Raw genomic sequence first — 72,089 nt, forward strand, 5'->3', positions numbered from 1 at the left:
TGCTTTGGGATGAATATATAAACACCCATAAGATGAGGATTTTTCAACCTTCCCAACGATCATATTAGAAATGAATTGAAGCTCAGAGTGCAATTACAACATAAAGCCCCAAACCACTGTAGAGTTAGAAACTTTTAGAAAAGATTGTCAATTTGCACTGTGGGCTCTGAGCCAAATTTCTGTAGGAGACTCAAAAAGTCTGTACTGCCCACCCTTTGAAGGTAGCATTGCTGACAAGGACTATTTTCCAGAGCCAATTTGTCACATCAGAGACACTGGATTGCCCACATTGATTAGTATGATGTGAGGTGTCGGTGTTTTGTTCTTTGCTTCTATGAATATCCTGAGGCATAAAGACACCTAATAGCAGTTACATGTGTGTGTGTAAAAGATACCCTCCAAAATCTTTAATGTCAGCAGGCAAGTAATTGTGTAATATCTTCCAAGAGACTAAAAATTCATCTGTAAAGCACTTGGGAACTTTTCAACTGACTTCGTTTCCTTCTTTTCACAAGAGAGAATGTGCAAAAGCTACTCTGACTTGAGAGTTTGTCCAGTGCTAGAAACTCATTATCCCCCCTCAATGAGTTATTGTTATTTAAATGTCTTTCAGTCTCCCCATTTCTTAATCAAATGCAATTCCATTAGATACATATTCACAAAAATTAAAATTATAATATTAAAAACACCCAAATAAGCAGTGAGAGTCTCAATCATATTCCAAATATTTTCTAAGTAACTGTTACTTACCCATTGCAATATGGAATACACAAATTTATATTATCAAGTTACTGTCTTCACATAGCATTAATTAAATTTGGGGAGGAAGCCTGAAAAGGCATGCCTCTTAGAGTGTGCAGAATTATTTAGAGTAGTGGGAAGACAGGGATTGATTCTCCAATAACAATTTGACTACCCTTATTTCTAAGAAAGTAAAATGAGTCATTCATTCATTTCATACAAATAGTACAGACAGGATGGTAAGGTTCTTAACAAAGAACTTGAAAGCCAGACTGACTGGATTCAAACACTTACTAGCTCATGACCTTAATATTTTAGTTAGGTTACCTGATTTTCTCTGTCTTGTTTCCACCCTTATAATATGGTCCACTTCTTAGAGTTGTTATAGTACTCAATGAGATGGATAGATAGATATAACAACACATAAATATACAAATATTACTACTTGAGAAATTTAGAAAAGTGCCTAGAGCATAAGCAATTTTGTATACATTTGTATTTATGTTTTTTAACATCAGATAAGCATAAAAAGAGTTTGTGAGCTAGTACGAAATTGGATTCAGTAAATGTCCATGTGTGACAATTGTGATAAGAGTTCTTGGCTCCTTCAAAGCTCTTTCTGTGGAATATCAATCCAACTTAATTAGAAGAACCTGTCATTAAGTGGACCCATAGTCTAAATTTTCAACATTAATAGTAGACTCTGATCACCTTAGGTCAGATAATACAGATTAACCACAGTTTAAAAAGTATATGGAGCTGGATTCAAAGAGGCAAATGAAGCACTTAAAATATTGTTCCATTTTCCCAAAGTCTTTTCAGGAATTATTTAGTCCTCTGAGTGCTTATCAAACATTATTCATTAATTTATTTTGTTTTATAAGAACTTTCCACATATAAGTTTTCTTTTGAGATAATGGTCCTATTCTTTCATCTCTAACAACTCAACAATATGAAAAATATTAAAGTTCTAGATTTCTCACCTCAATTTTATTTTAGTAGTAATCAAGAAATGCTAGTTTGAATGTGGTATTTAAACTATATGTCTGTACCAAGGCTTTCTTGCTTGAAAGCACTGCAATACACAATAAAACCTGGCTGGCGAGTATAAACAAGCATGCAAAGAGGATTTATGGCCTCATGTATTTAGAGAGCACGGTGGCTGGGAAGGCTTCAGGTGAAGCTTTAGTAGGGTCTCCAGACAGTGTTGTCAGGACTCTGTTTCTCTCCTGATTAAACCCTGCTCAACTCCACATGTTTCTTTCATTCCCTTAGACTCTCTCCCTTCACGGTTATAAGAAAACCATCAGATCCTCCTGGGGCTATAATCCTTTGGCATTCAAAAATTAAACAGAAATTTAATATATCCAATTAAATTTGGACTTTAAAATGTTCAAATGTTGGACATCCAAAAAGTTAAGATTCTTAGTTCAAGCACTTGCCACAGAAACTCTAATTTACGGGCTTAATTCATCAACCCATACCTGAAACAGTTGTGGAGAAGGAAATCTAATGCTGATGACTGTAGCTCTGTATTACATCATCTACCAGATAATATTGTCCCACCTAAACCATGTGAAACAGTGAGGGGAGATGTGGATCCCTCGGTGAACACTGTGGCTATTTTAAGAAGGAACAAATCTCTAAAAGAAAATTGGACCTCTTATGTTGGGAAGGAAAGATCTATTTTTAATAGAGTATAGAATAAGACGAATCCAAAGGCACAATCCCTTCCCTCCAGTTTGCAACTGCTTTGTAATTTTATTTAATTTAGTAAATATGAACAGAGTACCTACTAAGTTTGACATTGAAATAGATGTTGGGAAAAATCCAAAGATAAATAAAATATAGTTCTGTCCTTAACAAATTCAAGACATAGGAACAGAAATGTACATATAGTACATATAATACACTTATATATGTAGCACATATATACATATGTATTCAAGGATAACCAGGTACTCATGCATTTAACACAATGATTCTCAAACTATCTGGGTTGGAGAACTAGCTATTGTCCTGCATTCCACTGCAGAATAACACTTTTATGAAATGTCATAAAATTAATTACTATGGAAAAAATGATCACACACTTGGAGACAAAAATAAAATTGCTATTAAACTTTCTAAATGCTTCATGTTAGTTCTATATTTATTCTACACTTAGAAAGTATTCACAGACTGGCTCCTGAATGCAGATCATACTTTGCAAAGAGCAGGTTTATAAATACATATTGAATTCACATGTTTAGTAACAATGCAGAGTACTTTTATTATTTTTTTTAATTTTTTTTTAGAGAGAGAGAGCATGTGAGCTGGGGAGAGGAGCATAAAGAGAAAAAGAGAGAATCTTAAGCAAACACCATGCTCTGCATGGAGCCCAGCACAGGTCTCTACCCTACGATCCTGGGATCATGACTTGAACCGAACCGAGAGTCAGACATGTAACTGACTGAGCCATCCAGGTGCCCCAACAATGCTGAGTATTGAGATGATGATAGCAACGGGGTGAATATTGTGAAGGAATACTCAAATAATAGATATTTAGGTCCTTCTCTTGGAAGGAATCTGTAAGGGGTCCCTGTCCAGGGATCTCTTTAGAAGTCTATTTGGGAAAAGAAAATAACAACAATAACAACCACTAATTCTTTATGAAGTGATTATCAGGAGTAACTTTTTTAAAAATAAAGGGCAAGATCATAAATATTTTAGGTTTTGAAGGTCATATGGTCCCTGTCACAACTACTCAACTTGCCCATTCCTTATCTAGTTCTTCAGTTGTAGGAGACAGAAGACCCAACACAAACTGGTCTAAATAAAACAAGGAATTTATTGACTCTGATAACTAAAAACCCAGAAATCAGCTTCAAGTGAAACTTGATCCAGGAGTTCTAATTAGGTTATCAGGATGAGTTTTCTGCTGTATCTCAGCTCCATCTTCTACTACATTATTTTCAGCCTCAGACAGGAGACCCCTAGAATCTTCCAGGCTCATGTCATTCCAACTGCCACAATAGCATTAGAAGGGAAAGAATGCCTCCGTACAAAAAGAAGTCTGATTGTATTTTGTTGGCTTTAAATATGTTACATAATCATCCCTGAATTGATCACTGTGTCCAAAGAAAATTATACATTCATTAAACAAATCTCAATCTCTTCTTCATACCTGACCAGAAGATGAAGTCAACTACATCTGAGCAAATTTAAGAGTCGGGCAGGGGTTAGTTCCCCAGAAAAAAAAATTAGGGTATTTCTGTTAAAAACTAAGGTGAATGGATGGTGCAAGATCAAAAAGAAGTAATGTTGGCAGAAGAAAAGATCACAAAATAGACAACAAAAGATTGGACTAGGTTACCTATATCAGCATTGTCACTGTATGCTTTCAAGTATAAGAAACTGACCACCATGGGCTGAGATGTCCAGCTTAGGCTCTCTGAAGAAGGTTGTAACAGGAACCAAAAAAAAGGTGAGTCATGGATGGGTAGTGAGGATTAAGGAAAACATTCCCATGTACAAAGCATAAACAATAGAAAGACACATGGCATTCTATTGACTGTGCTTAGCCTGGTGACACATTTTGGTATCATGTATGGGTTTAATTCTTAGTTTTCACAATTAAGACTTATATAAACTTGGACAACGTGCTTAATTTTATCCAAGTTTCAGTTCCTTTACCTTAAAATGGAGACAATTCATTGGGCTATATGAGAAGTAAGTACACATTAAGATCTCTAAAAGTTGTGGCTACTCTTTGTAAGATAACACAAATCTGTTTAAAGCCATGGTTTCATTGCACAGGAGTCAAGGAAAATACCCTTGGGAAGGAAGCATGAATTGAGATAAGAGCAGGACCTTGAAAAGGAAATAAGTTTTATTCTATTTTATATAGGTATGAGTAGCAAGGAAAAAATTTTGAACTAGAAAGTGACATGATGCAACCGATATTTTAGGAAGGCTTTCTGGCAATGAGAAATCCATGAAGAAGTGAACAAGAAAGATGCTGGACAAAGATAGTTCTTTTCAGGGAATTCCACGATCAATGTCTTTAAATGTCTATCAGGAAAATAGAGATTTCTTTTAAAAGACTGTGCTGTATATTGTACTTGACATTTCTCAATATTCTATGCAATATAAAGACATTAATGCTGAATCCTTACATAGTGAAAGGAGCAGAAAAACACCTTTTCTGGCAATGAGTGAGGAACTGAAAGACCTTCACCTTTTATTAGCAACAACTGTAATCTTTAAAGTGGCATTGGTAAGAAAGGAACAATGAGAATGGGAAATGACCACAAAAAAAAGGTTATTAGGAATTTCCCATAAATGGCATCATGTTTTCTTTCTTTCAGATGTGGGAGTAATTATAAAATGCCAGGTTTGATAACAGAAAATATTTAGAAAATTCAAGGTAAAGGAAGCAAACATGACACAGAAAATCATCTCTTAGAATAATAATACACCTTAATTCTGTAATGGTGAGGGTCCCAATCAATGATATATTTTCATTTTCCTAAGCTGGTATATACTCCATGCTCACTTTATTTCTAGTGTTTATTCACATATGCTTCAATCACCAAAGGGAGACATTTACCAACTTGATAAGTTTTCATCCAAGAACTTCCTTGTTCTTTTCTCTGCCTCTATTTCTTCCTCAAATTCTCTGTCCATGGGATATTATTTGAAACATGACAGATTACAGGTCACCACAATGGCACTGTTGTGAAAAACTCAGTTGAACTAGAAAACTCAGTTCAACCTATTTATTTTTTACATGGTTTTATTTTACCCAAATTCTAAATCCTTTATGCAAATACATATGCAATGTTGTGATCAACCAAAAATATATGCATTGTGGCTTCATAACCACAGGTGACGGCAGAAATCATAAATCTTATTTTACAGATTGAGTGCCTAAGAGAAGGAGAGAGGGAGAGAGAGAGATTAAGTGGATTGCCTAAGGTCACAAGCTAAAGCTGTCTCCTAGTAAGGTTTCTTAATTCTACCTTTTGTGCCTGCAATCATTCAATCCATTTTGATGTTGGAAACCGTAGAGTCAGATTCTTTATCTCCTACACTGCATCTTCAGGCAGTATGAGATTCTGACAGGTGACAAGACTATGTTTGAAGTGATAGCTCTCTTTCTCAGATAGTGCAGGGAACTCAAAAAATTTAAAAAATGGAATTTCCATTAGGTTCCATGGTCAAATACCCAGGAAGGACTATGTAAAAAAAGAAAGTTAGGAATTTTTTTTTTAGTTTTATAAAATTGTGCCTAATCAGATCATTTAAATAACTGAAAATGCTTAGACTTGGCATGCACTATTATCCATGGGCTATACTTAAAAACTAGCATTAACATCTCAGCACCTTTATATTTGGGGAAAAACCCTTGTATGTTAATTTGATTTTTGCATATATTCTGTTGTGCCTTATATGATGAGCAGTAGCTGATAGATGCTTTTATATAATTTCAGATCAATTCAGGTTTCCTTTTTTGAGCACATCGTGCTCTCTAGCCAAAGAGCAAACCCTCTCTAGTCAAAGACTAATAATGATGCTAATTGTATCTCTACATGTTTGTAACCCTTTGCATTTCACAAAGCACTTTTACATAATTTATCTTACTTGGCATCTAAAATTCCATGAATTGCTTTTATATTATTCCCACTTTAAACACAGAGACTCTCAGGTTCTTGGATATGAGTTACTTTTATATTATTCCCATTTTAAACAGAGATTCTCAGGCTCTTGAAGGTTAATTATCTTACTCAAAGCTTCCCAAAGAGGTAGGTTTCTCAACCATGGGGGGAATAGCTGTTTAACCAAATCTAAAAAGACCACCAATATGAAGCCACTATCATTTTACACTTCATTAAAATATCTATTATAATGATAAGATACTAATACTTTTACAGTGTATCCAGTTTCAATGATGTTAAAAATGTTTAAAAATATATGCCTAAAACAGATGCAACATGGTGAACTATGCCATTCCGTCACTGGAATCCTGGTCTCCACCACCAGGCTCCTCTGAAAGGTGATCTCCATGAATCATGTCTTTATTTTATAATCTATTCACCACTAATTCCCCTGAAATCTGCACCTATCACTCTCAGACTACCCCCCCCCCCTTTTTTAAGTTTATTTATTTATTTTGAGAGAGAGAGCAAGAGAACACAAGAAGAGAAGGGTCAGAGAGAAAGGGAGAGAGAGTATCCCAAGCAGGCTCTGCACTGTCAATGCAGAGCGCGATGCGAGGCTCTACACCATTAACTGAACCATGAGATCATGACCTGAGCTGAAATCAAGAGCTGGACACTTAACTGACTAAGCCACCCAGGTGGCCCTCAGACTTTCTTTTTTAATAGTTATACAAAACTGTCTTTTTTTTTTTAGAATTGATATATGCACACACACACATATGGATAACTTCCAAAATAGTATCTTCAACTTTAGAATCCTTATCTAGCCCTATTTGACTTATCCTGCCCCTCTTCAACTTTCCTGAATGGTCTCTTCATTCCAAACTTAATATAGTAAAATCTTGGATTGAGAGTAACTTATTCTGTGAATGTTCCACAAGATGAGCAAACATTTCTAATAAATTTTAACTTGATAAACAAGTGATGTTTTGCAATAAGAGTAGTATGTGACTCTGAACACCACATGATCACAACTGAGCCAATGGTTCTTTCTCTCTCTTTCTCTCTCTCTCTCTCTCTCTCTCTCTCTCTCTCTCTTGCTGCAGGATTATGGGTGATCATCTCCTATGTTCAGATGGTTGGTCTCAGGCCACAGAGTTTGGCAGAAATCAGGGATTTCTCAGAATGTTGGAAGGTGTCCTCAACTGGCACTAGTGTATTTTTTGTCACTTCAAAGCACCTATAGACAGTCCTTTGCTCTTCCATACAAGAATAAGCTTAGGAATGCTTAACTTCACTCTAGGTCAGGCTGCCTGCAGATACAGACCCTTTCCTCTGCTGCTTCATTGCAAGTTACAGTAAATACAGTATATGACAAGAATTTATTAATACAGTACTGTAGTCAACATCTGTGTGAGTGTATACAATGGCCCCCATACAGAAAAAGGTTGAAAAGAAAGGTAGTAAGAGGAAGGAGATAATTACAGTGGAAGTTAAGAAGGAAATCATTGAGAAGTATGATTGAAGTATGTAAGTGGCCCAAATTGCAAGACTTTATAAAAAGTCTATGTCTCCATCTTGTCTACAGAGAAGGAGGAGAAAAAGACGAAGGAACCACTCACTTCAGATGAGATCAGGGAGATGTGTCAAATGTGGGAAACAGTGCATAATTTTGTAGAAAAGCACCACCGGCAAAAGGCTGTAGCAGTGCGAGTGATAAATCTGTTCAACAACAATACAATGTCACATTTCCACGAAATCCTCAAACGGAGGCAAAAGCCACTGTCATTTGGATAGGTTCCTTATTAAAGTTGCAGGAAAAGAAAAAGATTCCATTGAACCAATAGATACCAGTGATTTCATTAGCAACAATGAAAATCGTCCTACATACACTATAACCCTCCTCTCTCTTGTTTCCCTCACAGCAGCCACAAAGGTTTTCAAAGGTACATGCAGGGTAATTTGTTTATTTTTCTTTATATTTTGTATTTTCTTTATTATTTTGTATTATATTACAGTATTGTAATCATTTTTATATGAATATTTTGGGGTTGTGGAACAAGTCATCTGAGTTTCCATTATTTTTTATGGGGAAATTCGCTTTGATATACAAGTGCTTTGGATTACAAGAATTTTTCTGGACTGAATTATGGTCATAAACCAAAGTTTTACTGTACTTCTAAAACTGAAGTCATTTTCTCTCTTAACAACGAGTACAACAACAAAAAAACAAATCAAATAGCATAGTTACTTTCTGACTTGTAAAATTTATAAAAAAATATAACATTTCCACACTTGGGTCTGTTTAGAATCTAGTGGATAATGTTTTTGGTTAAGCATCCAACTTTGGCTCAGGTCATGATCTCACAGTTTGTGGGTTCAAGCCCTGCATCAGGTTCTGTGCTGAGAGCTCAGAGCCTAGAGCCTTTTTCAGATTCTGTCTCCCTCTCTCTCTGCCCATCTCCCACTTGCACTCTGTCTCTCTCTCAAAAATAAATAAAACATTAAAAAATTTTTAAAAAATAATACAACACTTCAGAGTGGGGTACTAAAAAGGAGTGCCATGCTAGAAAACAAAATGTATGCATTTTGATTTGTATAAGGATATTTGTTTCGGTTTTCCAGAATTGGACCTCTGGGTTTTTTATTTTTGTTTTTGTTTTTGTTTTACAATATGTCAATATCAGATGTATGTTTATGTTCCAAACAAATATGTAGACAATATGTCAATGTCATATTTTGGTGTATCAATCATATATTTGGAGAAACATGGAAAGTCCTCCCAAAATGGTGCTCATAAGCCCCAATTAAATGAGAATAGCCACTTCTACTATCACCAAAATGTTTAATTTTATATATATATATATATATATATATATATATATATATACACACACACACACACACACATACACAAATATAGAGAAAGAGAGGGAGAGAGAGCACACATGCAGGTGCACCTTATATAGGTCACAGAAAAATGACCTGATTAACTGGATACAGGCACCCCTCTACCATGCATATCCTATCTTTTGTCACACCATTTTAAATTTTATTCTTATATTACTATTACTTTATTTATTTAATTGTTCTTTGTCTGTCTCTCTTAAACACATGTTCCACCACGGCTAAATACATAGATGTCTCCATCACATTTTTATCCCCAGCATCTAGAACAATGCCTGACATTTAGAAGGCATTCAATATTCTACTGCACATTTTATTAAAACCTCTAGTGTGAGAAAGAATTATTGTGTTGACTGGATAGCAAATAAGGAAAACAACACATTCATCACTCTTATGTCTTCAATATATTGTAAAACTGTTCATTTCATTGTTGGTAGTCAATACTAGTATATGGCTTGTCCCTAGATAGCTTTGAAATGCAATATCTGAAATCTCAAAATTTTGAGAGATAAATGAGATATTTCTCTTTCTGAGAACTCATTCTTGCTGAGCATAACCTTCAATGCATGATGGACAATTTAACACAGCTAACATGTTTTCCTATAGCTCATATAAAAATAATGCCATGACACCTATTTAAAATTATCCAGTTTATTTTTCTTCCAACTTTTAATATTGTACTATATCTTTATTAAAATTTATAAAGTTTAATATTTCATATGTTTGGATTTTGTTGGATATACTGACTCTACTTATTAATTTTACCAGTAGTATCAGTGTTCATCAAATTAACGTTTGCTAAATGGAATTATACCATATTAATAACCCCAATCTCTTGGTCCTGATGCTTAATTCACTGCTTTTATTAGTATATTTCCAGGTAGAAGATTTAATTTATACATATTAAACTCTACTACATACTGTCTTGCTCACAAAATTTTTCATTAACTATGTTCCCCAGTATTGAATATTTTACTAATTTATCACATGAAACATCCCTGGCCATTATTACTTAGATAATAATTTGAGAAAATCTGTCAAATATACTAAACCAAAAACAAACAAAAAAATAAAACAAAATGCTTACTCTTCTGTTAGAACATTCAATTCTTCTGTTCTTAAGGGAATCTATTTAATCACTTAAATCCTGTGTTTTCTAGTAAAGATTCAGAATTTAGGATATTATAACATAGCTTTTTCATTAAACATGATTATTTGCTAGAAGTAGCTCTTTTCATCCATAAAGGAATATTCATTTGCATAGAATGCAAGCCCCAATGATTGGCTAGGGAAGTTCAGGTTTTCACTTCTCATACCTCCCATGGAGGTACACTTGTTTCCAATGGTCTAACTCCCTATACACTCCCATACCATTAGCTTTGTTATTTTACCAATAATGAGCTATGGAGGGAAAACAAAACAAACAAACCAAAAAAAAAAAAAAACCTTACAGACACATTTTATTTTTTAATATATTTTTTTAAGTTTATTTTGAGAGAGAGAGAGAGAGTGCATGAGTGGAGAAAGGGGAGAGAGAGAGAGAGAGAGAGAGAGAGAGAGAGAGAGAATCCCAAGATCAGGGCTGGAGCTCACAATCCATGAGATCACAACCTGAGCCAAAATCAAGAGTTGGACACTTAGCTGACTGAGGCTCCCAGGATCCCCAGCCATGAGACATTTTAAAAGTGGGGTTTGAGGAGGAGGAAACAAGTATGTTGCACAGGATATACCAAGAAGGGGCAAGTTATGCAAATGTATAAACCCCAAATTTAGTTACTTGGATGCCAAGTCTGCAGGGCCAGGCAGATTGATATTGGTAACTACTACCATGATATTTTATTAATGAGGTGGCCATTGATTAAAACCCCACATTAGAAGTCTCCTTGATTCATTTTTCTGAAGTTATGTTTAACATGTGCATTGGTGGTGGGGAATACTTAATGAGAACAAAGTCATATTCTCAACAGGGAAAAACAGACCCAGTTCTAACAGGGAACACTAGTGCAGCTTTGGGGAGACTTCATAAGAGATAATACAAGTCTCCATTTCTTACACTGTATATGCATAACCATAAAACATAACCTTATAGTGAAGACAATCAAAAAAAATTGAAATAGTACAGCTGTTTCGTGTGTGTGTTATATTTCTCCTATAACCTTCAAACTTACTCTCTCCCTCTCTTTCACACTCCTCGTTTTTCCTTCTCTATTTATATTCATGATCTGCATGGAGGGTTCCTATGGGAAATCCAGGACAAAATCAGGAATTGTAAAACGTTGATCAATGTAATTTGAGCAGTTATTTTATAAAGTAATATGATTACAATGAGATTATGTTCTAAAATACGATTAGCCCGTGATGAGTTTCTAATGTTTATAGATTGGCAGACCCCAAAAATAAGTAAGTTCAATGGTGACAATGATTTTAATAATCTTGTTCAGTGCCTACCCCTGTACTTGGCTTATATTAAATGGTCAGTAACTGTGGAGTGAGAAATTGAATAAAAATATGACAAAACACAGAAGAAAAATACTTTGTTTGACAATGTTTGAAAGATCTTACCTAAAGATTACTATTTCAGTTCAAGAATGCATTTATTGAGCACATGCTATACACCGGGCACCATACCAAAACTTGTATTTATAAATATGAATAGACAAGGCCTCTTCATGGAGTTTTTGCTATACTGGAAAAGCAAATGCCAAAGTTCATCTTCGGTGTGTTTTTTGTCAGAGGTATGGTACAGATAAATAGTTGCTATGAATGTAACAATGCATTAATCCCAACCTAATTCAGTTGCAACATAATCAGATATAGAAATGAAGACAAAGAGAAGGAGGACTGGTAACTGGAAACAATCATCCTAAAGGAGATTTTTAAAAGGGAGATATTAAAAAGGGGAGGGAAGATGTTAAGGATATTATTGAAATTTTAAGTTAAAGCTGATGAATGAAGAAATGTCACTTATTCAAGAAGGTCTTTCGCTCCTTTGCCCAAAGGTACAAACTCCCCGTTACTCCTGGTGTTGACTATGTTTTCCTCACTGTCCGTATAATGAACATTTTTTTAAAGGCTTACATTTTTCACTAGATTGTAAGCTCCCTGAAGGCAAGGGCCATGTAAGTCTTATTTACTATTTAATGCCTTGTGCCTAGCAAGAAGGAGATGCTCCACCAATATTTATAGGAAGGCTGGAAGGAAGCATGAAGAAAGGAAATAAAGGGATACAAATTAAGCAAGAGACTAATAGAGACTATTTAGAGGAACTTGGCCAAGGTGGCAATGAAACCAAAACCACACCCACTGAACACTAAATACAGAATCCCACTGGAACTTGTTGGCTGTATTCAAATTAAGGAAAAGGAAAAAATAGAAGTGTCTTGAAAAGAAGATTAGATGGAAATTAAACTGACTGGAGCATAATCCCAGCTGTGTGACTTGATTAATTGGTCTGACATCTCTGCTGCTCCGAATCATCAGCCAGAGAATGGCGGCTCTCAGGCCACCCTCCCAGAGTGATGGGGAGAACAAATGAGATGGCACACAGGGAGTCCTGCCATGTTAAGGATTAGAAAGTAGTCCTTAGGGAGATAAAATGAAAGGGCCACTATGTTGAAGCCAGAAGGAGGAAGCGTTTTGCCATAGGGAAGATGCTTCTAGTAACCAGAGCTGTGGTGATGGACTGCGTGTGCCCCTAAGACACAGACTTATCACTTCAGGTGTTGTGTCTTCTGCCGGCAAACCACTGAGGATACTTTAAAGTGGGTCATGTTAACAGAATAGTAATTGCATTAGATGATCCGTTAGGTCTCTGTCATTTCCTAAGACTGTATTATTGTATCAACCTGTGACATGAATAGTAATCATACGTGGAATAATTATTCACAAGAAGAATGTCCTATTTACCTAGAATACCAACAACTAAAAAGCTTAGCGGTAATTTTAGTGTGACAATGTTCAGAAAGATAAACTTTATACATAGTTGATTATATTTTTAATTGCCATAGCAAAATGAAACTAAATGTGGCATACTTTGTATTTTATAATATTTTTATAGTTAGAAGAATAAATCCATTTTAATCTGAATACTCAAACAGAAATGTCCCTTCTCTTACCATTCTAGGTCAGCAAGAATTTGGCGATTATAAAGAGATTCCCGATATTTGTATTTTGGAACTTCAAACATTACAAGATGATATGTATCCCAAAGCTGATGTTATGATAATCTAAATCTGAATTTAGGCAATCTGTTTTCATAAATGTTACTACATTTTATTCAGTTGGGGTGGTTTATCTTTAATAACATTTAACCTTTTAACTTGGACCCAAAAATGCTTTTGTTAGGGAAAATAGCCTAAAATTTCTTAAATGATTACCTCACTTAAAGAATAATAAAATTAATTTTTTTCTTGCATAATAGAATTGCCTTTTTTTGTAGCTCTAAGCTTTAAACTTCATGACAGTAAAATTAAAGGGAAAGGAAGTAAAAGAGACTTAAGAGAACATATAGTACAAGAATAATCATTTTTAAATCAAGTATAACAATGCAAGATACAATTACTAGAATCCCATGTATTATTACCTACCCAGGTGTGCATAGGATAACTATTAATGACTGATGCATGTTTATGTTCTAAATAATTATGTAGACATTTTCTAGAACAAAGGATATATGCCATGTCAAGTCATTTTTCTGCTTCTTAAAAATAAAGTCAAGTGCCTTAATTTTCAATGACAGCTATAAAATGACTAATTGCTATAAAAGAAAATGATACACTAGTCTAAAGATATAATATGAACCATACTCTCTTAGGTGAATAGCTTAAGAAAAACACTTTAAATACTAATAACTCTACTCAAATATTATGTTACCGAAACACAGTATTTTACCTTACTTTTACAGTCGATAAGTAAATATGACCAACATCAGGATATTCTGATGTTAACTGAAGAGAAATCTGAATAGGAGGGACAACACACTTCTAGAAAAATTAGAAAAGTATACTTCTGGTAAAATTAATTTCTTTAAGAGTATAGGTTTGTTTCACTAATTCTCACTGAGCTTAAAAGGACATTTACTATCTTTCTTTCAGAAGCCACAAATAAAAAAAAGTGGTCCTCTTGAACTTGTAAGAGTTCAAATTACAGCTTTGAATTATAACTAGGTAGTTTCCTGACAAACTAAGATTTTACTAACAGAATATTAAGGATGATTACTAATCAGAGGACCAAGTGAAGCATGTTTAAGGATAAACAACAGTTGATTCTATCACTGATGAAACTGAATTCCAGAAAAACTTTAATACTACCCGTGACTAACGGATGATGGCCAATCAAATCATCAATTGTCAAAAACCTAACAACATTTCAAGTTGGGATTTTTTTTTGTTTAAATTAAAACCTTTATTTGACTTCTCTGTTCTCATTTAGGGACACAAATTTAGCTAGTGTCCTTATTGCCTTATAAACAAACCACTTCATTTCAAGTGGCATGTGCCTGTGCCAAAATATCACACACACCATGCCACAATTCCCTGATCTGACTATTAAAGAGACAAAGTGCATTCTTTTAGACTGAGATATCTCCATGAAAAATCTTTCCTTTCCTGACAAAGACAAAAGGTTAGATCAGATATACAGCATCAGAGGAGCATTATCTTTTCAAGTGGCTGGAATACATTAATACAGGGAGGAATTTTTCAGTTAAAATTTTAAATATGGTCAAAGGAAAGTTTTTATACCTGTTATTTACATTACTTTTGCCACATGGTTAAAAATAAGAAGAATAAATCTTGGTGAGTATTCTGAGGCATAGTGGAAGAAATCCAATTTAATTAGGAAAAAACACTGCTCATTGGGGGTTGGAAAAATAGGACTTTGAAAAAAGCATAAACCACTATCAAATCCGGTTTGTGATTAATAAGCAATGAATTCTTCCTTGACAGATATGCACTGTTGGTTATTTATTGAAGTTTCTTAGTTTATGCTCTACATGGCATTCTCTTTATTTTTAAAGACTAAGTGTAAAACTCTTTTCCTTGTTTACATCCACATTTATTTTACTCTTAACAAGATAAATAACAATGAGACTAGGGATGCTTATGCATGAAATGTCTTTAGGCTGCAAGAATTGGTTAATTGCCTCCATCCTTCCCTTATGTCAGTCTTTAGCCAGAAAAAAAAATCCAAAATAAATATGATCTGACTCAGAGCTCTTCTTTGTAAAACATGGAAGTTCAACATGAAAGAAGAATATGTTGGGAGCTGAAAGTTTTTCCTTTCAGTGGATTCTGATCATGGGAGCTCTGAAGATGGTTTTCTTGCATAAATCACACCCCTAAAACACTGGGTAAAAGTTCAAGGTTGGGTGTTTTTGAAGGGCAAATGAGAATAATGCATGGAAAGTAATCAGAGTACAGAATTTGTCTAGACTTTTTAAATGCCATTATGAAAACTTTAAAATATCCTTAAAATTACAAAATATATCACTCAGATTCAACAATTATCAAGAATTAACCACACTTGGGCCACCTGACTGACTCAGTTGGTAGAATATGTGACTCTTGATGAGTTCAAGCTCTACACTGGGTGTGGACCCTGGTTAAAATAAAACAAACCAATAAAAAGAATTCACCACACTTATTTTTGTGTTTTTTTGAAACTGAATTGCATAATATAAGCAATCCTATTCACTACTCCTCCTCGTTAAAACTTTAGTAGGCATCTCTAAAATTATGAATATTTTATAATATTTATGATATTTACACTGACATTAAAAAATTAACATTAATTCCTTGATGTCATTTAATACTTGATTTATGTTCAATTTTTTGACTAGGGTAAAAGATGCTTTTATTTTCTAAAATAGACAAAGAGCAAACAAAAAACTATTTAAGAAACTATTAAAAAAAAACTATCCCCAAACTATTAAATAAGATCCCAAAGTACAAGCTTTAAAATGAAAAGCCAATGTATCTGTTCATATAAAAGGATAAGGACTTCTCTCAGTGAAGGCACCATAATATTATCTAACACTTGCAACATCTAAAACTACCAAGATAAAACACACACACACACACACACACACACACACACACGAAACAAAAACAAATAAGCAAACAAAAAGTTCTAAATTTTCTACACAGAGAAATTTCTCAAATTCATCTGTCTCACACAGCTAACATAAGGAAGAAGAAACCAAAAATTCTAGCATGATATTAAATAATATGTTTACTGTATTTATATGCCATATTTTAATAGTTGATTTGGATCTTTCAATAGTATTTAAAAAGGAAGATATCAGAAAGAGAGCAAAGGTTCTATTACATGTAAAAGAAAGATTTTTCTAGTATTTTCCACCAGAAAAGCATTCTCAGTGGAAATCCAACTTGATTGTACCTTAGCTATTTTATAGTTTATTTCTTTTGATTAAATGATGAAATAAATGACAGTGACAGCAAGAATATTAAACTCATTAAGCAGCTACTATGTGTCAAATACCAACTAAATGCATTACATGGATTATCCCATTTAAATTGCACAGCAATTTTGTGGGGGAGGTATTGTTATTCCATACCTTTATAGGTAAAAATCCTAGTTTATAGAAGTTATGTAAATTAACTGAATTTTCACCAGGAAGAAGTAGGTCAGGATTAGAATACCAAAATCTGGCAACATCTATGCTGTTTTGTTTTTCCTTTTTATGATTATTATTTTTGTTTGTTTACTTATCAATAACTAAGAAAACTATATGGTTCAAACCAGAAAGCATACAAAGATGATGGAGGAATGGGTGAAATAGAAGATGGGGATTAAGGAGGGCACTTGTGATGAGCACCAGTTGACATATTTAAGTACTGAATCACCATATTGTCTATCTGAAACTAATATAACATTGTATGTTAACTAACTGGAATTAAAATAAAAACTTTTTTTAAAGAATAAAAAGATATGCTCTGAAAAGATGTCCTTTGACTCCTGGTTTTCTTCCAACTTATACTCATACCACTAGTTTTCCTTTTTTGTTTATACTTCTAGAAGACTTAGGAATACCCACGAGCCTATATGCACACATGTGTGTATGTGTATATTCTTCTTCCTCCCCTTTCTTATGAGAGGGCTGACAGAGTTTTCATCCTTTTATGTATATTTCTAAAATACATATCTTACATTTATTTGAATATTTGCACATTTTGTCCTAATGAATTTTGCAGCTACATAGTATTCAATGAAATACATATGCCATATTTCGGTTAACCAGTCCCATCACGTGGGAATTTAGCGTTTCTCAATCATTTTCTTTTGAAAACAATATTGCATATCATCTGGAATAGAGATGGAGCCTCTATCAGGTTTTATTCATAAGTGACTACAATAGCCGAAAGATAAATCTCCATCAAGTGTGTCAATTTCCTGAGATTTGGAGTCATCTGTTACAACAGTAGCATTACTTGAGTTGTGGTGTATTAATTGCACTGATGGTTCCAACTAATGCCCTCTCTGCAATCTTGCACTTTGATTGAGCCCTACCACACAGAAACTGATTTGACTGTGTTAACTGTTCCGGTCAATTGGGCAATAAAAAATTTGACCCCAGCAGTGACTTCACAGTAAACTTGCACATTTATACTTCTTTTGTATACTAGCTATTGTTATGGGATCATGTCTGGGTTAAGCTGCAAACTTCTACAGTATTGAAAACCATGTGCAGAACTGACTCATCTCAGCCAGCACTATCCTAGACCAGTCAACTCCTGGCTAACTGACTAGGTGACTAGAGATATATGAGCAAGCCCAAGTTTCACAGCCATGACTAGAACAACCAATTAATAGACTTTTGAGGGAAAAAAACCCACTAAATTTTGCATGATTTGTTATGCAGCAAGAGCTAACAGATACAGCACATCCAGACTATATATTAACTAATCCCTATTTCATTGAAATAAGCTATTCTCTTTGCTCCTCACTCATCCCTGTATTGCTTAAATTCTTTAAAAATGTGTGTAACAAATATTGTTGTTTGTTGTGTGTTTCTTTTGTTAGCAAAGTACCAACACAAGTATAAATTTGTCTTAGTTTAGCCCTCATCATGATGAATCTGTTTCAAGCATTGTTTCTCATTATTGTCAATAAAATTTTATCTCTATACCACCATCCCATTTTATTATGAGAAAAATGAACAATCACCACAACTAAAGAAAAACTAGTTACTTCAATAACTGTGTGAAAAACACCATGATGAATTATTTAGGCTTCTTTTCCATTAGTAAGAATGAAGAATGCATGTCTGAAAGAGAAAATGAGCTATCAAGTGTTAGAACAATTGAGTCTAATCAAGTTGGTAATGTTTATCCACTAGATGATGCTCAAGAGAAAACTTGGAACTGGAGAGAGAGATTTATGAATTCTTTACAGTGAGATGATCTTGAAGCTCTGAATCTGAAAGGGATTAATAAAGGATATCATGGATCTGAATAAATAAAGGCAAAAAAAAGCATTATGGCAAACAATCTCATTTAGTTGGATGCAACTGTGAAAATGTCTTCTATGACAGTTGTTCTTAACCATCTAAAATCATGCTATATTAGAATCTGATGAAAGCTGAAACATACAAAATGTACATGTTTACATATCCATCAGGTATTGCTATGATTTATAATAGTGCACAGACAGGGACCCATCCATGGACAGAATCTAGATCAATAATCTGCCCCAGGTTAAGATGCCTTGCTGGAGAAGAGTACTTCTAATTCACATCCTTTTCTGAAATCCAGATTTTTGAAGAGCATATGTCACCCTGGAAATGTATATATTTTTCTGGAGCTATTAAAATCTATTAAATGGAAGAAAAACTGATAGACTTTAAAATATTTTGACAACTTAGAATATTTCTGTTCAGTTATCTAGAATATTACTGTTTTAGGAACCTGATGTTTGGAACAGACATGTTGTGTTCATGTATCCACATGTGTCCTTTTCCACTCCAAGCCTTAACTACAGTCAAAAGAAGATGATGGATGTTTTATTTTCTAAGAACCATATTAAATAACAATGACAAAATTCCATCTACAATGCACTTCAAGAAAGAAATATAAAAGGTTTGCTTTACTAATGAAAATAAGGTGATGTCAGTTTCTGTAAGGATTATCAAAGATTGGGGTCTTGTGAATTTTAGTTAATTTAATAATTTTAAAATTTCACATTCAAAATAAAATTAACCTGTGTGAGTGTGTATGTGTGTGTAAGTCTCCTATGTTTGAGGCCCTCTCTTACTCTTCATGAATCACTGACCTAATCAGCTAATCAATCTATTCAACTAAATGCTGAAAACTAGTTACATTATAGAGATATAGCCTAATAATATTTGTGCTGGCATTTACGTGCACTGCATGAATTTCACATATGCTCCATTGATTCTCACCCCAAATTATAAGATAAGCACAATTATTATACTTATTTTACAGAATAGGAAACAAAAGCCATCCCAGTATAACACAGAGCTGGAAAGAACCGGAGTATATGAAACCCAGAAATCCAAGCTCATTTTCTAAAAGACTTTTTGGGAGATGGCTTTCTTTAGTAACAGCTATTAGGTGTGAAATGAATTTCTGTAAGAATGCCAAGCATGGGTTAGAGATGAAGAGTAGTTTCATCTCTATCATCTATTAGATTATAGCTAAGGTATAAGTTAAATCCATATATCCTCCATGACTAGGTGAGGCAGGACCCTGATAGCACCTAGGATTTGAGCTGTAGTAGTACTTGGTATGTTGACAATCAGTTCTGGGGTTTCTAACCATTCACTCAACACTGGGTTATGCATGACTGTGGCTATGGGCTAACAGACACCCTGCTAAATGACTGTCCACTACTGTACTAGTAACACCGAGCATTTAACTTTGCCCACAGTAGGTGCTCCAATGTTTACTGAAATCTGTAATATGGAATGAAAGTTCATACAATTTGATGTTGGACATGTAGGATAGAAATTGGCATGGTGATTAGGGGAACCCAAGAATATACCACCTGCAAACTTCTTAGAAATAAACTCAGGGTTATTAATTTACACAATAGATAGTTTCCTGAAAAGCAGCTTGAAAAATCACACCTTTTGCAGTCCAATCATATTTTCTATCGATTTACATTATCTCCTCAGAGCTCTTAGCCTTCATTCTGGATTGATCTTCAGTTGGCTCAATCTGTCTTTAATTGAACTTCTCTGCTACTTCCTCTTCTAATTTACCTACTCCCATCTCAAGTAGTTAGTGATCTAAGCAACCACTACACATACAAATATTCCACTCCTAATGTACGTATATCTATCTAGATATATATCTACGTATATCTATCTAGAATTATATCTAATATACAGCAACTAATAGAAAAGATTTTTTTCTAATAATATTTTAAGTTTCCATATCAACATTCTTAAAAGAGAGATTTACTTCTTTTTCTATAGCAGTAGTCATTTGGGGAAAGTTTATTATTGAATAACCGAAGTATTGAGTTACTTCAACCACAGAAATTACAAACTAGCATTGTTCTTTAACAGTGAATTTCATTTCACTTCAAATTAATTTTCACACCCTTTTCATCAGTTTTCTGTATATTCCATGGAAAGCATTGCTCATTCACAGGTAATTAAATTGTAGTGCAGAAAAATAATAAAAGTCATGGCCTAGGTTCAAATTCAATCTCAGTCCTCACTGTATTTGTGTCTTTGGGCAAATATTAAACCTCTTGGTCTCTAATCATCACTAAATATTGCAGCAATAATAACTTACAGCACTTTTAAGAGAATAAGCTACAATAATAATTGTAATCCACTTTACACAGTTTCTGGTATATGGTAGCTGTGTTAATGTTTTTGTCATTACTTGTTTCATTAGTATGTAAATACTGGCACATTTACTGGTATTTCTGATTCAAGCTTTACTGTCTAAACAAATTTGCTGGCTTTTAACAAGAAAATAAAAATCTGTCTTAAGTTTTTATTGACTAGATTTAAAATCTAATGTTTTATAAATAATGGAACTTGGTTCAACAATACCAAAATGAAATCTAACAATGGAATGTTGGTTTAATTCACAACCACCAATTAGAGTGTTGATTCACTCTCAATGCAAACTTTGCATTCGATAGGATTATCATTAGAATTTATGATGTTTGTGAGAACAAGACTCAGACAGTTGGAAGGTAAGTATGGAAAATGCTTTAAAGTATGAATTTGCTATGAATCATGAGAGGTGCACTGGTGCTAAATGTGTGTGTGTGGGGGGGTGCATGTGCGGTAGAGTTACAACTACATCCACAAGTTTGTGAACTGTCAGAAAGGTGACAAATATTTCTGATTTCCAAAGCAAAGTTAATGATATTAAAAATGAGTATTTCTTCCATTCACCAGCAATACTGAATACTATACTACAAAGATGTGTATATATGTGCCCACCTTTATAAAATTATAAAATCTAGCCAAATAAATTATTCTGTACATCAAGCTTTATTTCTGTTTATTACTAGTTCACTTACATCTAATTAATAGCCATATTTAACTTATTCCATATCTTGCTCTTCTAAGGTAAATTCACAAGTAGTTGAATCTTCCAGTACTCCCTCACTCTGAACTATAATTAAGTTGGTGGTTTTACAGAAGGATGGTTTCCAGAGACCAGGATGGCAGGTGTCCAATGTAATAATTCCTATATTCTGAGTTTGGGTAAATGCGGAGCCAGAAGAGAAATACTCAAGTCTGCTTAATAGAAATTTACTATACCAGCTCCTCACCAATCAGATTGCCAATCGCACCTCATTAGTTTCCTAATTAAACTGTAAGTGTAATACATACATACAGATCATGTTTTTGAGCTACTGAAATATTATATTCATTTTCCAAAAGGCTAATCACATTAAATTATTGAACCTAGGAAAAATAAAATTCTATACCTACAATAATTCAAACTTGCCAGCATGAACCCATTTGTTTCAAAGAATAAAAAAAGTCTGTCAAATAACAATATTATTATTATTGGGAGATATTGTTGTCCTGTAGTGCTCAGATTTTAATTACAAAGTGAGCAACAAATATGACAAGTAGCCAGTAAAATCAAATGACTATCTTTTGCCCGGTCAGCTTTCTTCTTATTTCCCTTTTTGATTATCCTTAAGAAAGCCTAAATGATTTTTTTTTTTAATTCAAACCAAGACACAATTAAGTACAAATGCCAAGTGAAGAGTGTGATAAAATTTTCAAGTGTATGGGCACAAAAGCTATTTCTGCAGTATCCTTGCTGGGTGAGTTCTTAAGTGGGAGATAGCTTTGATTTGACAATGGCTCATAAAAGTATTTCCATCAATGGAAATACTGCAATGAGACCATAATTCCTGCCACTTAGAAACAAAGTCAGCATTCATTTCTCTGCACCTGTAGGGAATGGTACCAGAGGCAGAAAGAAAAGTAACATTTTATTTAAGTACAAGAGAAGTAGTTAAATGCAATAGACTCTCTTCTTGATGTTATTGGAATTTTGTATAAGGAAAAGATGAGATTCTTATCAGATGGATTGCATTTAGTGTTACATGGATTATAAGAATGCAAAAATATTCTTTTTTAAATTAGTAGAATATCAGATGAATCAATGAGTAAGGAAGACATGGAAGGAGGTGTACAATTGAAGGCAAATATGGCCCTGAAAACCATTGAAAAGAATTTGTGAAGGCCTGGGTGTAGGTATGATTCCTTCAAGGCCAAATGAAGTTGTGTTGGGCACTTGGGGGAAAAGATGTTCTAGGTAAATGTCTATGAGTTAGCATTCTAAATTCAGCATAGACTGGCATTTTGCATAAAGCAAATAAAAAGTCCTTTCATACAATTTTGTAAATTCAGAAATACTTTACTTTCTACCAAAGCCACGATCCCCTCAAGTGGTAGTTGAATCATGTTTTATAATAGATAAAGCAATATTTCAAGGCAGATTTAAACTTTGCAATGATGGATTTGTGCTATCTTGTTTGAGATGGACTATTGTTGAGACTGTTTTTATTTTTTCATTGTTCATTTTTAGTAAAATTTTGACTTTAGAATACATTGAGATTTACAAAAAGGTCACGAAGATAGTACATAAAATTCCCATATATGCCACACCCAATTTTACCCGATACTAACATCTTACATTACTATGGCTCATTTGTCACAGTGAAGGAACCAACATCAGTACATTACTACTAAAGTGCATACTTTATTTAGCATTCCTTAGTTTTTACTTAATGTCATTTCTTTAAATTCCAGGATCCTATCTCAGGTACCACATTTCACTTAAAAAGCATGTCTCCTTAGGCTCTTGATTATAACAGTTTCTGAGACTTTTTTTTTTTTTTTTATGACCCTAAGAGATTTGAGAAATTCTGGTCAGGTATCTGTAGAATATCCTCAGTTGGGATTTTTTTTTTTTTAGAAGGAAGAAAACAAAGCTAAAGTGTCACTCTCATCACATCATATCAAGGGAACATACTATCTACATGATTTATCACTTGACCAGTGTTCACAGTTGCCCATTTCTTATACTCTGCTTTGTATTGACCAGATTTTTGTTGGGCTTCTTTCCTCTCTATAGACTTCTGCATTTTGCTTGCCCCCAAACCTGAGCAAGCACTAAAATGCAGAATGTGACCTCCTAATTAGCTCTTCCTGAAAATTGGCTGAGCACAGTGAGATACATTTCCTATCAAACCACACTGGTCATTTTCTCCCTCGTTTGCCCACTGGATTAGTCTCCTAGAGCAGCCATAACAAAACACCACAGGCTGGGTGGCTTAAACAATAGAAATTGGTTTTGTCACCGTTGTGAAGGCTAGAAGTCAAAAATTAAGGTATCGGCAGGTTTGGTTCCTTCTGAGGTTTCTTTCCTCAGCTTGCAGATCACTTGAAGGTTGCCTTCTCACTATGTCCTCACAGGACCTTTCCTATGTGTGTGTGCATTACCGGTGTCTCTGAGTGTGTACAAATTTCCTCTTCATAGAAAGATACCCATCAGATTGGATTAGGGCCCACCCATTTGACATCATCTCACCTTCATTACCTCTTTAGAAGCCCTATATCTTAAAGTCCTAGGGGTTAGAGTTTCAACAAACAAATTTGGAGCAGACACAATTCAGCCCATAACACCCAACTTCCTCTTACTTAATTCCTCTTTACTCTATAAAAGCTTTTATTGCTTAGTTCTGAGGAACTTGCAGGTTTTTGAGATTGAAGCAACTTCCCTATTACAAGTCTTTTTGAATAAAGTTTCTCCTTACGTAAGTCTGGATTAGTTTTTAATTGACATGCTATTGATTTTGACTTTGGACCACCTGGCAGAGGTGGTATGGCAGTGAGGAAGTTTTACATATACAGTAATAATTTTTGTAAGAATTTATTTATTCTCTCAAATGCACTACATATTGATGGGGCAGAAAGTACATTTTCATTTAAACAGGGAATTTTCACAGGTCAGCTTACACATGTTTCTTTACTATAAAACCCCTTCCTCCTTCCAGAGTATACTCTATGGAAGGAAGTCACTATGAGCACCTAGCACTTAAGGAGTGGAAAGTTACACTCCCCCTCCTTCAGGGAAGCCTACTTACATAAATTATTTGGAATTCTTCTGTATAGGAGATTTGTCTACCCTACTATTTATGTATTTTTTCAGTCATTTATTTATATCAGAATGGAATATGGATAATTATTATACCTTGGGTTACAATCCAAAACTAATTTATTATTTTATGATTGAGTTTTAAAACAGTATTTTAAGCCAACATTCAGCTGATTCATGTACAGACATGTATCTTAGCCAAATGCTGTTAGTATCTCCTTCATCAGCATACTTGATAAATCTGAGTTGAACCCACAGACTGCAGCTGTTTGCCATAACACTTGTCTTTCTTTTTTTTTAACACTTGTAAAAACCAGTTACAGTGTGGAAATCTATAAGTAACCAACAGATTCCTGTTTCTTAACATGATGACAACCGAGAATTATGGCAACAGTAACCCTGTCAAAACAGCATCCAAGGCTAGAAGGTAGTAAGTAATGTTTTTTCCGGTTTTGTCAAAAAAAAAGTGTAGATGCCAAGTAGGCATTTACTCAACCAACCTCCATACCCTCCAAACATTCTTAGAATCAAAGAATTCAGATAACAATGATCAGGAGGGGCAGGACTATAATAATCTTTCTCACCAGACAAGAGAAAAGAAAGTCAAATATGCAATCAAAGATTAAATCTTGACAATCTGTGAAACATACAGGCTACTACTGCATGATGGGATTAAACCCAATTTAGTGCAAGAGTATCTTCTACTGTTCTAAGGTATTGATTTGCTCTAAATGTAGTTTCAGCACATTTAAGAAAGTTAGGAATTACTTTTAAATCGTTGTGACTTTTTATAATTCTTCCTCTCAATATTTTTAATTTTGCTGGATGTAAATCAATCTTCTGAATTTTGCCAAATGCGCATATATATGTATATATGTATATATACATATATACATATATATATATGAAATTTAGAGGCTTCTAAATTTCATTCTAAGAAAATCAGTAAATGTTAGAGTTTCTATGTCCAGATGTTTGTTTATCTGCTTACTTATCTACCCATTTAAACTACACACACAAGCATTCCTAGACTAAAGGCTTGATAGGCTTGGGAAAAGTTCTGCAGAATGAAGTCTTGCGGGGCTTAATGTCTGTTATTTTATGTAGGGGGGGCGGCTATAGATTGTCAGATTTAAATCAAGGGACTAATTAGGCAAGTGTTTGGAGACTCTCCCATGAAAAAACATCATACAGATTGTTATAATTTATAATTACCAAGCAGGTGTACATTGTAATTTAAATGTTTGTAGGATCTGTAGTGAATTCTATATCATCTATCATTAAAAAAAAAAACTTCATGAAATGAATTGAGGTGATTCATCTAATAATCTGTAGTGATCCGTGTCCTTGATTTCCAAAGGGTTTCAAGCGGTAATATCTGAAGTGAAGACCGGCATCGACTAGAAATGCAACAAACGAATTATTGCAATTTACATTGCACAGATAGTACAATGTTTCAAAATGTTACCAAATGTTTGAGGGAACAGTAACTCTTTGGCCAATGAACCAGCCTGACTTAAATGCAGCAAGCAAATCTACTGCTTTTGGCTAGAGGCGCTAAGCCACAATAAGGAGAACCTATTCGCATTTTTATGACAGGATATAACGCTGATGTTTTGACATGTCCATGATTTAGACAATTTAGTTGAAAACAACTACTTCATAAATTCTGGGAATGAGAAAGGAAATTGAATACAGCTCAGTTTCAGCATTTTTAGCAAGTATATATTGCAGACTTATAAAATAAATAGACAAAAAATAAAAGAGAAAAAGACTACAGTTGCTAGAAAGGATTGATTACCAAAGTTCATTAACTAGATGTAAATTTTTCAAACCCTTTAAGCTTTATATTTTTATGATTGCTTCCTTTCTGTGTTTCTACTGGCTATTGTGTCTCTTGGTAACTCCTGCTAAATAGTACACAGATTCCTAGATTAAAATAGTAAATAAAAAAATCCTAGTAGTTATCATTTTGGGAGACACACAGAACTGCCTTTCCATTCTGACTAAGTCCTTGAGCAAAATATTTAACCTAAACACATTTGTCATTTTTCAACAGGGATACTAATTCTAATTTCTACAGTTTTTGAAAAGGGATAATACATATAAAGTATCTAGACTAGCATATGGTAAAATACTCAATCCATATTAGTAGCAGCAACATCAGAAGCAGTAGTAGTAATTATTAATTATGGAAGTTCCCTTTGATCAGGCAATATTTCTCTAATTACAACTTGACCAAGGGCCTATTCACTCTGATGTTTAGAAAGTAGAAGCAGTTAATTAAATCTGTTTGGCTTCTTTCCTCTGGCCCCATTCTATTAGAAATAAGAAAGACTATTGTGTATCTACTATATGAGCCACATGCTTCTAATCCTTCTATGGAGTTTTGTAGTAGACTCAGTTATTTTTCCCCAACTTTGTAAGGCTTGCCCTCCATGAATTTAACTAGAGTGGGCCAATGATTGACCTAAGATGGATTTAAATCAGAGGACTAATTAAATTGTAAGATTCTGCTTCTGATAACATGACCTTCATCCAGACAGAGTCTAGCTCCTTCCCCTCACAGGTGGAAACCAATACTATGCACCAATCACTGATAGTTGAGTTTCTCTTGGTCATATCAACCTTAAAGTTTTGCCTTGCTGACAGTGCTTTGACTAGAGGGAAAGCTATTGAGTGGTTTGGGAGATCTGATTACAACATGCATAATAAATTCTGAACTAAGAAAATGCTGAAGATGGGTTTTCTTACCCTTATTCAGACTCTTGGAAATGTGACTGTAAAAAGAGGATAGAAAGAAAGGGAAAAATCTAGAGCCATGAAATGCATAAAGAACTCAATTATAGGGGAGTCCCTGGAGAGTGGCCCTGTGGTTCATAAATCTGTCTGCTGTTTTCACGATTGTTCCATCATGTACCACTTGCTTTTGTTTTATCTGTCTAGATAAATTAGCCAGCAAAGCATCGTAAATATCCTTAGGAAGCAAATGCTAGCTTTCCTTAGGGAAAAACATTCTCTTTCTGATTTTCTTCTTGTTAGTTTAAAGTTTGAGTAAACTGTAAGGAAACCAAACAATTAAGCTATTATTTCTATAATCAACTTCTTTCTTTATGTCTTAATCACTGTAAATTACTAGAGAAATGAATCATTTGAAATACTTTGAACCCTGGAATTTCCCAACTGGACCAATCATGCCATTCAAAATTTACTTGATAAAGCGTTATTGGGTAAAATATGTTCCGCATTCAGATAATGTCATGTCTATTATCTATCCTGTTACATATATATTCACACTTTTGTAAGAATTTATTGACTCTCTCAAATGTGCTACATTGATGGGTCATAAAGTGCATTTTCATTTAAACAAAGAATTTACAAAGCCAACTGTGGTCTCTCACCATTGTTAAGCACTTCACAGCCTGTAGTCTAATTTTAAATTAGGGATCTGATGTGTATATTTATACACAGCCATACTTGAATCAACCTGTAACTGTAAGTCTTTGGGGAGTGATTGTGTTTGAACATCTGGACTTACCACATGTTTTCAGTTGGAGATGAAACATCATTTACAAGACCTAGCTTTTAAAGAAGGAAGATATGGTGATGACATTCGATAGGTGTTCCAGATGATAAGAAATGATTCTACAAATACAATTTTGGATTTATTCTAGCAAATGGGGTGTAAAATGATATTTTCAACTGAAGTAGTTTTACTAAAATTCTTGTCATATGTTTTCCCCTTATTTCCCACAATTAAATATTCTGATTACTGTTTCAAAAAAAATAATAGGGGCGCCTGGGTGGCGCAGTCGGTTAAGCGTCCGACTTCAGCCAGGTCACGATCTCGCGGTCCGTGAGTTCGAGCCCCGCGTCAGGCTCTGGGCTGATGGCTCGGAGCCTGGAGCCTGTTTCCGATTCTGTGTCTCCCTCTCTCTCTGCCCCTACCCCATTCATGCTCTGTCTCTCTCTCTCCCAAAAATAAATAAACGTTGAAAAAAAAATTTTTTTTAAATAAAAAAAACAAAAAAATAACAAATTGAATTACATGACAATTACTCTATTGTTATAATATTTTCTATTAAAAACTCAATGGCTTTTTGCATTCCAAGAAAGTAAAAGAACCTCTGGAAGAATATCAATTTTCAAGATCCCCAAGTCATATTTTGTGTTTATTAAACACAGATTAGGCATTACATACTCTCTTTTGAAGTGCTAATATAATCTCTTTTAATCACACTAGAAGTTTGCCTTCATTAAATAATTGCCTAATGGTTAGTATGTTTTCTTATAAAACTTAAAAGAGAATATTGATTTCAGTCTTCTCTTGCAGGAACTGAATTAATTTCTATTGGAACCCTATGGTTTATATTTACAATGTATGTATCTATGAGCAGAAACTAATTAATTGGAATCTGTATCCTTCTAAGAGTAACCTTAAAGCCTGTAATATTTGCCTTTGCAGATTAAAGAAAACACTGGGAGCTAATCTGAACAGAACTTTCCTGAAATGTCAGAAACCTTTAATCTGGTAAAGAAAGTTCATGTAAGAAAAACTCTTTAATCTCTGACTTTCATATGCTACAAAACTAACAGTTTAACCTTTCTACATATGTGCAAGTTCATTTTCCTTGTTATATTATAGTGCTATTATATAACACACAAATGGTGGTATAAACTGAGACCATTTTGCAAGTACACAGTTTTAGGAAAGTAAATGAGTGGGTACTTTGTTTTAAAGTTAGGAATTTGTTTCCATTTGTGACTTTAAGCATACACTCATGTAATTGTGGTTGTAAATTTACTTCACTTTGCTTGATGGTTAGGCTTCTAAAAAGGTGTGAATACAACAATTATTAAAGAAAATTCATGACCTTGAATGTATGTAAATAAGTGTGTTCTTTAAAAATCGTTTTAAGTAGATTTTTGGAAAAAATACTTTTAAAGCTAATAATAAACTTTGTAATTTAGCACTTTATTGAATGAAAAGGTTTTCCTGTACTAGCCCTCTTTGAAGTAGGACACACTTGTTACTACATTCTTAAGGATGATTGTCTGATGTGTGCATAGAAATATTATTATTAATTTGGTAAAAAGAATACTGAGATCAGGTTTTTTACATTGGATATTTAGGACTATGTCTGGCTTTTATAATATGACCTTTAAAATGCAGACTGCAGTTGACTTCAATACAGCCAATCAGCAATTTACAACTATAATTATTTTTAACTTATTTGGACAGACTCTTATATTTTTTCCTTCAGATCAGTTAAAAATACAACAATTATTTCATTCCAAAAAATTCTTCCTAAGGGTCAGCGTTAACCTGTGCCTGTGGGTAGCATGAGGAAGCTGCTACTTGCCAGTTCTATTATGTCAAAGAGATCAGCAAGGAGCTTTGATTTCCAGGATCTACACCACAGTCTAAGAATATTTTTAAGTGAAGTAACTGAACCAGAAAACTAGCTGGAGGTCTCTCATTACTTATTCTTGCTTGTTACTTGAGAATTTTTTAGTTGTAACTATTTCTATTCATGCTTCAATATTAAAGTCATCATGAAAAGAGCTTGGAATATATGGGATTTTTTTCCGTTTCCTTTTTCCTTTTCCTTTTCTTTTTCCTTTTCCCTTTTTTCTTTTCCTTCCCTTCCTTCCCTCTCTCTTTTTTCCTTCCTTCCTTCCTTCCTTCCTTCCTTCCTTCCTTCTTTCTTTTTGTAATTTTAGGGAAACTGTTCATAAGACCCAGTGAAAGATTCACTTGGTACCCCAGAACAAAATTCCTGAAGAAATCAAGAAGGAACATTTCAATAGACCAATGTCTCATCAATGAAGACACGATCTATTTCAACAAATTATAAAGAGCTGATGTAATGTACATGCAGATAACAGCGTTTAAACTCCTCTCAGACAACAAGGAAACAAATTCTTGTTTTTGACTATTGTTACATCACTCAAAGCCTCAAAACTAACTTAACCAAGCTCCATCTTAGCCAATATGCTCTGTGCCACACTGACATTCAACAAATGTCTCAGAGAGTATAATAATGACTCTATCATCTAATCGTGTTTTTTTTAAAGATGTAGGTAAACTTCCTACTTGTGATGCAGCTCAACGTTAAATGATACTAAAAGCAAACTTTTTCAAACTTTATCAATTAGAAAGTTGAAGCTGCAAAGAAAGAGAGCAGGGATTTATTCCTGCCAATGTTTGGGGCAACTTTGGTATAATTACTTAAAAACATTATTAATAGGATGAATGTTGTCTGTAATTAAAAGTAAAGTTTCTCCATGAAATAGTTGTACATTCCAAGGCCATGGAAATGTTAATTATGAATTTACTCTTATCATACACGTTTAAAGTTCTTACACAGTTGAAACAACTAGAGAGTTTGGGGAAATAAAGACAAAATGAGCATAATACTGAATGTATATAAATCACATAAGTATGCGTATTGCTCTGATATGCGTCAATGCAAACATGGAACTTTCCTAGCATCTCAAAGAAGAAAATCTAGGACATGTCTTTTTCTCTAAGGAAAGGGATGAGTGGACTAGATAACTCTAGGTAAATAATTTAAAAATTAATATTGTAGTTTCAAGACAAAAACACATGAACTGTTTTGTTGAGTATATGCTTTCCTCAGAAAGAAAAGAAAACTCATAGAAGTTGTGTGAGTCAAAAAAAATGAGCCTTAATAAACTTTAAAAATATGAATAGTTCTTAAGTAACTTTTTCCACTTTATAACTCCAAGAGATTTTTCAGGCAAGATATAATTTTGGTAACTGCATATTCAAATATGGTAACTAGGTAAAAAGAGCAGTTATGTTTCCATCAGATATTTGGCCAATGGGAGTTCATTCATGCCTGAGAAATGGTATTCTTGCTACCTCTTTTTTCCTGCCAGTCATAAAAGAAACCATTTACAGTTACTGGAGATATTCTACCCTTTACAAACTGTAAACCTTTTGCTTGCTCTTTCAGCATTCACTTTTTTCTTCTGAAAAATTTCACATATTGACATATATTGCACATCAACTTCTCTTGGGTTTTTAGTGGACCTGAGGAAAAACTCTAAAATGAAATCTTTACATTCATGCCAGTTACCAACTTCCAGGCAGTCCTAAAAAAGTCACTGCAGTAATAATTCTTTCCTCCTTTAATTTTCACATCCTCAGTCAGTTGAATATTTTACATACACTTCCCATGGATTTAAACCTTTTGTAAGTGAAATTGGAAAATGAAATAAGTCATGCACAGGAACAAGAATCACAAGACTGCCAATGAATTATGTAGTTCTGCATGCAAATGCTTCTATTTTCACAATACTTTACTGCTAAACATGTGCTCCTCTAGGATTTGCTTTAATCTCATGCTACACATTTTATTCTACGTAAGAGTTAAAGCCATTAACTACCAAGTATAACTCTAATGATTGCATTTTACTAGGATGTCAAGTTGTTCATATTACGGAATTCAATGAGGAGCAATTCATATAAGATACAGTTAATAGAAAGAACAATACAGACACACAATGATAGAAAACATATATATTAATTGGTGCTAATTTAAATTAAAATGTCAAGTAAAAAGTGGCCTTCTAATTAAAGTTGCCTAGTGCTTTTAGCTCTGATCCTACATAGCAATATAATTAGACTTCCAAGATATTGGAACCCTGAATGGGACAGAATATGATCAAAGTTACAAGTGACTAACCCTACAAGATGCTCTTGTCAAAACTCAGCAGAGCAAAATTTTACAAACCTGTTGACCATATCACGCCTGTATTCTATAGACCTATAACACATTCTTAATATATTTCTGTGGTTACAATTTTCTCAGTAATGGCAGCAACATTGAGTGACCTCACTTAAGAGCTAATCTTATTTTTAAAAAATGACAAGTAAAGACACAGCAGAGTTAAAAGACAAAGGTAAATGTTAATTAAAAAAACAAACCTGAGGCTCAATGATATTATCAATAAGTATATGAATTACCAACATCCTTGTATTTTCTCTTAATATTACAAGTGTTTCATATGTTTGATCCCTTAATTAATATACATATTTGCTCATGACAACACTTGTCAGTAAGACTATCACAGCACATGTTCCTGAATGAGTAGATTACCTCACATTGTAATGATCTGATCAAACTCTACAAGTTATATGCCTCATCACTGGTTACCCTAAACTATACAAGTTAAAAAAAAAATACTACGTAGCATGTATACAGCACAACGCTGTAGCCAGGGAAAGGTTATGGCTTATACAAATGATAGTAAATAATTAGATATATTTAGAAATAATATACATTATGAATTGCATCCCAGATTACAGTTTGAAATCAAGTTCCCAACTATGAACTCAGAGCTCATGGAAATGCAAACAATTATGCACATTCCTATTAGGAAAGATTTGGTGGTTTCTTCATTGAATTGCAGTTCTCTTATAAAATTATTTACTTCAAGGGGTACTAATAATCAAGAAATGAAACAAAGCAGTTCAACGTAAATCAGGCATTATATTTAAAAGTAATCATGACTAAAGTGTATAACTACAGTGATGTCACAAATAGATAAATCTTAACTGCGTCTTACCTGTAGTAGCAGTGTCTTGATAGAGTGTCAAAAAGATGCCAAGTCTCTAAATTAGAAAACAAGGGGGTGTTTGCAACTCCCAGTTTCAGCAGAGCTAGTGTTCTATGTATAAGTAATAAATTGCCTCTTCAAAGTCGTCCTGACAACGGTGTTCGTGGGCAATAGTTAGAATTACTGCCCAAAAGCCTGCTGATGCTGCTCCTTCAGCCTTCTGCCTTTGCACAGAGACCTAACATATGAGTGTGCCAAGAGCATCCTTTTTCTCCCCCCTCTCCCCCTCCTTTTTGCGTGGTTTTTCTTCCTCTGTATCTCAATGTGCTCGCGTCCCTCTCTCTCCTCCCTCCTTCCTCTCTCTCCTCTCTCTCTCTCCTCTCTCCTTCTCTCTAGCTATCACTGTCTAATGGAGAGTTACAATTCGGCTTATTCGGCACACAGTCAAAGAGGACACGCTGGCAGGCAACTGTGCAGTCCCAACCCCCCCCCCACCCTCCTGCTGAGACACGTGAATGTGTTGTGAATAAAGACAAAGCCCCGAAACAGTGCAGCACAATACTCCCTGAAAAAGCGCTGCAATGATACTCCCGCACTGCAACTCCGCAGATGGCCAGGCAGCCAGGCTAGGAGATGGACCGCATTCCCCTTGCCCTCCCTCATAGGAACGTGCATGATAAAGTTTGGCTCAGGACTTTGCTTCCCTTTCAGGGGACCTTGTTTTCTGTCGATAGAAGTTCTATTACTAACTGGCTGAACATCTTGAACAGAAGTGTTTTAGATAGTTTTCTATTATGTTAAACTTGGAGAACCTAGAAAATCCCTGACTTGTTGCCAAAGGAACTGACTTTTCCAACTTCTGAAGATAAACATCAGTTCTGTTAGACCCCAAATAAATGTTTTCATGGTAGTGGAAGATGGATTTCTCTAGTCTGAGTATTCCCGGGGGGACTGAGTGGGAAGAGGTTGGGGGAGGTGAGCAAACAAACAAAAAGCATCAGTATCTCACAGGGGCCAAAAATAGAAACTGAGATAAACTAAAATGAAATTGATGAACGAGTCTAGAAGAACCGAAGTGCAAAGGAATGAACACAGTGAATAAATGGGATACACTGATTCCCTATAGTTAGCATTCAGTTTGATAACAGACAGAGATCCTACTTATATTGTTCATGTTTTGTGGGTTTTGCAACTATTAATATACAAGTAAACATAGGCTAACGTATACGCTGCATTCAGAAAAGATTTAGTAGATAATAACCTGGAGGTGTTTGCCTAAGAAAGATTACAGATTTTCTTTTTTCATATTAAAAAAGTCACAGCAAGTTAATGAACTATGAATTACATACCCCCAAATGTTGGTCCCAACCAATTAATACTATTAGTATAAAAGTACCATAATATAATAATATTCTAAAGTACAATAATAATATAATCCAGACATTACTTTTGGGGAAATTAATTAAGTATATGATAAGATTAGATTTATCTAAAAGGGCCAAAACATCTAAAATAAATAATGGCTGAAATAAAATATGAACTTATTTCTATCCCTCATGAAAAAGAAGTCTGTAGCTAAAAAACCCAGGGCTGGATTTGAGTTCCATGATCATCAGGGATCTAAGCTCCCTGTTAGCCATCTTCAACATGTTCCATCGTCAAGCTGTTGCCATTAAACTGATACCTAAACTTCAGGAAGAGAGAAGAATTGAGGAATATGCTCCCTATTGAAGGATATATCCTGGAAGTTGCACATGATATTTCTTTGACCAGAAATTAACCATATGGACAGAGCTAGCTGCATGTTAGCTTAAAAAGTAGAGTATCTATTTGAAATGCTCATGTAGGGGTGCCTGGGTGGCTCAGTCAGTTGAGCGACCTACTTCAGCTCAGATCATGATCTCGCGGTTTGTGAGTTCCAGCCCAGCGTTGGGCTCTGTGCTGACAGCTCAAAGCCTGGAGCCTGTTTCAGATTCTGTGTCTCCCTCTCTCTCTGACCCTCCCCGTTCATGCGCTGTCTCTCCCTGTCTCAAAAGTAAAAAAATAAAAAAATAAAAAACAAAAACAAAAACAAAAAAACACGTTAAGAATGAAATGCCCATGTACATGGCTAAAAATCTGAACTTTCTAAAAATCTGAGTATTACTAAGGAAGAAAGAAATGATAGAATATGGGGGGAAATATCAGTGTCTGCCATGGTAAGATAACGGATAATGGATATTATAAATGATACCATAATGTTTATTTCACATATATCCCAATGTATAACTGCCATATAATTTAGGGAATTGATTCCATCTCCAGCAGGGGACCTGTTTAAACCAATCATGGCAACATCAACATGCTTGCTGTTCAGGAACCCAGGCCTGAGACATCTAGGGCATTGCATTCCCTTATTATTGGCAGCTGTTCATTCAAGGATGTTATATTTTTTAACCTTGACCCAATAAAACCACAAAAAATCCTTTTTGTGGGAAAAAGGATTTAGGATCCTGTTTTAAGATGAAAAAGATAATTAGGAGAAAGAGAAGGGAAAATGGGTAACTGAAGAAATTAATGAAATTTTGGATCAACTCTAAAGACAACACTAACTCTAACCTTGTAGTTATGTGCACCAATATATTGCCTTTTTATGCCACTCTCACATGCGTCTCTGTTAGTAACCAAAAATATTCTCAATTCTACATGTATCAACCTCCAGTCTGAAGAATTTGGTATATAATTCCTTGTCCTCAGTCTTACCATCATGTGTGAAATTGCATGGCTCAGTGACAAGCATTTTTTTTAATTAAAAATAGGAAATATAAAGGACATACTAAACCTCTACTTATACCAAAATTTGAAACTTTCACTCTATTTATTTAAAGTTATTTCTAACAATTTAACTTAATTTTTCTAACAATTTAATTTGGCATTCCAAATGGAGTAGAAATTCAATTTATTGATGAGTTGGGGACATGCCACAAATGCAATAGATGTAAATAACTATTGTTTTTTGTTGGAATTATTGTTTCTCAGGACTTAACTCGACTATCCTGTGTGTCTTTCATCTCACTTCGGTGTGTAATAATAATTATTGCATTTTAATAGTTAACAGTTATTCATTGGTGTATTTACTCTATGTCAGATCCTGCTTTAAGTATTTATACTACATGAACTCATGTAATCTTCACATCTTCAGCTTAATGAGGGGTATATTATTCTACTCATTTTATGAATTAAGAAATGGAGTCACATACATAACCAAAATTGGCACAAGGAAAAATCTTAATAGTCAAATGTCAATTAAGGAAATTGATTTTATAATAAAAAACCTTCCCACAAACAAAACAAAACACTTTAGTCTATACCTGTCAATTCAAGATTCACGAAAGAAATGATATCAATTAACACAAAAACTTCACAAGCCCTTCCAGCAAACAGAGTAAGAAGAAACAGTGCCCAATTAAGTTTATGGAGCCAGAATTACCTTGAAACCAAAGCCAGAAAAAGACATCATAAAAAAGGAGAGGACAAACAAATGTCTCTCATGAACTAAGATACAAATGTCCTTATCAGAACACTGCAGAGAAAATCCAGCAATATAAGTAAAGGACAGTATATTATGACCAAGAGGGTTTTATACATGCATTCAAATTTGAGTTAATATAAAAAAAATAGCATTACCATGTTAATATAATTAAGGGAAGAGTTATATTATTACTTTAATAAATATAAAAAACTGAAAATTCAACTTTGATTCATAATAAATAACATTGTCTATTCTTTCCTTTTCATCGCCTTTGTTTTGGATGTCCAGCCAATGCAGTAAGAAAAGAAATAAAAGGCAACCAGAATGGAAAAAAAGAAATAAAGTTATCTTTATTATCAGTCAATATGGCTATTTATATAGAAGAATAGCCTAAGAAATTTCAAAAATAAAAACGTATCAGAACTAATAAATGAATTTAATAATATCAAAGAATACATGTAACTATACAAAAATAAATTATATTTCTAGATACTACCAATGAAAAATTATAAAACAAAAGTGTATATACATTTGCATACATGTATATGTACATATAGACACACATAATTTATGTACCATAGCATCAAAAATTTATAATATTCAAAAATAAATTTAGCAAAACAGGTGCAATGTTTATACACTGAAAACTAAAAAACAGAGAAAAATCAAAGACTAAATTCATCTTCATTACTCGGTATCTTTAAAATGCCAATTCTTCATAAATTGACCTATAGAGTAAACATAATTCCTATTAGAACTGCAGCTGGATTTTTGAGAAGTCGACAGACTTATTTTAAAATGGATATGGAAATACAAAGGACCTATAGTAACCAAAATAACAGTACAAAAAATATAAAAAACAAAAAGCAGAGTTAAAGGATTATTTACTCTGTTTTGAAAACTTATAATAAAGCTACATTAATCAAGATAGTGATACAAGATCAAAGAACAAAAGTTGTAAAATAAAATTTTATAAATTAGACTTTATCAAAATTTAAAACTTCTGCTATTCAAATGATACCATTAAGAAAATAAAAAAGCAAGTCCCAGTGTTTGAGAAGATACTTGTAATACTTACATCTAACAAAGATTTATATCCAGATTATATATAGATATATGTCTATATATATATACAGATAGATATCTACTCTACAATTACAAGAATAATAGTTTTATTTAAAAATTGGCAGTGTAAAACATTTCAAAAAGAAGATATGCCAATATGCACATGAAAAATGCTCATATCTTTGATTGTCAGGGAAATGCAAAACAAAAGCATAATGAAATGAGTACACCCTGATTAGAACGATTGAAATGAAAAGGACTGATGCTATTAAGTATTGGTGAGGATATGGATAAACTAGAACCCTTACACATTACTATTTTGGAAAATTGTATGATAGCTTCTTATAAAGTTAAACATGCATGATTCAGGAATTCTATTTCTCAATATAACAACCAAGAGAAGTGAAAGAAATACGTCCACAGAAGACTTGTACACAAATGTCCATGGCAGCTTCTTATTAATAACCAATAACTAAATAGGAAGAAAAGACATTTCCATCAACATATGCCTAAATAAACAAAATCTATACAATGAAATACTTTTCAACAATAAAAAGGAACATAGTACTAATACATACAACATGCATGAATTTGTTAAGATTCTGCAATATTGCATTAGGTGCAATGCTAGAAAAATGAAATTTAAAGTAACTGACAGAAAAAAGATCAGTGTTTTCCCGAGGTCAGGGTTTCTCTGTGTATGTATGTATGTATGTTACAAAATGGCATAAGGATAATTTTTGGAACAAGGACCTATTCTACGCCTTGACTGTTCGTCACATGGTGGTTATAATATATGTATATATTGTATATATACATTTCTTCAAATTCATCTAACTACAAAATTAAAATGAATGCATTTTATTTTATGTAAATTACAGCTCAGTAAAGTTGTTTTGAAAAGAAATGAGAAACTGATCCACTCTGCATTAAGTAACTTGCTCAAGATCACAGTCAATAGCAGAACTACAATTTGAACCTTACTTATTTATGCTACTTACCTACTTATTTATGCTAACTCTTGCCAAGTTTAGAAATTACTTGCAAGAATGAGGAATTTAAGGTAAATTATAGGACAAGGAAAGAGGAAAGGAGAGAATGGTGGTTACCAGAAGGTCTTTCAAATTTAAGATAATTGCAAGGACATGATCTTCCCAATCCATATTTCTCCCATATGGAGAAATATGATGTCCATATTTCTCTAAATATTTCAGTTCTTACTACACATAATTGATTCTTACCCTCTTATCTATAAACTTATTTTGAATTTCTGCTGATTTGTCTTAGTCAGCTCAGGCTGCTGTAACAGAATGCCATAAACTGGTGGTTTGAACATGAGGCATTTATTTCTCATAGTTCTTGAAGCTGGCAAGTCCAATATCAAGGTGCCCACATACCCAGTATCTGGTAGAGGCCTGCTTTCTGATGTGCAGATAGCCATCTTGTTCTTATATCCCCTCTTGGCAGAAAACAGAGGGAGAGATTCCCTCCTACTTTTATAAGGACATTAATCCCATCATGAAGTCTCCACCCTTATGATCTAATCTAATTTTAATTGCCTCCCAAAGACTCTACCTGCTAATAACATTCCACTGGGGGTCAGGGTTTCAGCATATGAATTTTGGGGGGAGGGGGGCTCCCAAACACGCAATCCATAACAGTCATCCTTTCTGTTTTATAACTTCATTTTGCCATAAATCCTCATGAAGTACCCCTTTATAGATCTCTTTCTGCTTAATGTTTTCCACTCTCTCTAATTCAAATTCCCAAGAAGAAAATCTGATTGGCCCAATAAATTTGGACTAAATCACAAAAGCTTTATCATGGGTCACAGGCAAGCAATTGTTTAGCTTTCCTTAGGTGTGGTGCCCAATCTTAGATCCATTAGGTGTAGCATATGAGATGAGGTTTATGTGGTCTAAAAAACAAACAAACAGACAAACATGATTGCCAGATGGGATTATGAGAATGGTACTGCCATTATTAGTTTCAATTTTCTCTGAAATAAGTGGTGATATTTGTGAAAGGAGTATGCATATCAATATATTTACAGATTTATGTATGCAAACATATAGACACACATTTCTACACATACACACGTAAAGAACTATATTCCTTTTGGACAGCATAGATCCTGATGACTTAATAGTTCTAGTCCATGTGAAGGCCTCACATTCTTTCTTTCCCCTAGCCTCATCCTATCTATTTTGATTAAATTAATCCTTTTTGCAATTCTCATGAATACGTGTGTGTGTGCATACCTAGATATACAAAGAAATAATTTATTCTTCTTAGATGTCACAGAAAAATGTAAAACGGTCTACCTGTAGTTTTTTTCTATTGAGATAGGATTCTTGACATGCAAATAAACAAGATCGCTTTTAATTTTTAAGACTCAAAGAACACTGAATTTAAATTTGCAGACCCATTCCAAGCCTCCTACTCTCAAAACTCCTCCACAAGTCAAATTAGTGAATGATGACCCATAAATAGATAATTAGAACAACAAAGAGGCTAATGAGTAAACATTAGTCATGCCTACTGAATGGGGTGAGCATAGTTCATCCCACTCAAAATTCTGCTTAGCAAATTAATTTCTAATATTATAAGAAAAACTCATTATTTCATTTGTCTTCTTGAATTTTTGTTTTCTGAATAAATGAAGAAAAATGGTACAACTATAAAATTGTAAAATAAAGAATGAAAATTCAGGTTTACTAAAGGTACCTCTGAATTGGTAATTTTCTTGTTACAAGGCAGAAAATATTAAAAGTTAGCACAATGAAAAAATAGAGAGAAGAGAAACAAACCAAGAAAGAAATGGACTCTTAGCTATAGAGAACTCATTGATGGTTACCAGAGGGTGGGGGATGGATAAAATAGATAATGAAGATTAAGGAGTGCACTTGTCTTCATGAGCACCAGGTCATTAAAATAAAAATTTTTAAAAAAAGCACAATATATAAAAATTAAGGCAAAAATAACATTTGTGAGAAAATAAATAACTCCTGTATTTAAAAGTAGCATTATTACTATTCTTCCATGCAGGTAGGAAAGACAAAGTTGTGCAGGCAGGGTGGTCCAAATGTACTCATGCTGTGCCATTTTGAATAGTAAATGTCAGTCTGTTACTACCCGCTTGGCCTTACACTTTCTTAACTAAATCCTTGAAGTGTCATATTGAGTACTACTAATAACAGGAAATAAATTGCCCATGAGACATCTTACTTCCAACTGGTGAAAATCACCATTCATTTTTGTAAAATTAGTTAATATAAAAATAAATTCCCTGTAAGTTCCAACCCTAAGTCCAAGTTTTGCCTTCTAAAGGCAGATTAGTCACCACTCTGTATACTGGTGTATATAATGTTTGGAAACAACTCCTATTTACTGTCTCATTCCCTTGGTCCACTCTCCCTTTGTTTAAACAAAACATGACTAATTTTCACTAATTTTTCAAATGACATTTTTAACGTATCTTTTATAATTTTATCCATAGTTCACTGAAGAAGTTCACTGCCAAGTTCACTGAACTTGAAAAGTCTAACAAAAAAGGTGATCTTCAAGCAGCCTGTCAAATGTAGACACTGTGTTTTGATGGAGCTTCCTGGGGTTCAGCCATCTTGACTTACTGCCCACCAGACATCTCCTCTCTTTTAATTTCACCCCTGAAAAGAGAGTGTATTATACCCATGCATGACTTTGGGTAAACTTTTATTATATTTCTATCTCATTCATTTCAGAAATTAGCTATCCTAAATAAGCTTTTACTATCTTCATGCATAGTGTTTATTTCAAATGTTGAACAGGATATGTACCTGTACCAGGCCATCAGAGAACAGCTTCAGATAAAAATGGATCTATTAATTAGTGCTCTGTGTAGCATGGTACAGTTAAAGAACTACATGCTGCATCAAGATATTACTTGGAGATTTCGACTGAGGCACAAAGACAGAGCAGATATAAAATTACAGTCTTGCATTTCCAAAGGATTTAACTCTTAAAAATCTTTCAGTCACACCGAGGTTATAAAAAGGAGAAAAAATGAAGAAAGGAGACTATTTCTGTGGGGAAGATTTCTTTGGGAAAATGGTGCTATATATTCCATTCCACAGGAATTGAGGGGTAAATGATATAAAAAAAAAAGAAAAAAAAGAAGAAGAAATTTATAGTGATACTGTGATTTAAAATAAGAACTATATGTTTGGTCTTTGTCTCCATTTCTGGCTCAGAGATCCTAAAACTCTTGGAATTTCCCAAGAGAAAGTTATTTTATTACGCTAATGGGTGACTTTTGGACCTCTCTTAAGGATGGGGGATGATTGTCAGGAGAACCAACCAAGTTGATGAGAGGGTTGAAACTTTCAGGCCCACCCTTGACCTCTAAGGAATGAATCAGTTGCCAATGGCCAATGACTTAATCAATCATAACTATGTAATGCAGTCTCCATTAAAAAAAAAAAAAAAAAAAAGGACTGGATTTGGAGAGCTTCTAGGTTGGTGAACATGGGTTGGTGCTGGGAGAGTGGTACTTCCAGATAAGGCAAGGAAGGGTGGCGTCCTTTCTCCATGCATTTTCCTGTGTGTCTCTTCCATCTGACTGTTCCTGGGTTATATCCTTTTATAATAGGCTGGATACCTAATAAAAAATGTTTCTCTGAGTTCTGTGCTGCTTTAGTAAATTAATAGAATCCAAGGACAGGGCCTTGGGAACCTCTGATTTTATTTCCAGTCAGTCAGAAGTACAGGTAACACTTGGGCTTGAGATTGGTTCTAAAGTTAGGGGTGGAGGGTGCAAGCACAGACAGTCTGGTAGGACTGAACCCTTAACATAAGCAATATGATGCTATTTCTGGGTAAATGATGTCAGAAATGAATCGTAGGACCCAGCTCGTGTTTTGAAAATTGCTTGTTGATATGAAGATCCCACTCCCATACTGGAACTGATGCCAGAATCTATTTAGATTTATAGATTAAAGCCTGACAAATACTGATGGAAGTCACTGTAGTTATACAGATAGAAGCTTGATATATATTGAGAGAAGCCACTGCAGCTAAGGGGCCTTCTGCATGAGAAATCTGGAGGATTGATAATGGGCTGCCCAACTGGTGGCAAAACAAAGGAGGAATTTCTATTGCTCTGGAATTTGCCAATTTGCCTGCATCGCCATGGTTTGTCATAGCATAGAGTGTGCATGTGTTTTTCATGGCCAGATATGCAACTGCAGGGAAGGAGAAAGAGAAAAGGAAGAAAGGAGAGAGGAAGGGAGGGAGAGAGGAAGAGAGTGAGATGGGGATGGAGGCAGGGGCAGAGACAGACAGAAGGCCTGGAGCCATTTAAAAACATTTCCAAGAAGAGGACCTGAGGGGACTATGATTCTCCAATAATGAGAGTCTGGCTACCTAGAGAGATTAAATATAAGTGCACTACCTAAAACAAACCAGGAAGTCAGAGACTGAATGGGGACTGGCCCCACCAGAGTAACATGCATTTTCTAGGAAATGCAGATTAAAGTTTACATTCTGTTTCCGTTAAAGTTCTATGAAGAACATACTTTCAACACTTGCCAGACCTGAAGAATGTCAAAGTATCTTAAGTCACACTAGACAAATGAGAATTTTCCTGTCCTCTGAATATAACATTACTCTCCCTTCTTTGACTTTAACAAAGTGAAATTAGGTGTATCAGTTGGTTAAGCATCCAACTTCGGCTCAGGTCATGATCTCAAGGTTCAAGAGCCCCATATCAGGTTCTGTGCTGACAGCTCCGAGCCTGGAGCCTGCTTCGGATTCTGTGTCTCCCTCTCTCTGTGCCCCTCCCCTGCTCATGTTCTGTCTCCCAAAAATGAATAAACATTAAAAAAAATTTAAGGAAATTAAATACTAGACTACAGTAAGACATGAAATAAAATAGGGTATACAGGAATAAGTGCCCAACCCGTCGCCAAAAAAACAAAACAAAGCAAAAAAACACCCTGCAGTAAGCAAGATGAGGTGAAGGAGAGAAGGATCATGTCCCTTTCTTCAGCTTCCCGCCTACAAAGTCTTATTAGGGTGAGAAAAGATTATTTTAACTATTTTGGATCAAATACAGTTTTATTATTTGTAAATTTATATTTAATTTATTAATTGAGTCTCTATTTGCAGTTTAAAGTGGCTGCCAAATATCTCTTTTCTCTAAAAAGTTTCAGAGAAGTCAAGGAGCTGCCCCAGTTTTCATGTAGGGAACTGGAAGGAGTCCCTCTCTGAATTAAATGACCAGTTAGAGATAAAAATAAAGATGCTCCTGATTATATCACTGTTTCTTCAGTGCACTAGTATCTTCTTTCACTAAAGCCTCATTCCTCCTTTTTATACACATGGATGGGGTGGAAAACATTGACAAGAAGCTTACTAATATCCAGATGTTCCCTATGCTTTCTCTTACTCACTTTTGGGTAGACAATTTAGGAATGGAAATCAAATTAGTCTGTATTAACTAACTTTGGTGGAACCATTCTGTGGTCAAATAAACATCACTTTCTTTTCCGAATCTTTATAAATGTTGTTATTAATTTTTCATTCTAAACTTATTAAAGTGACTGATGTCAAGTTTATCAGCTGTAATTGATAGAAGCCACCTTACTTTCAACATTAGGCTAACTTGAATGTGTTTCTTTAGTGATATTATCAGCATGTCAAGGCTTCTGAATGGCTTTGTAGAGGACCTGTGAAGATTAAGATCAACAACGAAGTTGATAAAAATTTTCTGCAACCACAGAGATTAATCTAGACAATTCCCTGTGTATTTGTTTTTCTTGTGCCATTTCATTATTGAAAGTGATTAGTTTGGACAATAAGTTTTCAAATATGTTGTGCTCTTCTAATACTTTAAAATATTAGTGATATGCTTAATGATACTAATCCTCAAGTCACCTAGCTGTGTTAAGTGTTTTTGTTAAGCAAGAGGACAAAATGATTTGGTTTGATTCCTTCCTCTTTTTTTTTTTAAGTTTATTTATTTAGAGAGAGACAGAGTGTGAGCAGGAGAGGGGCAGAGGAGAGGGAGAGAGAGAGAGTCCCAAGCAGACTTTGTGCTGTCAGCACCATGGAACCCGAAGACACAGGGCTTGATCTCACAAACCGTGAGATCATGATCTGAGCCCAAATCAAGAGTTGGATAGTTAACCGACTGAGCCTCCCAGGCATCCGTTGATTCCTTCATGTTTAGCTGGTGATGGCATCTCATGAATATTAACTGGCCACACTGTCATACAACTATGTTTTTTTTTTTTTCTTCAAAATTTGTATAGTAGTTTGTCAAGGAGGGCAGCATTGGGAATACTGACAGGGTAGTATAGTAAAACCGATCTTTACAAGACCACTATTTTAATTGTTCTATTTATTCTAAATTTGGTAGACTGGCCATTTTACAATTAACTACAATGCTCAATTAATTAGAATGATTTTTCTGTACTAAGCTTTCAAAACGAATTCCTACATGAAGAAAAAGGCTAAAAAAAAAAACAATGCAAAAAGCTTTCACAGCCAAATTCCTGACACATAGTAGACACTCAGTAATATATATGATACAATTAAATGAATTAATAGGAATTTAATAATAAAGTAATTGTAAAGCAATATTCTAAATATAGATCCTGCCCTGTTCCTTCAGAATATATCTCTGAATAAAATAGAATGAAGGGTTTGTACAGTTCGAATACATGTAATTGCCAATATTACTTCTTAAATAGCTTTATTGAGGTATAATTGACATATAATAAACCACACCTATTTAAAGAAAACAATTTGGTAAGTTTGACTTATGAAACCATGATCACAATCTAGGTAATAAGCCTATGTATTTCCCCCAAAAGTTTCCTCTGCTGTTTTGTTATATCTTCCTCTGGCCCCAACTTCTCTTACATCCCCAGGTAACTGCTGGTCTGCTTTCTGTCACTATAGAGGAGTAGACTTTTTTAAGAGTTTTTTAAGAATAAAAATCACATAACACTTAGCAGGTTTTTTTTTAAAAAAAGAGTGAAGTCTGGCTTCTACCATTCATCGTAATTATTTTGATACTAACTAAGACGATGATGCTGAGTGACCTATTAGTTTATTTCTTTGTATTCTTGAGTAATAGTCCATCATATAGATATATCACAATATATTTATCCATTTACCTATTGATGGACATGTGGGATTTTTTATCCCCCTAGGTTTTGACTATTACAAAAAAAGCTCCTATGAGTACCCCTGTCCAAGTCTTGATACGAACTATGCTTTCTTTTCTTGTGATATATCTCTGGTAATAAAATGGCTGGATCATAGAATTGGTTTATGTTCAACTTTTTAAGAAACTTAAATTGTTTGGGGCCCCTGGGTGCCTCAGTCTATTAAGCCTCTAACTTTGGCTAAGGTCATGATCTCACGGTTCATGATTTCGAGCCCCGCATCGGGCTGGTGCTGACAGCTTGGAGCCTGGAGACTGCTTCAGATTCTGTCTCTCTCTCTCTCTCTCTCTCTCTCTCTCTCTGCCCCTCCCCCACTCGTGTTGTGTCTCTCTCTGTCTCTCAAAAATAAAAACGTTTACAAAAAAGTTAAAAAAAAAAAAGAAACTTAAATTGTTTCCAAAGTAGTTGTACATTTTCCAAAGTAGTTGTACCTTTTACATTCGCAACAAAAGCGTATGAAAGTTCCACATCTTCTGCATAGTGCCAATACGTAGTACGTTTGTTTTTCGTTAATTTTAGCTGTTCTAAAGGTATTGTAGTTGTAGTTTTAATTTGAATTCTTTGGACAAATGAGGTTGAAATTTTTTTTCATATGCTTATTTATCATTCATATATCATTTTTGGGTTTGGGTCTGCTTAAATCATTTGCCATTTTTGGGCATTTGTATTTTCTTATTACTGAGCTTTGAGAGTATATAATATATTCTTGGTTCAAGTCTTTTATCAGACATACACTTTGCAAATATATTCTACAAGTCTGAGGTTTCTATTCCTACGAATGTCTTTTGAATACCAAGAAATCTTAAATAATCTTTTAATTTTGGGGGGGATAGTACTTTTGGTGTCATATCTAAAATATCTTTGCCTATGTCACAGGGATTTTTATCTGTATTTTATTTTAGAAGTTTTGCAGTTTTAGGACATATTTAAGTCTATGATTCATTCTGAATTAATTGTTATACATGGTGTGAAGTAAGAAAAAAAGTCACTTTTTTTGCATGTACATGAATGTCCAATTTTTCTAGCACCATTTTGGTGAAAATACTGTCCTTTCTCCACTGAATTGTCTTTGTCTTTTATAAAGAAGTCTGTTGTTCATATGTTTGGGTTCATTTCTAGACTTTCTTTTCTGTTCCATTGATTTATATGCCTCTTTTTATGCCAAGGCTACAATGAATCATTATAGCTTCATAATAAGTCTTGAAATCAAGTAGTGTTGGTTGAATTCTCCAACCTGATTCTTCTTTTTCAACATTGTTAGGCTACTCTATAGTCTTTGCATATCCATATAAATTTTAGAACAAGTTTGTCAATTTTTACCAAAAAATTTGCTGCTATTTTGATTGGGATTTCATTCAGTCTATAGATACATCTGGGGAGAAATGACATATTAATTGTATTGAGTCTTTCAACTCATGAACAGGATATATATCTTTCTTTATCTTCTTTCTGATGTTTTATATTTTTCATTGGATAGATATTTTATACCTTTTGTCATATTTAACCTTGAATATTTCATAATTTTGATGCTGACTTAGTATTGGTTTTTACACATTAATTTTCAATTGTTATTATATAGAAATACAGTTGCATTTTGTGTATTGTTTGTAGCTTGCAATTTGCCAAACTCATTTATTACTTCTAGTAGTTTTTTTATAGATTCTTTAGAGTATTGTTCACAGAATATAATGTCATCTATAAATAAAGACAGTATTATAACTTCCCTTCTGAGCTGAAGTTCTTTTATGTATTTTTCTTGTTTTATTGCTCTGGCTTAGAACCTCTAGCATTCCACAAATCTTTGTCTTTTTCCTGATCTTAGAGAGAAGATACATTCTTTTACCTGATAGGAAGTATGATGTTAGCTGTTGGTTTTATATAGATACTTTGTAACAGATTGAGGACATTCCTTTATATTCCTAGGTTGCTGTAGATTTTTATGAGGTTAGGTATAGTAAATTTTCTCTCTCTCTTTTTTTACATGAATTGAGATGATCATAAGGTTTTCCCTTTTTTAATTTGATAATGTGGTGGTGAATTATCATAGACTAATTTTCAAATGTTAAACTAATCTTATATTCCTGTTATAACCCCTACTTGATCATGATATTTTTGTACACATAGTGTGTATTAGAACACACTAATAGTGCTGAAAATTCTGTTTAAAAATCTTTCATCTGTGTACATGAAGTATATTAGCCTATAGTTTTCTTTTTGTAAGACAATTCAGAGCTTGGAAGAAACTTAAGACCAACTTCCTCCACTTCAATTATCTGTAAAAATTTGTGTAAAAAGAATATTACTTCTTTCTTAAATATTTGGAGGATTTTACCAGTGAAACCGATGGGCCTGGAATTTTCCTTGTGGGAAGATTTTTAAAGGAAAATTCAATTCCTTTAATATACATAAGTTTATTCAGGTTTCTTCTTAAGAAAGTTTTATAGTTTGCATCTTTCAAGTAATAAGTCAATTTTATCTAAGTCATCAATTTTTAGGCATAAAATTATTCATAATATTTCCTTATTGTCCTCTTAAAATTTATAGAATATGTCATGATGTCACCTCTCTCTTTCCTAAAATTGTAATTTTTTTTAAAATCCTGATTAGTCTCCTTTATCCTGATCAGTCTGGGTAGAAGATTCTCATTTTTGAGAAACCTCTTCAATTTTTTTTAATCTCAAATAAGCAGCTTTTGGATTCATTGATTTTACTATAATGTTTTTCTGGGGTTTTTTTTTGTCTTATTTTTATTATTTTATTTCCTCATTGGGTTTTATTTGTTCTTCTTTTTCTAGTTTCTTAATATGGAAAACAAGATCATTTATTTGAGACTTTTCTCCTTTTCTGATATAGGTACTGATATAGAATCTGACATAGTTTTATAAAGTGCCTTCTAAGAACTGCTTTTGTGATATTCCACAAATATTAATAGGTTGTGTTTTTATATTCATTCAACTCAGATTGTGTTATAATTTCCCTTTTGGTTTCTTCTTTGATTCATGGTTTATATACACATATGTTATTTAACTTCCAAATGTTTGGGGATTTTTCCAGAGATGTTTTATTATTCTTATTATTATTATTATTATTATTATTATTAATGTCTAATTGATTCCATAGTGGTCAGAGAAAATAATTTGTACGACTTAAATCCTTTCAAAATTATTGAGATTTGTTTTATGGCTGTTAATCTTGACTCACAAAGAAAATCACAAGAAATTGTGAACTTTACTTTGTTCCTATGTATATTTTTGTCCTTTGTTTTCAGTGCAATTAAATTACTTAGAAATAGTTTGATCCTTTCATTCTTGCTTCTAAGATACATTAAGCTGTACTAGAGCAATGTTTAGTCTAATTATTTCCCAGCAGTAAGTCTAGCTCCTTCTGTGTACTCTATCCAGTGCCCCCTAAATTACATTGTTCTCCAATCTGACTGGTGGAAACAGCCACCTAATATTCCCAGTCCTGGATCAGAACCAGCTTCTATTCATAAGTCCTTTCTAATGGCTCTTTCTCAGCCTTGGGTAATTTCCTCCCATGTACTTAGCCGAATATTTGGTAGAAATCCTCTACAGATCTTCACAGAGTTCACTCTGTGCAACCCTCTCCATTTTGGTCCTCTGTCCTATGAACTTTAGGTCTCTTGATCTCTCTGGATTCACTTCTCCATCTCCCCAACTCAGGGAGTCCACAAAGTTTCCCTTAGGTTTGCTCTCCTTGCACCATAACCTGGATACTCTCTCAAGGCTGGGCAAACACAGGACTGATCTAATTGTTTACCAAGGCTCACAGATCAGTTTTTGGATGGCTGATGCTCAGTCTTGAAAATTGCTACTTTAAATTTTTAAAATATTTCCCCTTTCTTATGTCAATTTCAAAGCACATTATTTTCTCCCTTTTTTATTGATTTAGATGAAAGATATAATTTAGTCCCTATTTCATCTTGACCAAAAGTGGAAATACCCTATTCTAACATTTTAAACCTGCCCAATTGGTAGTTTAATATTTCTCAACCTAATATATAACTTCTATTTAAAATAAAAATTGCTCAGTTAATCTCATATTAGCAATATGATTCTGGAGATATTCTAAGAAAGTAGAGATTTATATTCTATATTCTAAATATTGACTCTCTCCCCTCAACCATATTCCTTGATTTATTTGAGCCCATTTTGAAAACTGGTGACATATATTTTATGTTAAAATTTAGGAATCAGAAATAGTATAACCTAGAATACTTTTTACCTTTAGATTAAAAGTATTGTTACCAAAAGATGCTACAAATAGCTACCAGATGACAGAACTTGCGTAAAGAACTTGATAACCTGCTACTATTTTTCTAACATTCACATACTGAGTGAAGATTGCCAACTTCCGCCTTATGTAAAATCATGAATCTCTTTAGTATACCTGTAATTATAAACGAAACTTGCCAAATTTCAAAAGCAGTGCCCTAAAACCATGGATACTATCCCACTTATTTAAATTTTAGAAAAGTCTTTTCTGTTTTCTTTGCCACAGTTACCAAATATGAGAACTTAGCTAAAGTAAACTACCCTAGTCCTAACATTTGTATTTGTTTACTCATAATTTGAAAAATTAAAATTGTGCATACAAATTGCATGTTCTTTAGATGAAGCTTCACCTTTATCTGCTTCAGATCCTTACCAGATTTTATACTCTTATTTTCATAACTGCATAATCATTTTTCTGTTTTTTGAACTTCCTATAGTATGATATATCAGCATCTAAGTCACAAAAAAGAATAATAAATAAAGGAAATGGGAAAGAAAGACAGAAGGAAATAAGGAAGGAAGGAAGGAAGGAAGGAAGGAAGGAAGGAAGGAAAGAAAGAAAGAAAGAAAGAAAGAAAGAAAGAGCTCTACAAACTCAAAGAAGGACCAAATCTATTATCTTCTATAAAGTATGCTGAGCCATTCTCTGTCCTCTGTACTCCTCCCATTTTTATTTCTGAGGAAAATTAAGTGACTTTTCATGGGTATAATACCTCCTTAGCTACTGACAGACAGTAGATTCTGTATGGCATATTTTTGCATCTTCATGATGGATGGTTTTTTTGAAATTATATCAAATGAGATCTGCCATTACCTCAAAGAGAAGCAATTTTACTTTCTCACCGTTCAGTGCTAATATTGTGAATTTATTCACTGAAGCTAAGAATTTCCCTAGACTGGCATTCTTTAATTCACTTTACAGATTAGTTTTTAAAAACTCAGTGGTCTATGAAAAATGAAATTTAATTCACAAAATGTGTATTGTCCCTACTCCCAATTTATATTCTCCTTTTTCCGTAGCTATCTGCATTTCCTTCTGTAAATTGTCTCTTTCACTTAGCACATAGCATATAGCATTTCCTTTTATGAAAGTCTCTTTAATCAATTCCATATATATCTTGTTTTTTTTTCTTTCTGTAAAATTGAGATAATAGTACTTACCTCATGATGTTATTGTGAGAATTTGTAAGCTATGTGGTATATATTAATACTCAATAAATTCCAGGTACGTCTTTTCCTCCTATTATTCTCTCTCACACTTCCTAATACCTCATCCTTTAATATTAGACACATATATTTTGTTTCCTCAACACCATTCCTTGCCTCCATGCCATTGTTTATACTGGATTTCCTACCTACAAAACCTCCACTTATCATAAACCAAATTCTTAACTACATTTTACATGACCTTGTTCCAATTCTGTTAAGTCTTCTCTATTAATCTTCTTTTATTGTTCCGTCCTCTAATCTTTAGTGCCTGCTTCCTAGAGTTTGTTTTGGCACATAACAACCTATCTTCTACACGGTTTCCATACATAATGAGTTAGGTGTGTTTAGTGTCTTATTTTTCTAATAATACTGTCTACTTCTTAAAGGCAATGATTCCTTTTCATTTCCTATCCCCACTACCCCCTTGCTTCAAACTTTTTAGATCTTTAATAGTGTTGAATGGAAATGTAAGTAGACTCTCTCTATATGCAATTTAACAGAATAAGCTAATGATAAATGAGAAAGAGGACTGATTTTACATATCATTCAACGTCTTCTCTTCCAGCACATCTTGGTTTTCCTCATGTTAGGCAATTTTTATATTTTACTTTCAAGTTTTCTTTCTAATGGAAGTGCTTTCTAATCTGATGTTTCTGCCCTAGTTAAGGCTCTCTGTGTTGTACTATATATCCTCTCTTTTAAAAATATGACTGTTTTTCTTCCTCATCTTTATTTCCCTTCTCCTAAATAAAATCTATGATCTGAATCATCTGAAAACAGATGACAGTTTACAATTAATTTAAAACATATATTTTAAAGAAATATTGCTTGGGGCGCCTGGGTGGCGCAGTCGGTTAAGCGTCTGACTTCAGCCAGGTCACGATCTCGCGGTCCGTGAGTTCGAGCCCCGCGTCGGGCTCTGGGCTGATGGCTCAGAGCCTGGAGCCTGTTTCCGATTCTGTGTCTCCCTCTCTCTCTGCCCCTCCCCCGTTCATGCTCTGTCTCTCTCTGTCCCACAAATAATTAAACGTTGGAAAAAAAAAAAGAAATATTGCTTAGTTACAACTTACTTTTGTTGACACTAACGCAGCAATAGCCATAATAGTTGCATGAGGCAGAATACAGTGACAAAAAATAAAGAATGAAATTTTGTCCAAAATACAAACAAGGAGGACATATTATTCCAAAGGCAGTGTGTGTATGGGTCATAATATGACCTACTGATGTTAATATACTCATCCAGTAGGTCATATTATTTCTATATAATGTTAATAATACCTATGTTTGTTTTATTTTCTTTGGAGATTATACCTTTGTGAAAACAGCCAAAGACTTTTATGAAACTAAAGTTTTGTCTATTTCTCATCATCAAGTTTCACTCAAGGAAAGAAAGACACAGATGTTCAATTTAGTTTCTAAATTCTATTACCTGTAATTTGAATATTTACATTTGCATAGATGTTGAACAATAACACTAAGGATAACATGGAAATTTCAAGACTTGTATCACATAACATTTATCACAAGCCAGGTGATATTAACTATTCCTCTACCATATGATTTTTGTATCAATCTAATAAATATCACTTATATTTTTCTATGTACCAATTTTTATTGTGGTTTTAAGTTGAATGAAAGTTACTATCTTAGGAAAATGTTTTAAATAGTCTAAGGAAGAGACAAAAATAAGAGCAAATAAAAATACCTCTGAGAATCTTTATAAAATAGTTGAAAAACATTGTAAGTGAATAGAGACATCATACTTTTATCCACTTAGGTGTGTTTGCTTTCCATTCCAAAAAAGTACAAATATATGAAGCTTGGATTTGTAACACTGAAGGCAAATTTTTGTTTGCTTGTTTCATTTACAATGTGAAAATAATTGGAGCTTCAGATGTAGTCCTGATTTTCAAACTTATTAAAGGTTGTCTGCAATATGTATCAATAATAACCTCCCCTAAATTATACTTAGCAATTGATAAAATGTGCAAACCATTTGGTGTTCAATACTGATAAAATGGGGGGGGGGCAGAGAGAGAGAGAGGGAGACACAGAATCTAAAGCAGGCTCCAGGCTCCAAGCTGTCTGCACAGAGCCCAATGCAGGGCTCAAACTCATGAACCACAAGATCATGACCTGAGCTCAAGTTGGACACTTAATAGACCCAACCACCCAGGCAGCCCTAAAACATACTATTTCTGGTTTTTTTTCTTTTAATCCACTAATAATTTTACCCCTTTTACTGATTTTAATTTCCTTTTGTTCAGTACTTTATGATACAGTTCCAGATTCATTAGTCTTGCTACCATTTTGATTAAACATAGTACCTATCCATACCTTCAAAACCTAATATTGACCTCACATTTACAAACAGCTGTAATACCTCGTACACTTTATCTTTACCAAAACAGGTTGTTTAAATAATTCCACCATGAACTTAAAGCTCCAATCTTTGTCCAAAGACAAAAGGTGGACCGAATGGATTAAAAAAAAAAGATGCATCTATATGCTATTTACAAGAGACTCATTTAAGACCTAAAGCCACCTGCAGATTGTTTTTTTTCAACGTTTTTTTTTTTTTTTAATTTTTGGGACAGAGAGAGACAGAGCATGAACGGGGGAGGGGCAGAGAGAGAGGGAGACACAGAATCGGAAACAGGCTCCAGGCTCTGAGCCATCAGCCCAGAGCCCGACGCGGGGCTTGAACTCACGGACCGCGAGATCGTGACCTGGCTGAAGTCAGACGCTTAACCAACTGCGCCACCCAGGCGCCCCAAGACACCTGCAGATTGAAAGGGAATGGATGGAGAAACATCTATCATGTAAATGGATATAAAAACCAAAATAAAACAAAACAAGCCAGTTAGTGCACCTGGGTGATTCAGTCTGTTAAACCTCCAACTCTTGATTTCACTCAGGTCATGATCTCATGGTTTCTGAGATCAAGCCCCATGTTGGGCTCTGCAATGACAGTGCAGAGACTGCCTAGGGTTCTCTTCCTCTCTCTCTGTCCTTTCCACACTTGTGCACATGTGCACACACTCTCCCTCTCTCAAAAGTAAATAAATAAATAAACTTAAAAAAAAAGAAAGCTGGATTAGCAATACCTACATCAGACAAAAATAGACTTTAAAACAAAAACTGTAACACAAGACAAAGAAGGACACTATATAATAAATGGGATAATCCAACAATAAGATGTAACAATTGTAAATATTTATGCATCCTACATGGAACACCCAAATACATAAAACAGTTAATAACAAACTTAAAATAACTAATTGATAGTAATACAATAATAGTAGGGGACTTAAACACCCCACTTATATCAATGGACATATCATCTAAACAGAAAATCAATAAAGAAACAATGGCATTGAATGGCAAACAAGAACAGATGGAATTAACAGATACATTCAGAACATTCCATCACAAAACAGCAGAATACACATTCCTTTTAAGTGAACATGGAACATTCTCCAGAATAGATCACATATTGCCCACAAAACCAGCCTCAGCAAATTCAAGAAGACTGAAATCATACCATGCATCCCTCTGACCATAATGCAATGAAGCTGGAAGGCAACCACAAGAAATATTTGGAAATATCACAAATACATGGAGGTTAAATAACATGCTACTAAACAATGAGTGGGTCAACCAGGAAATAAAACAACTAAAAAAGTACATGGAAACAAATGAAAATGAAACCACTACAGTCTAAAACCTCTGAGATGCAGCAAAAGTGATTCTAAGAGGGAAGTTTATAGCATTACAGGCCTACCTCAAGAAGCAAGAAAATTTTCAAATAAAGGAGTTAGAAAAATAACAACAAAGAAAACCTAAAACCAACAGGAGGAAGGAAATAATAAAGATTAGAGCAGACATAAATGATACAGAAACTTAAAAAAAACAATGGAACATATCAATGAAATCAGGAACCGGTTCCTTGAAAAAAAAACAAGAAAACTGATAAACCTCTAGCCAGACTTAACAAGAAAGAGAGAGAGAAAGAGAGAGAGAACTCAAATAAAATCACAAATGAGAGTGGAGAAATAACAATTAACACCACAGTAATACAAACAATTATAACAGAATATTATGAAACCTGTATGACAACATACTGGACACCTAGAAGAAATGGATAAATTCCTACAAACATATAAACTACTAAAACTAAAACAGGAAGACACAGAAAATTGGAATAGACCTGTGTGAACATAGTTTCAAGAAATCCATATACTTACATAAATGGGTTAAGAAAGCTTAGGGCGGAAAGCCACTGCTACAGGGCAAAAGCACCAAAGGTTAGCTAGTGAGATATTATGAGATGCTGAATAACTTGTTACATCATCTGCAGGAAATTACGTTCTATCTGGCACCAATATACTTTGATCACAAACACCACTTGCCCCCCCAGACCCTTTGCTTCTTGTACAAGTTAATGATTACTATCTGATTTTCTTCTTCACACTTACGTGTGTAAGATCTTGAGCACTCAATAAATACTGAGATGAAATCCCTGCTTGGGCTCTTGTCTCCTTCTGGACATTAGCCTCTCTTGTATTCAGTTCTGCATCTGCTCTCTTGCTGGACAAGAGAGAACTAATAGTCTGTGACACAGACCAATAATCAGCAAAGAAATTGAATCAGTAATCAAAAATGTCCAACAAACAAAAGTTCAGGACCAGATGGCTTCACAGGTGAGTTCTACTAAATTTTTAAAGAAGAGTTAATATCTATTCTTCTCAAGCTACTCCAAAGCATAGAAATGGAAGGAAAGCTCTCAAATTCATTCTGAGGCCAGCATTATCCTCATGTCAAACCTGGATAAAGACACCACTCAGAAAGAGAAGTATAGGCTAATATCCCTAATGAATATGATGTAAAAATCCTTAGTAAAATACTAGCAAACTGAATTCAACAATACATTAAAGAAATTATTTACTATGATCAAATAGGATTTATTTCTGGGTTGCAAAAGTGGTTCAATATTCACAAATAAATCAACATGATACATCACATCCACAAGAGAAAGGATAAGAACTACAAGATCTTTTCAATAGATGCAGAAAAAAAAAACATTTGACAAAGTACAACATCCATTCCTAATAAAAACCCTCAACAAAGTAGGTTTAGAGTTGAAAGTACCTCAACATAATACAGGCCATATATAAAAACCCATAGCTAACATCATCCTCAATGGAGGAAAACTGAGCTCTTTCCCCCTAAGGTCAGGAAAGAGACCAACATGTCCACTCTCACCACATCTATTCAACATACTACTGGAATCCTTAGCCATAGCAATCTCACAACGAAAAGAAATAAAATAAATCTAAATTGGTAAGGAAGAAGTAAAACTTCCACTACTTGCAGATGACATGATATTCTACGTAGAAAAAAAAAGACTCCACCAAAAAACTGCTAGAACTGATAACCTAATTCAGTAAAGTCACAGGATACAAATAAATATACAGAAATCTGTTGCATTTCTATACACCATTAATGAAGCAGCAGAAGGAGAATAAAGAAAACAATCCCATTTACAGTTGCACTGAAAATAATAAGATACCTAGGAATAAACCCAACCGAAGAGGTTAAAAACCTATATTTTGAAAACTATAAAACATTGATGAAAGAAACTGAAGTAATTGAAAGTACACAAAATAATGGAAAGAAATTCCATGTTAATTGATTGGAAGAACAAATATTGTTAAAATGCTTACATTTCCCAAAAGCATTCTGTACACTTAATGCAATTCCTATCAATATACCAACAGCATTTTTCAAAAAGCTAGAACAAACAGTCCTACAATTTGTATGGAACGACAAAAGACCCTGAATAGTCAAAGCAATCTTGAAAAAGAAAAGTAAAAGACATCATAATTCCAGACTTCAAGTTATATTACAAAGCTACAAAGTAACCAAAACAGTATGGTAAGGGCACAAAAATAGACACAGAGGTCGGAACTAAACAGAAAACCCAGAAATAAACCCACAAGTATATGGTCAATTAATCTTTTACAAAGCAGGAAAGAATATCCAATGAGAAAAAGATGGTCTCTTCAACAAATGATGGGAAAACTGGCCAGCAAAATGCCAAGGGAAGAAAATGGACCACTTTCTTACACCATACACAAATTTAAATTTAAATTAAAAATGGACCAAAGACCTAGATGTGAGGCCTGAAACCATCAAAATCCTAGAGAACACAGGCAGTAAACTTTTGACATTGGCCATAATAACTTATTCCCAGATATGTGTCCCGAGGAAAGGGAAACAAAATTAAAAAATAAACTATTGGGACTATCAAAATGAAAAGCTTCTACACAGTGAAGAAAACAGTTAACAAAACTAAAATGCAACGTATGGAATGGAAGAAGGTATTTGAAAATGATAGATAAAGGCTTAGTATCCAAAATATATAAAGAACTTATAAAATTCAACGCCCCAAAAACAAATCATCCAATTACAAAATGGGTAGAAGACGTGAATAGATATTTCTCCAAGGAAGATATCCAGATGGCCAACAGACCCATGAAAAGATTCTCAACATCACTGATCATCAGGAAAAGGAAAATCAAAACTATAATGAGATATCACCTCACATCTGTCAGAATGGCTAAGATCAAAAACACAAGAAGCAACAAGTGTTGGTAAGAAGGTGGAGAAAAAGGAATTCTCCTGCACTATTGGTAGAAATACAAGCTGGTATAGCCACTGGAAAACAGTATAGAGGTTCCTCAAATTTAAAAATAGAACTAGTCTATGATTCAGTAATCACATCACAAATCACAAATACTGGGTATTTACCCAAAGAATACAAAAATTCTAATTCAAAGGGTTACATGCATCCCTATGTTTACTGCAGCATTATTTACAATAGTCAAGATAGAAGCAACCCGAGTGTCCACTGATTGGTGAATGGATAAAGATGTTACACACACACACACACACACATTGGAATATTATTCAGCCATAAAAAAAGAATGAAATCTTGTCATTTGCAACGATATGGATGGAGCTAAGGAGTATAATGCTAAGTGAAATAAGTATATCAGAGAAAGACAAATACCATATGATTTCACTCATATGTGGAATTTAAGAAACAAAACAAACTAGCAGAGGGAAAAAGAGAGAGACAGAAAAAAAATCAAGCAACAGGCTCTTAATTGCAGAGAATAAACTGATGGTTACCAGAGGGGAGGGAAGGTGAGGAGATGGGTTAAATAGGTGACAGGGATTAAGGAGTACACTTGTGATGAGCATTGGGTGATGTATGGAATTGTTGAATCACTACATTGTACATCTGAAATAAACATAACACTTTATGTAACTAATTGGAATTAAAATAAAAACCTAAAAAAATAAAAAAATATATAATTCCACCATGAGAACTAAAATTTTCCAATATATTTTCTTTATTACACTAATTAATTGCCTGATTAATCCCCTTTGGCTGATCCTTTTATTTGGGTTTTCTATGTGTTTAAAATACAGTGTGAAGTTAAAAATAATTTAGTACAATTATGGTCCATTTAACCCAAGGAATTCTTTTACATTATTTGTATTAATATTTATGTGCTATCACTACTTTTCTATATAATTTTAATATATGAATTTGTCATGTATATAGTATGTGTGTGTAATATAAAGGCAAGTGTTTAATCTTTATTATGAAAAATGTTTTAAATTATTAACAATTTAAATTAAAATTTTAAATTATTATGCTTTCAAAATCTTATTAAGAGTCATTAATTAATATTACCCTCTTAGATACATACATTTAGAGCTATAGGGCTTTATTTGTGTATTAAAAAGTGTTACCTCTTGCCCTTGATATACAGAGCTGGGTTTTTGAGGGAAGGCAGATTTATTATTATTATTATTATTATTATTATTATTATTATTTGTAATAGAGAATACCGAAAAAGAAGGCTTTTCAGAAAGGAAGGCAGAGTTCTTGCTAAGAACTTCCAGTAAGAGAAGAGTGATAGAATTCCTGGTTGAGGTAAGTTCCAGACACTAAACACCCAGAAACCATTCAAACGTTCAGTACTTTGAAGACATGGCTGAGTTTGCGACGATGAAGCAAGAGATCTATAATCTTGCTTCTAAAACATAGGACATGACTCTGGTGAGGCCAGAAAAGGTATCATCATATTATTGAAAAGTATGTTAGATTGTGATGGGCCAGTCTTTTCTACTGATAGCATGAAGCATCCAGAAAATAAAAGGTAAGAGTAGACAAATAATTCTCTAGTTTCTCCTTTCTTCTTCTTGGTATGTGTAATAAAAATGACAGCTTTTGAAATAAATATAATCTGAAGCTTCCAGACAATTGGTAATAGAATGCATGAACTAGGTACCTATAAATAGGTCAGATAAAATTTTGAATTATTGCTTAAAATATATGAGGAGTGGGACTGTGTTTATGTACTTTCATGACAGAATAGGCCATATTGGATTTTTCTGTGGGTATATATATGTACATGAGTGTGTATATGAACTCATATAATTACAATAAAATCTCCTCTTAAAACCATAAAACAGATTAGTTTTTATTGATCTAGACTGCCCCTTCCCTCGATGAAGACATCCTCTGGAGTGGACCATACCACTTACACAGTGATTATTATTTTTCAGCAATACCATATATCACTTTAGACATATGTCCCTTCCCTTATTTAGATTACAAAGTCAAAGATTATTTTGAGATTCATATACACTCTCCAAGTCCACAGCATCAAACACAGTACTCCCTCTATGGGAGATAGAAAAATAGTTTCGTAGAAGGTAAGGCAAGATAATAGGGTGGCTTGTGGTAAAAAGAGCTGAGTTCAAATTTGTGGCACCCTCTCTGACTTGAACAAATTAATTTATCTTTCATTTCATATCTTTTCTCACCTGAAAATAGATATAATTATATTGACCTCATAGAGGTTTTAAGAGGATTAAATATGAGGTTACTTAGTACTTGGCAAATAGAACTCAATGAAATTAGACATCTATGGAAAATGACAAAATTGTTATATGTTTGTTAATTACATTCATAATAATGTATAAAAATTCACATTTGTGAATTCACAAATTAACAAATTAACAAATTAATTCACAAATTAACATTTGTGAGTCAATGTGACAAATTTGAATGCAATTTGGTTAGGTAAGACCTAGCAAAGGAAGTGCTTTAGAAATAGATATCTGTCCTGACAATTCCACCTCCAAGATCTCTCTGGTATCTGCTTTTCTCATCCATCTCCACATTCCCTAGTCAAAGCACCATCTCTCTTGTCAAAGCACCATCATTTCTGACCTGAAAAAATGGCTCAGACTCCTAACTATTCTCCTTATGCTTCCCTGGCACATTATACTAGATATTTGCCATTTGCACCTCTATATCTATTCTCTACCCTCTTCATTTGCTATGGGCCTCTCGAGGTTAATCTCCTTGGATAGCATTCACAGCCTCTGGCTTTCACTAGATTTGGCCAATGGGAAGTCACCTGCAGGAGATGTGACTATGGAGTCACCCATTCCCTCCTTAATGGCTCATAGTCTGACAATAATGAGTTTTCTTTCTGAGAGTCACGGCTAGTATTACCAGGAGCATTCTTCTGTAGCTATAATTTTTCCTAGGTTCCTATAACCTCTCTCCTTGTCCCCTTCAGGTTTGCTAGCCCAGGATGTTTCAACAACCCTTGTTGGTTTCCTTTAACCCTGACCACACCTTTGCAAAGCACTGCATTAATCACTCTTCAATTATCTCTCTTTGAGTGTATCATCTATTTCCCACTACACACTGTCTGACTAATATATATTCCACCATCTACCACCAGTTCAATTACATCTGTTTTTCACAATACATCATTTAGAATGTGAACTGTGCCCTGCAACTTTCTTCTGCTGAACTTGGTTAACATAATTCTACCCCTCTGAACTCTGTGTTCCATTATTCTGGCCTTTCTTTCAGCTTTTCCTATGTATGAAGATGCTCTAGGTTGTCTGCAGATACTCTGTCCTCTGCCAGGAACATGAACCTTCCCTATCCATACTAGGGACTCAGTAAATATTTGTAAAATTACTTCATGAACATTTTATAACTGGTATGCTCATATTCTATTTTTTTATTGCTAGATTATCTGGGAATCATTAATGAGCTGGTCTTTAAAATCTCTTTTCAGTATATTTATTACAATCTCTTTTCAGCATTTTTATCTATTCTATACTAATAATATTTGCCTTATAATAATGAAACTAGATCATTATTTCTATAAAAATGATTCAACTTATTAGTAAATAGTATACATGCTTATTTGCCATATAGCAAAATAGTTTTGGTATGATTTAGATATTCATTGTCTGGTTTACACAGTGTACTTAGTGACATTTTCCAATGGGTTTTTGTGTTGTTGTGGCTTCTTTCAAAAAATACTAGCTCAGTAGGCCCTTGAGTTATGATTGTTTTAGTAACTTTCTCTTCAAACAATATGGTAAGAGACATTTCTTGTCTCCTATTTCTGTCATTTTTTTTTGTCATTCCCTTGTTTCAATTTTATATTTTGAAACTTTCCACATGTTGACCAAAATCCTAACATTTTCAGTCAATGATAAAACTTAGTTGCCTCTTACCCCCATCATTGTTTTATTGTTTGGTTGTGACACTTAAAAAGTAAAATTATAAACTTTTGAAAAAAAAATTTTGTTTTCCTAGAATATTTATCATTGATTTTATTGGGATATGTAATTATTTTTAACATGCTATTGTTTAAACATAAGCTTTTGGGAGGCGCCTCGGAGGCTCAGTCATATAAACCTTTGACTTCAGTTCAGGTCATGCTGTCATGGTTCGTGAGTTCGAGACCTGCACTAGGCTCTCTGCTGTCAGTTCAGAGCCCGCTTTGGATCCTCTGTGCCCTCTGTCTCTGCCCCTCTCCCACTTGTGCTCTCTATCTCTTTCCAAAACTAATATATAAATAAACTTTAAAATAAAAATAAAAATAGGGGTGCCTGGGTGGCTCAGTCGGTTGAGCATCCAACTTTGGCTCAGGTCATGATCTCACAGCTCTTGGGTTCAAGCCCTGAGTCAGGCTCTTTGCTGACGGCTCAGAGCCTGGAGCCTGCATCGGATTCTGTGTCTCCCTCTCTCTTTGCCCCTAACCCACTCGAATTCTGTCTCTGTCTCTCTCAAAAATAAATAAACATTAAAAATGTTTTTAATAAATAAATAAATAAATAAACAAATAAATAAATAAATAAATAAATACAAATAAACTTTCAGGGCACCTGGGTGGCTCAGTTGGTTAAGGCTTTGACTCTTGCTTTTGGCTCAGGTCATGGTCATGCAGTTCATAGATCCAGTGCTATGTCAGACTATGCTGACAACCATGGGGCCTGCTTTGGATTCTCTCTCTTCCTGTCTCTCTGCCCCTCCCTGTCTCTCTCAAAATAAATATTAAAACAATAATAAACTTTCTATTTTTTGTTGAAGTATAAAATACATTTATCATTAAAAACATTTAAAAACACAGAAAGTCAGAAAAAAAAATCACCCATCTTCCAGCAAATGCTTTACACTTCAGTGCCATATCCTACCAGTTCAATTATTTTGCTGTGCATATTTTATGTATATAAGATAACAAAATAGGTGCAAAATTGTATTTCTAATTTTTAAATTGATTTTTTACGCTTGCAAAAATAATGTATGCCCTTGGCTATATGAATAGCATCTAATCTCCACATAAGATAATTTTAATTTTGAAGGGTCAATTTTAGCAGTTAAATAATCTCATTCAGAATGTTCTCATTCACTAATTTGGAATCTTGGAGATTTTATCATACAGGAGCTGACACTTATCTTTATGCTATATTTAAACAATGGGTATTCCAAGCAAATTAATAGTACGAATATGAAGGATCATATTTGACTTAAAAGGAAAATATCATTTTGGAAAAGATAGAAAATTAAGGCTGCATATTTAAAACTTTATCTTGTAAATTCTTCTTTATATAAATTTCAATAAATAATTTAGTTAGAGTCAGCAAAATTTATGGGATAATTTTTATGTAAAAAATATAAAGTACCTGTCCTTGGGGAGGATGCAGAAGACTAGAGAAGCTTAAGGAAACATGTAATTTTACCCCAAAGGAGCATCCTACACCAAATGAGAAAGAGAAAGAAAGAAGGAAGACATTTGAAAGTCAAATGGGTTTGGGTTTTACTCACAGTTCTGCCACATTAAGATATGGATCTTAATCCTTCAGCGCTTCGGTTTCCACCTCTGTAATATGGGAAATAAAATGAAATATATATCTCAGAGCACTGTTAATCTAAGTAACATATCCAGCACTGTGTCTGTCATATTAGAAATCTTCAGTAAATAGTAACTATTATTCATTTTATTTAGAGACCTAGTACCATAAAAAAAAATTAGAAAGACTATTTAAGAGGCCATTAATATGCGATGCGGGTGCCTTGGTGGCTCCGTGAATTAAGCGTAATGTCTGCTCAGGTTATGACCTCATGGTTCATGAGTTCAAGCCCCACATCGGGCTCTGTGCTGACAGTTCGGAACCTGGAGCCTGCTTCGGATTCTGTGTCTCCATTTCTGTCTGCCCCTCCCCGGTTTGCACTCTGTCTCTGTCTCTCTCAAAAATAAATAAAATTAATTTTTTTAAAAAAGAGCCCATTATTATGATAATTCTAGTAAACATTAATGAGAGTCTAGATTAGCACAGTGGTAGGCAATACAGAATGGAAGAGTGTGTATTGAAAAGAATGTCACAGGGGCGCCTGGGTGGCGCAGTTGGTTGGGCGTCCGACTTCGGCCAGGTCACCATCTCGCGGTCCGTGAGTTCGAGCCCCGCGTCGGGCTCTGGGCTGATGGCTCAGAGCCTGGAGCCTGTTTCCGATTCTGTGTCTCCCTCTCTCTCTGCCCCTCCCCCGTTCATGCTCTGTCTCTCTCTGTCCCAAAAATAAATAAACGTTGAAAAAAAAATTTTGAAAAGAATGTCACAAAAGTATATACAGGGATTATATATAGTTATGTAGAAACTGAAAGTTTCTGATTGATGGTTGAAGAAAAAAGTTTACATAGTTACATACAGTTATGTAGAAAATTAAAGTGCAAAAAAAAATCCAAGATGACTTGACATTTTGAGCACTGTGAATGAGAGAATATAAAACTTGGGACCCACTCAAGCAAAATGAATCAAAGTCTACACGTTTAGAGTATCATCATTTTTTAAAAGAATTCCAGATTATTCTAATGCATCACTAGAATTGAGAACCATGTTTGAGATTTTTTTATAGGCACAGATGGGTATATACATAAGTACTTTAAAATTAACTGAAATTCAATTTTATTGTAACAGTTTTAAATTTATAAAAATTCATTACACATAAAACGGGAAATAAGAGCTGTAAAACGGGTTGCTAACCTTCTCCTTTCTTAAAGATTATATACTGGTGGAAACCTTGATTAGGAAAAAGTGCCAATGAGCATTTTTGTTGACAAAGAGAAGGCATGACACCAAAAGAAAGCATTAGACATAAGGCACATTGCTTTGCACAAAGATATGATAACTTGTGATCAATGGGAGACAATTCTTGTGAACAGAAGGGCCTGAAGACTAGAAATAGTGGGAGGATGTCCAGTGAGAAACAATATTTTCAAATGTTGAAGGAAAATAACTGTCAAGCACAAATTTTATATCCTGTGAAAAATATCCTTCAGGAATGAAGGGGAACTGAAGACATTCCCCAATGGAGGAAAACTAAGGTAATTTGTAGCTAGCAAATCTACCCTTAAAATGGTTGAATAAGTTCTTGTAAGCAGGAGGAAATGAGAACAAAAGAAGTCTTGGAACTTCAGAAAGAAAAGAAGAGCACTGGCCTGAGGGGGAAAAAAAAGTATGTATAAGAAATTAACCTGCTTCTTATGAGTTCATCAAAACAAATTTGACTCTTGAAGAAAAAATTATGACATCATCTGATGTGGTGCTCAGTATACGTAGAGGTAATACTTTAAAAAATGACAATTAAAAGTTGAGCAGATTAAAGAACATAAATGTAATGAGGTTTTTATACCTCACTCAAAGTTGTAAAATGTCAATACTGATAGATCATGATGAGTTATGTATGTATATTGTAATATCTAGAGTACTCTCTAAGAAAATTCTATAAAATGATATACTCAAAAACACTACTGATAAATCAAGATGAGTCCTAAATAATAAAGAAATAACCCACAGTACAGTGACATAGGAGAAACAGAGGAAATAAGCAAAAACAAATAATATGAAGGCAGACTTGAACCATAACATTTCCAATAAATGTCTTAAATGTAAATTGTCTAAATATGCCAGTTAAAAGATAGAAATTGCTAGAAATGTATAGAAAATATGATCTAACAATATGCTATATACAAGAAATTCACTTCAGATACAGTGACAAAGGTAAGTTGAGTGTAAAATGATGAAAAAAGGGTTTTCTACGTATGTTCATATAGTTTTTGACATTTTAAGCACATGAACATACTAACAATTTAAAAAGCAAAGTAATAAATTTTAAAAAGCTGCGATGTAGACAGATTCAGAAACAAAGTTGAGACCAACTTCCTGCTTTTCATAATATTTGTGTAGGGAACGATAGCCTTTGGAAAGACATGTAGCGGAGTTTGGGATTTTCCACAGTATATCACATGGATACTGGGGACTTTGTGATTCATTTTTAGAAGAAAACAATACTACAGAAAGGTGAAAAGGTTTGGGTGATTTGCATTACAGATATGTTGCAAAATCTCTGCAAATCAGCATCTATACACACATAAATGTATTTCTATATGCACTTCTATGTGTCTGTATATATTATCAATATATTTACATACATTTTCATAAAAATTTGTTATTGCTTATATAGCATGGGTTACTATAGTTAATCACTTCTTATTTGTTGAAAAATTATATTGTTTCTACCTTTCTGTTTTTGTTAAGATTGATTGTATTCTAAGGAACACCTTTGTTTGCCTATACCTTATTCTTTAGAGTAAATTCTAGAAATGGTCATCCAGATCACAAATCATCCAGATGCTTGCCTTTTGGTACTTGTTGCAAAATATTGCTCCAGAAAGCTTATAATATGTATAGCATTGTTTTTAGGGTTTTATCTTATAACTCAAATAAATATAATATCAGAGGAGGGAGCCTATTTGTCAAGAACACTGCAGTACACTTCCATCATCACTATCAATGTCAAATTACCAAATCAGTTGATCCGAAAGTCTATATGCTACAGTTTCTATTCTGTTCTACATTTGAGGCATGAGTATGCTCGTCATTCATGGAATGCTAAATAGCTAATGCATTCTTAATTCTCTTTGCAACCAAAGTACTGGTATATTTGTTACAGATATTCATGCCCAAGGGAATGATGCTGTTTCTTGGGTGAGCCTTTGATTTTTAAATAGAGGAAATGTGTCAGAAAACATTTGGCAAAGAAAAGAGAAAATATAATGTGATAGTTGCTAGTTCCTGAAAAATGCATAAATAGACTTTAGAATCAGGTAAAGAATTCCCTCCTGGAAATTGTATGTATTGACAGCTTGAAAATAATTTATGGAGAGAGATAATGAGAAGGAAATAATTCAAGTATATTATTATTATACATATATGAATTGTATACATATATTATACACATATTAATTGCATACATATATACACATATATATATATGCATATACATATATATATCCCTCATCAAGATCTCAGTGGTTTCCCATAAAATATTGCTTTGAACTTGCTGTAAAATTAGGTTCCAAAAGACAGAATGACCCAGAGCACATGATCTTTGTTTATGCATTATGATCAAATGGTACAAGTATTATAAGGTGGTCTTTGACCTTGGAACAGTGGCTACCAAGGGAATTTTTAAGATGACTTATCCCTATATTATGCTTTTTTTCAGGAATGGAAGACTGACAACTATAAGCACATAATTCCTATACAGCTTCTTTATTTCTTTTTAATTTTTTTAATCTTTATTTTTGAGAGAGAGAGCATGAGCAGGGGAGAGGCAGAGAGAGAGGGAGATACAGAATGTGAAGCAGGCTCCAGGCTCTGAGCTGTCAGCACAAAGCCCAACGCGGGGCTCAAATTCACAAACCGTGAGATCATGACCTGAGCCGAAGTGGATGCTTAACCCACTGAACCACCCAAGCGCCCTCTATGCAGCCTCTTTAAAATGCAATTTCCATTGCATCATGTTGTTTGAGAATTGTAGTTAAAATAAATAAAGTCATAATATGTTAGCTTACACATACATACATTTATATGTGTATATATATATAAATATACATATATAATATGTACACACATATATGTATGTACCTTATATTGATATATATTATATATAAGCAAATATATACATATATATGTTGTATATGATGTGTTAATGTTGATATCTTACAAGGTAGCTGCAATGTTGCAGTTATAACAGTTAATGTTTATTGAGGGTCTTAGCAACTCATGAAATCTATGTGCATTAATCCACATTAGTTGATAATATTATTATTATTTCCAGGTTAAAGATCAAGATACTGTTTATAAGTTGGCCAAGATCATATAGACAGGAAGAGGGAGGGCTGTAATTTTAACTGTATCAGTGATTTCAGATCTCATCTGCAGATCTTAAATATAGTGCTTCAATTTAACTCTCCTAAACTAAATTTCTATCTAGGTAAATGGAATGACCTTCTTTAATTTCTGAGCCCAGTTCAAATCCATTTCATTTGTTCCCAAGGCATTTATTACCTACTGTCTGAAGCTTTCATATTCCCTACCTCTACCTTATTTCTTAGGATTATGCTTTTCAAAAGGAATCATGTGATGTCCATGCTTCAAGATCTTTCATGGAGCCATCTTATTGTTAAGTAACTCTTTCTTTTAAAATGTGCCTTACTAAAGGACTCACATCATTTCTGTTATGAAAACAGAATACCTATGAAATACGCTCAATGTCTAGCAGAAGCTATGTGAATCATACAGAATTTGAGTATATGTTTACTTTAGGGTCATCATAAGTGAATGATTCCAAACTAAAACTCATAAATTCTAACTCTAAACCCAATACACTGTTGATACCATAAATACATATTAAAATATATTATTTTAATAAGTATTTATTAAGCATTGACTTTATACCAAGCAGTATTATAAGCACTGGAGATTCAGAAGTGAATGAGATTGTGGGATTCCTGTTTATATATAATATATGGCTGTATTATCATCCATGAAGAAAAGATAAGTTATTATTATAAAATATTGATATTCAAAGGTAGTATTTTTTCTGGTTGATAATCAATTCTATCCATTTAAAAATCAGGCATATAAGTATACTAGTGATGAAATAACTTGATATATTTATCTATGAATTATACAGGTCATTTAGAACTATATCAACTAAATATTGGAGGAAGAAATTATGGGAAAAATGGATTCCTGGTTCATAATAACTTGTTATTTTTCAAAAATATATTTTTCGGAACTGTTACTAATGAATAATATTTAGACAAATTTTAAAGGTAAAAACCCTTCAAACTTACTGATATACGCTTGCCCCATTTCAAGTTAATTTTACAGTAGTTAATGTATATTTTAATTAATAGAATTTATGGATAACTTTCTCATAAATCCTAAACCAGGCCAAATTTGCTGTCCTATTTTATATAAGTCTGGCAGGGAGTGGCTTCTTTCTTTGATAAACTGTCCTTTTTATATTTGAGGAACTGTGATTCATTGTCCTGTGTAATTAGGAGTAACCTGAATATTCTCTGTTCTTTTAAAAGGTAGCAGTACAAGGAGTGAACTGTTAGTATAGTCACATATCCATGTTTGACCCCCTCATTAGCTGTAAAACAGCCTACTTCTGATAAAATAATCAGTACACAACAGAATGCTTTTTCTCTGGATTTCTAAATTATGTAAAGTCTTCCCTGTATTTCCTATAAAAAATAATGTCAAAGATCATGCTTTCCAAGGAAAAAGAGTATCTTTCAGAAGGAGGGAAAGAACAATGTGATGCTACATTATATTCTTTTTTGTTATCAAAAATTAGAAAGTTGGACATGGGGTTAAAATAATCCTCCCGTACTGCCGGGAGTATAATATTATGACACTATTCTGAGGAGCAATATGGCACTGATTTTGTTAAATTATGTAATCTTATATATGCCATATGAGTCATAAACCCCACTCCTGTGTTCCAAAGGAGTTCTCCCATGTGTCTGTAAGCAAAAATGAATGAAGTTATTATTCACAGTGATGTTTGTGGTTATAAGAAGTTGGAGAAAAGCTGGATATCCATTTTATAAGAATGGATAAGAAAGTGTGAGGCCATGTAGAGACACTGTATAGCACTAGGAAAAAACAAAACACAAAAAGATGTCTACACAGTCACACTGATATATCCTAGAAATATAATGCTGAATAAAATAAACAAGAAGCAGAAGATGCATAATTTGCCATTTACACAAAATAAAAAGGATGCTTATTCAACACATTGTGAAGGAAGGGTGATGAACTTGGGTGATGGAGACCGAGAAGAAGAAAGGGAAGGAGGGAGGGACGGAGGGAGTGAGGAAGGAAGGAAGGAAGGAAGGAAGGAAGGAAGGAAGGAAGCCTTCCAACTTGGAGATAAGTGGAAAGCAAGCTTTGATGCTTAATTTGTATGTTTTGTCTTTTGATTTCATGTCTATGTTGTGAATCTCTCCACAATTTTAACATGGAAGGCAAGAATTGCTACATAAACTGAATGTTTCCCCAAATCATTTAAACAGTATTTACTTTTTCAGTCTCTGAGTCAGTAAAGTGTACTATTTAACCTACAGTGATGAGTACAAAGAAAATGTGTGATAGTTCTTTCTCCAAAGGAGGAATTGCCAGGATGGAGAAATAGAGAAAAGTTAAACATTCAAACTTGGTGACAGAATAGATAAAAATACATACTGAATATTCTAGGGGTGCTTGGGTGGCTCATTTGGTTAAGCATCTGACATGGGCTCATGTCATGATCTCACGGTTCATGAGTTCGAGTCCTGAGTCGGGCTTTGTGCTAACAGCTTGGAGCCTGGAGCCTGATTCAGATCCTGTGTCTCCCTCTCTCTCTGCCCCTACCCCGTTCACTGTCTCTCTCGCTGTCTCAAAAATAAATGAAACATTAATATTTTTTTTAATATATATACTTACTATTTTAAATTTTGTCTACGAAATCATGAGAAAAAGGACAGAGCCACTTACCTCAGAATAGGTCAAGAGGTAAACTGGGGTTATTATGGCTGCTTTTAAATCCTGGCTCTACCACTTACAAGAAAGGTGCCTTTGAGCAAATACTAAGTGTTTATGAGCCTCTTTTGTTTCCTTGATTTTTCTGTAATTAAAAAAAAAATTAATGTTTGTTTATTTTTTGAGAGAGAGAGACCCTATGAACGGGGGAAGGGCAGAGAGAGGGAGACACAGAATGTGAAGCAGGCTCCAGGCTCTGAACTGTCAGCACAGAGTCTGACGCTGGGTTCAAATCCATGAACCATGAGATCACGACCTGAGCTGAAGTCAGACACTTCACTGACTGAGCCACCCAGGAGCCTCTCTGTATTTTTTTTAAACCACTTTATTCAGGTATGATTGACATACGAAAAGCTGTACATATTTAATATATACTACTTGATGATTTTGGAGATAAGTGGATATTCATGAAAGCATCATCAAAATCTATACCTTAAACATTTCCATTACCTTCAGAGCTTTCCTCCCACTGTCTTTATTTACTGTTACTATTTTTGTGCATGTGATAGAAACATTTTACATATGATCAGTCCTCTTGATACATTTCTAAGTATACTATATAGTATATTATTAACTATAGGTACTATGTTGTAGAGTACATATCTAGGACTTATTTATCTTGTATAACTGCTTAATTTGTACCTGCTGACTAACACGGGTTCCTTTCCTTCTCTCTTCATGCTCTGGTATCCACCATTCTACTCTTTGCTTCTAGAAGTTTGACTATTTTATATTCCTCACATAAGCCATATCATGTAGTATTTGTCCTTCTGTGTCTGGCTTATTTCACTTAGCACAATCTTCTCCAAGTTATCACAAATGGCAGGATTTACTTCCTTTTTAAGGCTTGCAATATTCCACAGTGGAATACAGTGGAAGCCCTTCTAGGGCTTCGTGATGATTCAGTGAGACAGCACAGTAAATGGTTACATATATTTGGAACATAA

The sequence above is a fragment of the Prionailurus bengalensis genome, chromosome A1 (genome assembly GCF_016509475.1).
Source record: "Prionailurus bengalensis isolate Pbe53 chromosome A1, Fcat_Pben_1.1_paternal_pri, whole genome shotgun sequence".
Taxonomy (NCBI): domain Eukaryota; kingdom Metazoa; phylum Chordata; class Mammalia; order Carnivora; family Felidae; genus Prionailurus; species Prionailurus bengalensis.